The sequence below is a fragment of the Vigna unguiculata genome, chromosome 9, assembly GCF_037176805.1.
Source record: "Vigna unguiculata cultivar grain cowpea cultivar isolate G323 ecotype 2 chromosome 9, ASM3717680v1, whole genome shotgun sequence".
Lineage (NCBI taxonomy): Eukaryota > Viridiplantae > Streptophyta > Magnoliopsida > Fabales > Fabaceae > Vigna > Vigna unguiculata.
The window spans coordinates 35,978,116-36,048,480 of record NC_140800.1 but is presented as its reverse complement, the minus strand read 5'-3'; the positions used below and the strand labels follow the sequence as shown (position 1 = coordinate 36,048,480).

At 32.6% G+C, this 70,365-nt stretch overlaps 8 protein-coding genes across 21 annotated transcripts; 4 read left to right on the top strand and 4 right to left on the bottom strand.

Annotated features, from left to right (window-relative positions):
- Positions 1 to 2,153: 2,153 nt before the first annotated feature.
- On the bottom strand, positions 2,154 to 7,932 carry EMB1968 (ATPase family associated with various cellular activities (AAA)). 2 transcript variants are annotated; one of them, XM_085667142.1, is made up of 13 exons: positions 7,717 to 7,932; positions 7,145 to 7,201; positions 6,993 to 7,071; positions 6,834 to 6,913; positions 5,987 to 6,109; positions 5,818 to 5,887; positions 5,646 to 5,719; positions 4,875 to 4,995; positions 4,275 to 4,355; positions 3,534 to 3,593; positions 2,882 to 3,007; positions 2,704 to 2,787; positions 2,154 to 2,519 (listed from the first exon to the last, which is right to left on the bottom strand). In XM_085667142.1, exons 2-13 carry the CDS (start codon positions 7,174 to 7,176, stop codon positions 2,415 to 2,417), a joined length of 1,035 nt encoding a protein of 344 aa, XP_085523268.1. In that variant the 5' UTR covers positions 7,177 to 7,201; positions 7,717 to 7,932; the 3' UTR covers positions 2,154 to 2,414. The 2 variants fall into 2 exon arrangements, with proteins under 2 accessions (XP_085523268.1, XP_027901770.1); XM_028045969.1 differs by having other exon boundaries at positions 4,275 to 4,337.
- An 8,169-nt stretch (positions 7,933 to 16,101) lies between these two features.
- On the top strand, positions 16,102 to 19,779 carry LOC114162421 (cyclin-A1-4-like). Of its 2 annotated transcripts, none has more exons than XM_028046293.2 (11): positions 16,102 to 16,445; positions 16,536 to 16,914; positions 17,016 to 17,152; positions 17,309 to 17,401; positions 17,579 to 17,712; positions 17,835 to 17,910; positions 17,997 to 18,073; positions 18,175 to 18,205; positions 18,950 to 19,099; positions 19,196 to 19,330; positions 19,439 to 19,779. In XM_028046293.2, the coding sequence occupies exons 1-11, from the start codon at positions 16,269 to 16,271 to the stop codon at positions 19,499 to 19,501; spliced, it is 1,452 nt and encodes a 483-aa protein (XP_027902094.1). In that variant the 5' UTR covers positions 16,102 to 16,268; the 3' UTR covers positions 19,502 to 19,779. The 2 variants fall into 2 exon arrangements, with proteins under 2 accessions (XP_027902094.1, XP_027902093.1); XM_028046292.2 differs by having other exon boundaries at positions 18,172 to 18,205.
- Positions 19,780 to 23,292: 3,513 nt separating this feature from the next.
- LOC114163279 (DPP6 N-terminal domain-like protein) lies at positions 23,293 to 25,531 on the bottom strand. The gene has a single exon (XM_028047494.2). The coding sequence runs from the start codon at positions 25,475 to 25,477 to the stop codon at positions 23,408 to 23,410; it is 2,070 nt and encodes a 689-aa protein (XP_027903295.1). The 5' UTR covers positions 25,478 to 25,531; the 3' UTR covers positions 23,293 to 23,407.
- Positions 25,532 to 29,053: 3,522 nt separating this feature from the next.
- Positions 29,054 to 32,011, top strand: LOC114164136 (chloroplast processing peptidase-like). Of its 3 annotated transcripts, none has more exons than XM_028048675.1 (7): positions 29,054 to 29,310; positions 29,403 to 29,638; positions 30,105 to 30,167; positions 30,249 to 30,317; positions 30,648 to 30,734; positions 30,984 to 31,051; positions 31,406 to 32,011. In XM_028048675.1, exons 2-7 carry the CDS (start codon positions 29,411 to 29,413, stop codon positions 31,473 to 31,475), a joined length of 585 nt encoding a protein of 194 aa, XP_027904476.1. In that variant the 5' UTR covers positions 29,054 to 29,310; positions 29,403 to 29,410; the 3' UTR covers positions 31,476 to 32,011. The 3 variants fall into 3 exon arrangements, with proteins under 3 accessions (XP_027904476.1, XP_027904475.1, XP_027904477.1); XM_028048674.1 differs by having other exon boundaries at positions 30,096 to 30,167; XM_028048676.1 differs by lacking the exon at positions 30,105 to 30,167.
- Positions 32,012 to 43,116: 11,105 nt separating this feature from the next.
- AAP3 (amino acid permease 3) lies at positions 43,117 to 47,152 on the top strand. 3 transcript variants are annotated; one of them, XM_028049329.2, is made up of 8 exons: positions 43,140 to 43,289; positions 44,020 to 44,134; positions 44,999 to 45,122; positions 45,212 to 45,445; positions 45,540 to 45,639; positions 45,752 to 45,966; positions 46,064 to 46,203; positions 46,290 to 47,152. In XM_028049329.2, exons 2-8 carry the CDS (start codon positions 44,114 to 44,116, stop codon positions 46,941 to 46,943), a joined length of 1,488 nt encoding a protein of 495 aa, XP_027905130.1. In that variant the 5' UTR covers positions 43,140 to 43,289; positions 44,020 to 44,113; the 3' UTR covers positions 46,944 to 47,152. The 3 variants fall into 3 exon arrangements, with proteins under 3 accessions (XP_027905132.1, XP_027905130.1, XP_027905131.1); XM_028049330.2 differs by having other exon boundaries at positions 43,203 to 43,289; positions 44,016 to 44,134; XM_028049331.2 differs by lacking the exon at positions 44,020 to 44,134 and having other exon boundaries at positions 43,117 to 43,289.
- Positions 47,153 to 49,944: 2,792 nt separating this feature from the next.
- LOC114163391 (Chaperone DnaJ-domain superfamily protein) lies at positions 49,945 to 54,841 on the bottom strand. Of its 2 annotated transcripts, none has more exons than XM_028047701.2 (9): positions 54,130 to 54,841; positions 53,492 to 53,700; positions 53,147 to 53,397; positions 52,922 to 53,036; positions 52,742 to 52,836; positions 52,380 to 52,445; positions 52,154 to 52,243; positions 50,590 to 50,766; positions 49,945 to 50,445 (listed from the first exon to the last, which is right to left on the bottom strand). In XM_028047701.2, exons 1-9 carry the CDS (start codon positions 54,615 to 54,617, stop codon positions 50,407 to 50,409), a joined length of 1,530 nt encoding a protein of 509 aa, XP_027903502.1. In that variant the 5' UTR covers positions 54,618 to 54,841; the 3' UTR covers positions 49,945 to 50,406. The 2 variants fall into 2 exon arrangements, with proteins under 2 accessions (XP_027903502.1, XP_027903500.1); XM_028047699.2 differs by having other exon boundaries at positions 52,922 to 53,057; positions 54,130 to 54,820.
- Positions 54,842 to 56,880: 2,039 nt separating this feature from the next.
- APPR6 (Tetratricopeptide repeat (TPR)-like superfamily protein) lies at positions 56,881 to 60,057 on the top strand. 7 transcript variants are annotated; one of them, XM_085667176.1, is made up of 3 exons: positions 56,881 to 59,226; positions 59,524 to 59,616; positions 59,725 to 60,057. In XM_085667176.1, the coding sequence occupies exon 1, from the start codon at positions 57,170 to 57,172 to the stop codon at positions 58,610 to 58,612; it is 1,443 nt and encodes a 480-aa protein (XP_085523302.1). In that variant the 5' UTR covers positions 56,881 to 57,169; the 3' UTR covers positions 58,613 to 59,226; positions 59,524 to 59,616; positions 59,725 to 60,057. The 7 variants fall into 7 exon arrangements, with proteins under 7 accessions (XP_085523302.1, XP_085523300.1, XP_027904573.1 ...); XM_085667174.1 differs by having other exon boundaries at positions 56,881 to 58,706; positions 58,826 to 60,057; XM_028048772.2 differs by having other exon boundaries at positions 56,881 to 58,734; positions 58,826 to 60,057.
- A 6,199-nt stretch (positions 60,058 to 66,256) lies between these two features.
- On the bottom strand, positions 66,257 to 70,122 carry LOC114162151 (keratinocyte-associated-like protein). Its single transcript, XM_028045939.2, has 5 exons — positions 69,984 to 70,122; positions 68,806 to 68,964; positions 68,121 to 68,172; positions 67,128 to 67,194; positions 66,257 to 66,508 (listed from the first exon to the last, which is right to left on the bottom strand). Exons 2-5 carry the CDS (start codon positions 68,959 to 68,961, stop codon positions 66,406 to 66,408), a joined length of 378 nt encoding a protein of 125 aa, XP_027901740.1. The 5' UTR covers positions 68,962 to 68,964; positions 69,984 to 70,122; the 3' UTR covers positions 66,257 to 66,405.
- Between the last annotated feature and the right edge of the window lie 243 nt (positions 70,123 to 70,365).

The window sequence follows — 70,365 nt, the reverse complement described above, 5'->3', positions numbered from 1 at the left end:
AATTTCTCCATTTTTTAGTCATTGGTTTTGTCTTTTATGAGTACAACAATTGAACGTTGAAGCAGCCTCAATGAAGTATAGTCAACTGGTGATATCATAAGCACTGGGATTGAAAGTTTGAAAGTATAGTAAAAGGGGTTATTCCTCACACAATATGATGAATCAAGAATTATATCTCTGTTGAAGAGACTGTAGCTGTTGGAAAAAGATTCAGGTAAAAAAAAAAGGTTCAAATTGGTAGGTAAAAGAACAGTATGTAGGGTGCATTTTCAGTGGGACAAGTTGCGACATGTGTAATCATTTAGATGAAGGAGACACTGGCATTTGAAAGGGGAAAGAAAGTTGTTTTTGGCGCCAGTAGAGTAAGACAAGGTCAAGTGGTAGGCCAACAATGACCTTAATTGCAGGTTGTTATGAGTAGTAGTCTACTAGAAGAGGCCTAATCACTCATAATGACACTCCCATTCAAACATTCAAAACCAAAGTTGATAAATCATTTTCTTCCAAAAAAAAATACTGATGAATATCCTTTTGAGCAATTACAGCTTCCAGAAGGTAATAATACTCAGCATGCTGACCCTTCAATTAATTAGTAGCTTCATAAGTTTTTATCTTTTTATTCAGTCAACTTATTTTGTAGTCAATGCTTTTCATTGTTGTTCTTCCTCTTTGGTTTGTCTCCTCTACTTGTCTAATGCCATTTTATGCTCCTATTTCCGAATGTAAAGCATTGATTTAAGTCGCATTGTTGTTCTCCCTGTTTCCTTTCAATAAATTATTTTTTGCTTGCTGTTCATGATTGGATTTTGTGTTCGTGTTTGAATTGTGAAGGGTGGGAGGAAACAAGTGACTGTTAAGAGGACTAGACTTTAGTTTATACACTCCCTGTGCTGTCATGAATTGCTCCATGGTTTTTTCTGGTGGATGAGTTCCAGAGTTTCAAATTATATGCTTGATAGTTTTGTATTCATGTATTGTGACTGTGCTTTTTGCACTGAGCTTCATATATGGCTTTTGTATCTATCTATCCATCTCTGTTTTGTTTGTTTGATAATTAATATTTTCTTGCCATGACTACAAAATTTGATCTTTGAGTTGTGAAGGTGGAATGTGGCAAAAAAATTAAACTGGGATATATTGTGATGCATGGTTCTCCTTCGTTATTTGCAGAAGCATACCCTGATGTTTTGGACTGAGTGAGTTACTTGTGGTATGAATTTATATTACATGTGTTATTTATATTAATTGTCCTGAGTTGACTTTGTCATAGCATTCAGAATTTCATTCTGTTTCCAGATTTGAAGTTTTTGTAATTGTATCGTTGTGAACTTTGAACTTTGGAAAGGGTTGATTTCAAGCAACCCGTTATGAATCAGTTGGAGTGTGTTTACTGCTTAGAGGTCTTGACTTTACAAACAAATTTACGGAAAATGGTCTCCAAATATTCCCAATATAGTCAAAATAAATGCACCAGGCATACATGAACCCCTGTTAGCTATTCTTATCATCAGATATTCATTTACAGTTCATGCAGCCAAAGAAGCACAGCAATTGCTGAAATGTTACCCGAATTGAGATGTTTTTTTACCATAAAATGATAATTAAGGTACCAGTGGTTTTTTTTACATTAACTGCCTCAGTTTGCGTCACTTATATGTGCATTTTCTTTTAATTAAGTTGCTAAAGCCGATGTTGAACGATGGTATTCAACATATCAAGTTTAGCGTTTGAAAGTAAAACGAACGGTATGCTAAAATTTCATGCATGAAAATATATTAAGAAGCATATAGATCCATATTTTGGAATGATTCAGATTACATATTCTCAAAGAATTTATATAACAAGACATTTATTTATTTTTGTTCTTATAAGCTTTTTCACTAGTTCTGTAATCCTCAGTATCATCCAAAAAGTTTCTACCATACCCTGAAAAGCTTACGAGTTCATCCACGTTTCAAAAAACAATCATAGTCATGTTCTCAATTAACTTATATTACAAATACAGCGTTGCAATTAACAAGATGAATAGCCACGAATGCGTACTACGCTTCTACATCAGATTTTATGCTGAATAAAACAAATGAGTAAGATGTCAAACGAAATGAGTTCCCGCTGACCTTGAATTGAACAATTGCATTGAATTCGTTCTGGGATGAGACGGAAATGAAGTGCTTTAACTGCTTTAAATATTTAAGTGCAAAAACAGAAAATTGATACGCTATGTATTCGTTTTATCTTCTGCCGCGTCAATTTTGTACTCAAGAATGTCCAAGCTACTGTCTAGTAATCCACTCCGGATTTTCACAGTCCAATTCACATAATAGTTAACAACGGACACCAAATCTCAACTAAACATGTTTCTTTTTCTTTATAGCAGAATAATTGATCCTTCCGATATGCTGACTATCTAATATCTAACACTCGTAAGCAAATTCTTCTGGGATGTTGCTAAAAGCCTTCATTGTATTGCTGACCACAGCAAGAAGTTGCAAGTATTCATCAGCACCGTCAACTAGACACTGCAATTCCATAAAAGCAACAAGTGAGAATTGAAGAAAAAACAGGCAATTGCACTTCACTGAAATTTAGAAGTTCTAAAAAGTTAAAAACACCAAGAAAATGTGGTAAAATCATGTCCAGGAACAGTAAATAGGAAGGGGGGAAGTAGTGTGTGTAATTAATTCCGGAAGAGTCATAAATAACCTTATCAGCTTCACCCAGCTTCTTGGATATTCTTGCTTTCTGTTCATCTGATAGATCATTTTCTTCAACAATGGCTTCAAATAACTGGAAAAACAAAAAGTAAAACAAAACTCAAATAAGTTACAGTAGAAATCTTAACGAAACTGGCCCAATAAAACAGAAACAAACATATAAATACCTGAGTAAGCATTTGAGAAGCTGGATATCCCTCTGCAATGAAATTGTTGACTTCCTTGTTTGCGAAATCAAAATTACCACTTCTGCAAGCTTGAAGAACTGCCTCCACAACTTTTTCTGGAACAACCTGGTATATTGATTGAGATTTTAGAAAGTCCAGACAAACAGGAACGGAGATAAAGAGGTGCTCTAGTACATAGTCACCAAAAATGATGTCACAAAACAACAAATTGGAATGAAAACTAGTTAAGGACGCAAAAAAGTGGCACACAGCTTGAAGAGAAGACCCCAAATAGGAGGCCACATCAAGGAATATATGCAACATTGACTTCCAATGCTTTCATAAAATTTCAAATACATGGCTAATTTTGTGAACTTATATATCAAGACAACACACTACCAGGACAAGTTAAAAACCCTTTATCTATATTCTTAAAAAAGCAAGAGTGAAAATCACATGATAAAGTAAATCCAAAACTTCAATTCAAAATCCTGGTCCTTCAGTCAATAATTGTCATTTAATCCTCGAGCCCATCATCATACATACAATAAAACATACAAAATAATGTTATAAACAACTTTAATCTATTATTACAGTGTTTCCTTTGAAAATAGGAAAGAAAAAGTCGCAGGAAGGTGGTGCCACAACCTACCCCAGACACAGAAATCAGATTCTCTGAAGAAATTGAAGATCCAAATAAGCGAGCTGCAGACTGCAATGTTAAATACCAAGTTAGCTCAAAAATTAAAAAAGTATACACACAATTCCTCTATTTTCAGTAGGACTGCCTTGATTAAAACAATTTACATTTCCTGGTGATAGCATTATATGTATTAACTCATAGCACACAAGATAATTTAATTTTATAGTTTATGCTAATAAATTGGTTATGCATGAAGTGAAAAAAAAAATCTACATGGAAACCAGTAGGAAGGAGAGCCCCATAAAAATATTTTTAAAAGGATAGAACAGGTCGCAAATAATACCCAAATCATAACACATCTATGTTCTACCAAGTTTCAACAGAAAGTCTTAACAAGAGGCCCTCATCTCTTACCAGCCTAGTGTTTTATACTCTCCACTGCATCTTTCCGTTGAATTTTATTCTTATGCCATTACAAGAAAAGCATAAAGATGAAAGCATACATTCCTACAATCAAACAAATTTAATTCATAATACAGGCTCCCCTCTCATATCAGCAATGAACATTTGCCCTCATCACCACATCAACTTTCCATTGATGTTAATAGTTGATTCAGCACCAGATATAAATAAAAAAAAAAATGAAAGCATGTCCTAAAAATCAGGCAACATGCAATAGCAAAATAATCATTTATAGATATAACTTAAATGTTCGAAAATTGAGTGTGTTGATCAGGAAATGCACCTCACCTGCAAGTATGTGATTGCCCGGCGAAGATCTCCATGAGAAATAGAACTAAGGGTTGAAAGAGCCTGTGGAAGCAATGGTATGTAAAATAACCCATTACGATCTAACAAAACCTTTATAGATAAATGACTGAAAACTTTAGGAATAACATTACATTGTGCGAGCACTGACATGGCATTGGGATGGAGAGAAATTGAATGGGGTGTTGAAGGGGTTGATTTAAATTAAATTTCTAATTTGATTCAATTTGTAAGAGGGGATGGATTGGGAATGGAGGGGAGCAAAATCCCTCATTCAATTTTTGCTCCCCTCCAACATTCGGCTGATTTGAAGGGGAACACAAGTAATTTAAAACATTTAAAATGTATGGAAAAAAATAATCTTATTTACACTTTGGAACACAAAATAACAAGGAAATGAAAGTAAATTAATTTTAAAAATCTGTCCCCTCCCCTCATGAGCCAAACAAGAAAAGAGTTGCTTATCCTCTACATTGATATCCCTCCCCTCCCTTCCTCTTAACCATACGGGGTATCTAATCAAAACCCCTCCTCTTCCTTCCCTTCCCATCCACTGAACTAAATAGTCCATAAGGTTCTCACCGCAGTATCAAGATAGAGTCCCTCTTCTTTGCATATGTACAATATCCGGCTGCTCATGATTACTTCTGACAATGGCTTGAACCTGAATTTTGCACACCTTGAAGCAAGCGGTTCTATAATCCTATGAAAAAAATGACAACCATATATGAAGCTATGTCTCATATCCTTGGAAAGTACAAGAATAACAAAAGGAAAAGGACTATCAATATATTACATTAACATGGCGTGTGATACCAAAGAAAATTTTCATACTCAGGAACCATGGTTCCTGAGAAATATCAACCTTGAGAATTATGATTCACATGAATGATGAGTTTTACTTCGTTGATCAAATATTTTACCAGAAATATTTATACAAGTTTCCTATAATTCAAAGAGTAATGTCACTTTTACTGAATTCTTTAATTTATTACCACATTAAACGATTTAATAAAATAATATGATATTCTTTTCTCCATTAAAAACTTTCCATTTAACTAAAGAAAGTTAGATTTTCTTCTCGCTATACGAATGCTTTTGGAAAACAGGGTAAATATCTATTCCCAGAAAACAGTGTTGCCAAAAAAAAGTAACCAAATATAGAAAACATACTTTCTCATTGAAAAAAGGTAACCAAATTTTTTTTTAAAAGCCATACCGTTTTTGGAGCCAGCCATTCCATGGCATTATTTGGATTAATTACTGTTATCATGGTAACTATAATACTCATTAGCTCCTAAAAGATATAGATTAACAAAATAAACAGTACATATTAGCATGAAAGAAAGATACCTGCTCACATAGTTGCATATAAAAAAGAACCTTGTAACTTTAGAGTACGTTTCCATTGTACGCCTCAGGGCATTCTGTACAGCAATTGAAGGTTGTGTGAAAGCAAACACTTTGAGACAAGCAACGTTAGAAATGAAAAACATAGCAGAAATGAAAAACATAGCAAACATGCCTGAGCATCTTCTGTCATTGAATCAGCCTCATCTAGAACAATAATCTTAAATGGAGGACAAAGATAACCACTGAAATATATAAACACCATAACAAAGAGGAAGTCATACAGATCTTACAAGCGGAGAAAGGAGGAGGAAAGAATCTTAAGAGAATTAGATTTCACATACTTCTTACGCTTAGAAGTACCAACAGCCACAGCAGCAAAATCTTTTATTTTTGTACGAACAACATTAATCCCTCTATCATCACTTGCATTCAGCTCCAGCACCCTAGACTTGTAGAGCTCAGGCCTGTCATATATAGTTGTTACAAATTACATTACATGTGCCATTGTACCCATTAGCACAACAGGTTAGCTTAAGGAAGAAAACAGCATCATTTTTACTGTCTGTGAATCCCAACTCATAAAACAAACAAAATTGACATTTTGGTAAATTCAATCCTCAAATGATCCTCTATAGCATTACACTATTCTTTCATTTCTAACAGTTGATCAAAAAACATTCCTGGTAAATTTATTACCATAAGTTGCTATTAAAGTGATGCACAATTTGCATAGTCTGTGGATCCCTATGACTCAACATGTCAAGAATTCAAAAGTAGTGTACACATATAACATTCAGAAATTGGGTCATATAACTTTTGTGAAAATATTTGAACTTAAGGTATTCCTTAAATCATATTTCATTTCCTTTTTTTCTCAGTAAATGATTTCATGGTGTAACTGAACTAGCAAAGGTTTACAGAAATACTTTTAAGAGTGACAAAGTATATATTAAGAGAAAGTTTTAACAGAGAGTTCATATCATTTTGGTTTCTATTATGTAAATAGTTAATCTTGGATTCTTGATTAGTTATTATTTAGTAGCTCTGTTTACTTTTATTTACGAGAGCAAAAGTGACACGACAGAATTAAGGTTTCACAAGTCACACAACAGAATTAAGAAATTGACATGACAGCTAGAAATAAGCAAGCTATCTTATAATTGTGAAAATAAAACCAGAGAGGGATACCCGAAAAGCTGACGGGCAATTGCAAGGGCAGTAGTTGTTTTTCCAGTGCCGGGAGGACCATAGAAGAGCATGTGGGGGCACTGCAATAGAAGATTAACTTGATTCAGTGAGGAAGAAGAGGAGGAAAAGGAGAAATAGGCGTTCAGAAAGGGTAATTACACTTCCAGTTTCAAGTGTATTTGTTAGAACTCGAATAACTTCCTCTTGGTACGCAACATCTTTCACTTGCCTCGGTCGGCTGGGTTACAGCAGGCAAAATTAGATTTGTACAAAATAAGATATAGAAATAATTGAAAGAGAACTTATGTTACTATTTCTCGACCCATTGCTGAGAGCTCTGCATGATTGGCACAGTCTATTTTCACGCACTATTTAAAAGAAAAAGTAAAAGTTTAGAAACAGCAAATATCAAGGCAATAACATATCAAGAAAGTATCATATGAGACAATAAAACATACAAATAGCAATATAAATAGCTACTAGGAGGCTGCATGTCATAATATAGGAAAATGAGGTGTCTTCATGCCAGATTCTTAACAGTTACTATCTTCATTTGGTGCATAAGAACTTAAAACCAGACCCAGTTGTGAGAAACCTGCTGCTAAGCCTTCCAATAGGAAACTTCTTGTTTTGTAACAAAAATGGACGCAATAGAATATGTATACATATTTTAGTGCATAATCGAATTTGTGACTTCTATTGCGTCTTAAAACATCTTATAAAATTTTGAGTGTATCTGATGTACTAAGAGGGCAATCATACATGCAGCAAGTACAAACAATTACGAAGGCAAGCACTGAGACAGTGAATGAAATGCAAAAAATAAACACTGATAATAACATTCGAATAGGAAGATTATGAGAATGAGAGAATAATAAAATACCAGATTATATGACTGAAATGGAACCCTTCAGTGGAACGACGAGAACCGCCGAGCGAGCACGCAACGAGTCAAAGGAACGAAGAAAATATCACAATCGCGAGTCTGAAACGGAAGGGTGAAATAAATTGGGAATTAGTAAATAGAGGAAAAGGGTTTAGGGGGTGAGGGTTTTCTGTTCTTATTTTGATATTAGGGTCCCAATTATTTGGGTAAGGAGGGAACATGTTGCGAGAGTATTTTTCCGCGGGAAAGTTCCATCTAATTTACTAAAATGCCATCGCGTATGAAACAAAAAAAAATGGATTAATACTTTTTTAAAATATAAATTAATATTTTTATTTTTATTTTAATTCTTAAAATTTAAAATAAATTGTTTAACATTATGAAATTTTAAAAAAAAATGTATTCTTGATTTCAAAAAATATATGGTTTGCGTACGTCGCATCGCATTAGATTTGAGACCAGCATCAAAATAAATTATTTTATAAATAATTATAAATTAAAACATATCTTTTATTTTATATTAGAATAGATAAAGTATTTATTTAAAATACAGAAACTAAAATCACATTTATATTAAACTTTAGGAATCAAATATAGTTAACTGAGTCCATTGATAGCATCGCTGGTATTTTAGAAAATGTGTGTTTTGTAAGTTGTAACTTGGTAATTTAGGGCTGTGTAATTCTATGATTGTAGGTTTTGATGTTATTTGTTAATTTTTTTTATTTTGTTATGAATTCTATTTTCCTTTTTTTTTTTTTTTACGTGACTTGAACGTTTGTTGAGTGGACTTCGTCCATGTTGTTAACTTTTCATTTTTCTGAAAAATTCACTCAAACCCGGAATTATTACACTTCATGTATTTTAATTTAAATGTTTTTAACTTTTCAACAAATTAGTTGTAGTGTTTTATAATATTATAAGACTAAATTTCTTAGTTCACTCGGCATGTACATATTTAAATTGATTGAATTAAGTAAAATTAATTAATGAGAATATTTTTTCTCTCGTTTATATTTTGTTTTTTTTTATATAATAATCATTATTAATGGTAAATAGGGATGTTAACGGGGCGGTTAGGGTACGGGTAGTAACTCTTTTGTACCCTACCCGTTAGATAAATATTTATCTGTACCCTATTTAGAGATGTCAACGGGACGAATAGGGTAGGGGTAGTAGCTCCCTCGTACCTTACTCACTGTATAAATATCTACTACGTATCTGTACTCGTACTCATATCCATCAGGGTATCCGTATAATATATCCACGGGTACCCGCAGGTATGTACAAAAAAATAAAAATAAATATTTAACAACATATTTTAATATATTAATCGTAAATTCAAATAAAATACAATACATAACATTCATAAATTTAAACAAAGTCCAAATAATCCATTTAAATAGTGTTGAATGACAGTTTACAAAGAAATGATTTTTTTTTAAACTAATTGATAAAAAAATTACTCATTCAAAATCAATATGTTAATATTTTAGTCATGTTTTTTTTATTTTTTAAAATTTAAATTAGAGTATAGCGGGTACGGGTATCCATGGGTATGAATACTATGATATTCGTACCTGCCCCGTTAACATTCAGATACTAAAAATACGCGTACCCATTACATGCGGGTATCTATTTATAATATTTATTTCCTACCCGTTACAGGTTTTATCCGCAGATACCCGCGGGTATTGGATTTTTTTGACATCCCTACCCGTACCCATATCCGTGCGGGTACCCACATATTTTTTTAATATCCACGGGTAGCCGCATGTATTTACAAAAAGAAAATTTTAATATTTAACAACAAATTTTAACTATAAAATTCAAATAAAAATATAATGCATAATATTTATAAATTTCAAACAAAGTGCAAATAACTTATTTAAATAATCTTGAATGACAATTTACAAATAAATGGAGATTTTTTTAAAACCAATTGATAAAAAATAAATCATTCAAAATCAATAGGTTAATATTTTAATCATTTCAAAAAAATATATAGTATAGCGGGTACTAATACCCACGGGTACGAATACTATAATATTTGTACCAGTCCCGTTAACATGCAGGTATAAAAAATACTACTCGTTAACGTGGATATCCATTTTTAATATTTATTTCCTACCTGTTGCGGGTTTTATCCGCGGGTACAAATTTTTTTGACATTCCTAATGGTAAATATAAATTTGTAAGTAAAGTCTATCCACAACATTTCTTATATCACGATTATTTTTTATTTTTTACACTCCATACACAGGGGCGGAACTATGTGGTGACAGGGGGAGTCAGCTCCCCCAATTTCTTTTTTGAATTTTTTTATATATATTTATATATTTTTTAAAATTATATTTATATATTATTTATATTAAGTTTATATTATGAAAAATTATAATAAAAGATAAAATAAAAAAATTTAATGGAGACATTGATTTATAAGAGAGATTAGGATTTTTTTTTCTCGCTATAAGATCTTTTCACCATGTAAATTATCATGAAAGAAGTGTGTGAAGAAAAATAAATACAAGGAGATAGATAGGGAATAGAGGTTGGAAAACATAGATTGAAATTAAAGTATACATTATTGCATGATCTCTCAGATCAAGATTAGTATCTTATTATGATTTATGTATGTTAAATTTATGATTCTTTTTAGAATGTTTCTCCCAAATTAAGTTTATCTCAACTTAATAAAACCCTAATTATGATTTTAGGGATTCTTTTGTGAAATTGGTATGAACCCTCATTATAATTTTCCCCAAATTATTATAATCCTTAATTGTAAAATTTAAGGATTTTGTGTTTTTCGCTGCCTATGGTAATTTTTTTTTTAAGTTTTGAATTCATATGGTGTTACTTATTTAATTAAAATTATATGAGTTTTGTTATGTTTTGCATTGTGATAATTGTGATTTGTAAATATAAATTTTATTTTTTCCAAATAGGCGAGAGATGATAAATTTATATTAGAAAGATTATGATAAAAAGTAAAAAATTGATTTTTTTAAGAGGTAGGTTAGTGATAAAGATGAAAAAAATGCATTTACGTTAACTAAACCTGATAAATCTCACAAGAACCAAGAATTCAAGATAATAAAAAACAAATATATATATATATATATATATAAAATCTAATTTGTCTGCCCTACATTTTTTGTTCAAGTTCCGCCACTGTTCATACAAAAGTCTCATTCAAGTCCCCTAATTGAATAAATGGTTTAATTATCTTTTAAGAGTTTGTGACCAATTTGAAAACACTAATTAAGTTCTAGATTAATTTTTGTTGTTTTTTAGTCTATAAAGTATTCAATAAATTTAACTTTTTTAATTTGAGTACTTTGTTAACTTTTTTTATGTTAACTTGGTGATGTGATTAGCATAGTTATCTTTGTGTTATGTCACTTACTCAGTTGTTGTCACATATCATTTTATTATTTATTATCTTAAAATTTTAGAAAAATTATGATTTTGTGAAATATAAAATTATGGTATATTTTAGATTTATTCAAATAATAAAATCATAATTTTAGAATTATATAATTTTGAATTAAAATAATAAAACTATAATTGTCAAAGAATTTAATGTAAGTTTTTTTTTTCTCTCAAAAACAACTAAATATCTATTTAGTTAAATAAAAGTATTATTTGAGAAAATTTGTATGAATTTTGTGGATATGAAAAATAATGTATTAATTTTATTGGTAAACTATAAATTACACGATATTATTTTGCATTAAGACTTCTATTTTAACCACAAATTTTAGTTTTAGGTTTATGTGCTGTCACGAGTTTCTTGTAACCACTAGAGATTAACTTAAATGTATATTTTTAAAATCGTTTTTTTTTAAATATTATTTAAAAAATTAAACACAAAAATTATATTTTCTCTCATATCATCTAAAATAAAAAATTTTATCAAAACTCAATATCAAATTCAATAAATTGTCTCTCCCAGGATATAATTTTAGAATAATTTCTCAAAAATAAAATCATTATGATTTTATAAAATATAAAAGTATGATATATTTTCAAATTTTATTCAAATAATAAAATTATAATTTTATAATTATATAATTTTGAATTGAAATAGTACAACAATAAAATAATAAAAATAAAAATTATATAATTATAAATTTATAAATTTATAAAATTATAAAATTATAAATTAAAAAAGTTATAAATTAGAAAATTTAAACTAATAAAATAATATGTTGTGATATCAGCGAGGTGACATGACAAAGAAAATAACTATCTCAATCTTACGACTTAAAATATAATTAAACCTTAAATAAATTCTCTTATACAAGTTTAATATTACTGGAGTTATATAATTTTATAAGATATTTATTTTTTAATATCATTTAATACCATCACATTGTAGTACTTTTTCTCTTAATATTAACTATATTCACATCATTCATACGATCACATGTCTAAAATCAAAGCTTTAGATAAAAAAATATATATTTTCTTTCTCATTTTCGCATTGCACACTCTTGGCATACTGAAGCTTTCTATTTTTAAATCAATAGTTTTCTCTCAATGAAACCTGGGCTGTTCAGCAAGTGAGCTTTTTTAATTTTGTTTTGTTTTTTTTAATTCTTTTTAATGGTGTATTTCTTTTTAATTTTTAATTTTCTTAATATCTTATATAAAAGTAAAAATAAAAAAACACACACACATACATATATATATATATATATATACTTTCTTCTTTTCTTTGTTTTTTTAATATTTTTAATTTTAGTTATTTTTTTAATTCAAGATTTTTTTCTTAATACAATATATAAATACAAAACTAAAAAAAATAGAAAAAAGGAATATACATATATATTTTGAAATCAATTAATTGTCCTTCTAAAAGCCTAGGACAATTTAAAAGTGATAATGGTTTTAAAAATAGTGATACTCAATTGTTTTAACATTCACATGTTTTAGTATAAATGAAATTGTTATAAATGAGTTTCATTGTTTTAAAACACAGGATCTCTCCAGAAATGACTTTTCTATAGTCCTCTAACTTCTCCCTAAGGGTTCTCTCATCTATTTGTATGATTGAAAGTATGAGACTGTGAGAGTGATCCTCGTAGCAAGCTCTTCAATTTGAACCAATCAGTTTTTTTATTTATGTAAGTTAAGTTTCATCCATTTTTCTTGGTTTTCTCTTGTTTTCAGGAGAAGAAAAAACACAAGATCCTTTGCCAGAAGTGACTACAAAATACTGAACTTCTAACTCAAGTATTGAGGAGGGGTGCAACACTTGTAAGGATGTGTTGATGCTATTGAAAAAAAGTTCAACAATTTTACCTTGATATAAACCGAAAAATGGCAGAAGTGAATTTCAATGTGAACCAAATTCTTCACAAATCAGAGGACTAACAGCTAATCAAAAACTTGTATTGAGTAAGTGCATTGTGTATTACATTTCAAGTTCTTAAATTATATTTCATTTTCTACTACTTCTTATCACACTCTTGCTGCTTTTGACTTGTGTGTCTTTGAAACTCATGGATTCAAGAATAAGCGAATTATTAGACGAAGCAAATGATCAAAGAGGAAGGATGTTAAGCATTATTGACCGTAAAGTTGCAGCATTTGAATGTCGCTTTGCCCTCCTATAAAAAAAAAAAAACTAATCAATGGTATTAATGAACATTTCAAATGACATCTTATTCAGACAGTGCCATTGTTTATTTCTTCACACTCGTCCTATACTAGACACCTTATGAGGATGTCGACACAATATCGTTGGAATAACTTACAAACTTATATGAATAATGCGACTTGCATTAGGGATGATGACAACAAATATTGTATCTTATGTGTACGTACATGAGTATGTTATACCATATTTTCAGTTTACTTAATTAATTCCATGTTAATTGTGTTTTGTTTGTAGACAATGTGTTTGTGACTTTTGCCATGTCTTCGCTTTTATTTATTTATGCTTATTGTGAAAACAAAATAAATAAATAAATTAATAACACAAATAATGATTAATAACCCCATTAGTATGTTTATAATAAAATTTATTATTTTTAAAATTTTTATTAAAAAGAAAATTAAATCTTCATGTAAATAAATTATTTTTATATTAAATTTATTTTCACACCAAATATATTATTTTATTTATTTTTTACAAATAACTATAAATCATATGTATATTATTTTACATTATTTTTAACATAAGAGGCAATTTGGTAATTTAATTATTTATCTATTAAAAAATATTTTAATATGTCATATCAGTTCATTTAGTCACAAATTTGACAAACTTGACTCCCTAATCGGAGTCCAAATTCTTAAAAACATAACAGAACTAATACAAACAAATACAATAAAAAAGTCAAAATTCTAAAAGAAACAACACTAACTTTATCCTATAATACTTTCAATCTCCTCCTTCCTTCTCCTCATATCAATATATCAAAATGAACACTGTATGTTTATTATGATGACTTTTGAATATACATTTAGTTTCAGTAATTAGTTTTAAAATTGTATTCAATCACAACATGGAATATTATAGTTGGCTATTGTGTTGTAAATTGAGTTCCAAGGTAACACACATTTAAATGTTTTTTAATATTTAATGTTTATAACTATACTTATATTAATTTTTAAAATTATTTTCTAAAATATATATTCTAAAAGTTGCAATATTTTTAAAAAACTTATATGTTTACTCTTTTAATGTATTAAATAATTACAAAACATATTCACCTTATTTATATACCAAATTAATATATTCCCCTTTTTAAATCCGATGTTTATTATTTAGTTATTATTTATCAATGTTTGTTAATTTTTTTATGTTTACTCATTTATTTATTCATTTAATACACATTTATAAAAGAAATATTGTTTTTGGTTAATTTTTTTTTATCTCAAACTTGTTTCCCCTTATTACTACTTTTATCATTATTATAAGTTATTGAAAATACGATTTGTTAAAGAAAACAAAATACTGTTAGCTTAATTTCACCATTTTGTCTCCTCAATATTGTAAATATGCAATTTTAGTGCTTGTAAAAAATTTAATTACACATTTAATCGTTCAGTTTCTAAAAAATAAACAATTATGGTTTACTGTTCATATGTACTTTTTTTTTTCCAAATTCCAACTCTAATGTTATTTATTCACGTAATATATTAGTATAAATATTTAATTATAAATTACAACATACGTTATCACTAAAATTATATGGTAATATATATTTTTTGTTAGGAACTAGATTAAATATCATGTTTTAAATAATACTTAATATTAAAAAACATAGAAAACCAAATCTGCAGTTAAATTATGCAACAAATATTACGTATCGATAGAATTATATGCAAAACCAAGGCAAGAAAGTTCTATTAATGTTGTTACATGTTTTTTAATTTTCTTTTGTGAAAAAAACGCCATTACGCTAAAGAGTTTCTATCCTCAAACAATGGAGATTTAAACTTGGGTAGCCTATCCCAAGTATAGATTTGAAATTGCTCAAATTACGTTTGAAAACGGATACTTCTTTAATCAGAAATTTGAAATTGGACCAATTAAATTAACAATTTTTTGAAGAGCATGTGATTGATTTTCAAACACAATCCTCGAAATCCTGAACCCTGTCATTAGTTTTTTCCGTTTGCGACTGATTAAGTCGCCAAATGTTGAGCAACATCAAATGTATTGTGCAAGAAAATACAAATATTTTCTTCCCTTAAAAGAGACAAGTTTAAAATTACTTAACATTCCATTTCCAAGTACAAATTTGAAATTCGCACAAATAAATAAATTGACAGTTATTTTTATGGAAATTGATTCTCTAGCACATTCCTCCAAATCAAGAATATGAGTACTAATTTATGGTACTCGTTAGCATTACTTACCAAATTCAATAGCTGTGATTCAACATTTTACGTGCAAAAAATGGCATTATTATCGTGTTTAAAATAGTATTTGTTCCATTGAATAAGGTAAGTTTTAAATGGTGTTTTGAAGAAGAAGAATTTTGAAATATGAAGCACAATTGGAAAATTTTTCATTAACAATTTGCACGATCATGGTTGGGAATTGGGACTGGTTTGGGTCCCCTAGTTGCAAACGACAGATCCAGTGACCGTTTGAATTCAAATTCAAACCCAAAGCTCCAATTCTCTGCTTCTCTCCATGCTTACGTGGCAGTGGCAGCCAATCAGATCGCCGAACGACAGAGCGTGGTTAAAACGAATTTGAAAACATAGGCAGAAGTGGGGTCCACATGTGCGCCCCCCGCTCCTCATCAAGCCCTGATCTACGGTCCAGATGCTTCCCCATTTCAAACCTTCTTCTTCCCCGCCTCATTATTAAATTGTATAAATAAATTACACTCTATTTATTTCACTCACATTCGCGCACACACTCTCTCTCTCCCTCTCTCTCTCTCTCTCTTTTCGCTGCTAAAGTCTCTCGAAAACAAAGAAGCATTCGAAGCTTAAAGCACAAAAGACTGTAACGTTCTCTTTCTTGCCTCCTTCTTGAATCTTGTTCACAGCAAGAGGCAGGGAAGTGAGAATTCAAAATGACCACACAGAACCGTCGTTCGTCGTTTTCCTCCTCAACGACGTCGTCTTTGGCCAAACGCCATGCATCCACCACCGCTTCTTCCTCTCTAGCGGCTCCTACAAATGTGCCGAAGAAGCGTCCACCTCTCTCTAACCTCACCAACACCGTCGTTCACCGCAACTCTTCCTCTTCGGTACTAATTCCTCTTTCAACTAATTCCGCAAAATTAATACTCCACAAAAGCTTCACTAACTGTTGCTTCTTGCGAATTTCGCATTGCTAGGTTCCGTGCGCAGCTAAACTCGCGAAGACGAAGAAAGAGGTTGTTCTGCCCTGTTCAGGCAATAAAAGGCCCACGCTTGCGAATGTCAAACCTACTAATGCAATTGTTTTCCCCAAGGCTAATTCTCTCGCTCTGAGGAATGAAGCTCCTCCGCCTCCTCCTCCACTCGTTGTCTCTGTTGCTGTTCCTCCTCCGGTGCTGGATGTTTCGCCTAGTAAATCAGATGCAATGTCGGTCTCTATGGATGAGTCGATGTCTTCTTGTGATTCGTTCAAGAGTCCTGACATTGAATATGTGGACAATAGTGATGTGGCGGCTGTTGATTCAATTGAGAGAAAGACGTTCAGCAATCTCAACATATCTGATTCTTCCGAATCAGGTTTCATTTTGTTGATTTCTACTAGAAATATAATTATTTGGTCTGTTTTTTAATTAAATGTGTGGCTTCTAATTTGGTGTTGTTGATTGATGCGTTTGCAGGCAACATTTGTAGTAGGGACATACTTGTTGAGTTGGAAAAAGGGGACAAGTTTGTCAATGTTGATAACAATTACGCTGATCCTCAGCTCTGTGCATCCTTTGCTTGTGATATCTACAAGCACCTTCGTGCATCTGAGGTATGGTTAAGCTACATTTGAAAAATATATGCAGTGAGCTCTGTTATTTTTGGTTTTATGATCAGAATAAGCACGTCCAGTGTGTCTATTCAAATATCTGCTTTTTATTTTAGAATCTGGTATTGGTCTAATTTTTTCCAGTTTTTTAAATATTAGGCAAAGAAAAGGCCTTCCACAGACTTCATGGAGAGAATTCAGAAGGACATAAACCCTAGCATGCGTGCAATATTGATTGACTGGCTTGTGGAGGTAATTGATGTTTGTTGATAGCTAACTCATGTTAAATTCAAACATGATTATATTGCTAATAGGAATATTTTGGTAATCTTTTATTCTTGGGGAATGTTGCTGTTCTTTCCAATAACAGTTCAGTGTCACACCTCATTGTGTATATGGGTTCATGCTAAACTAATTTTCTAATTGCAGGTGGCTGAAGAGTATAGACTAGTACCTGATACATTGTATTTGACGGTAAACTACATTGATCGTTATCTTTCAGGAAATGTGATGAACAGACAAAAACTACAATTACTTGGTGTTGCCTCCATGATGATTGCCTCGTAAGGAGTCATACAAGTCCTTCTAAGTTTTCTCATTAATGGGTTTCTAGTATTGTTGTTTCTAGCTTTGAAACAAAGGTAGTAATGCAGTAACGATTTTGGTTTTGGGTATTTGTTTGCAGTAAATATGAGGAGATTTGTGCACCTCAGGTGGAGGAGTTTTGTTACATTACTGATAACACGTACTTCAAAGAAGAGGTTTGGTTTGAATTCTTTCGGGTTCAAGTTGTTTATGTATATGTATTTGAGGAGCACACATCTCAAGCAAAATTCATTGGATGCAGGTTTTGCAGATGGAATCTGCTGTCTTAAATTTTCTCAAGTTCGAAATGACAGCCCCAACAGTAAAATGTTTCTTGAGGTACTGTGCTTTATAACGGATGGCAATGAGATTTTCGTTTGAAGTTATTTGAAGTCGTTCTAATATAAAACTATTTTCTTTCTCGGTATTATTTACAGAAGATTTGTACGTGCAGCTCAAGGAGTCGACGAGGTACCTTTATCTTCTTTGCTGGGTTTAGACGTTTAAATAATTTGGTTGTAAACTTGTCATCGTGCCCTTTCTTAAAACTTTGATTTTTAATATAAGAATTTGGATAAATACCGTGTGTGAAGTAATTAAGGGAGATGATATGTTGTCAAACTATAAGTTTTCGTAATGAAAACTACCAAACAAAAAAGAAAAACTGGTAAGGGGTGGTGGGTCAAGCACATGTGTGTTTCAGCGTTCAGCATAAATTTGAAAAAGCACGTGAGTGTTTCAGCCTTCAGCATAAATTTGAAAAACAGATTGTTTATTTTCAAAAGTCTAATTTCTCGTGAACCTATAAAACTGCAGAGATAAATTTTTTAAATAAAGTAAGAAGTAAAAGTAAGTTGAACCAAATACGCATTCAACCAAAAACTTAAGCTACTAATTGTATATTTGTCGATCATCAACGAAGACTGTTGTGTAGTTTTCGCACAATGCACTTATTTATTTCCATACATCAGTAAATTTTGAGACACTGACAAAAACCATATCTGTGGTATGCATACATGCCACACACCCGCTATATATTGATTGCAAACCATAAAAATACTATTTTACAAATTTAATAATATTTTTTTTATTTAATTACTATTATAAAATATATTCTTAAACTTTTTTATCACTTGTATGTCTATTATAGTAACTATGATGATTAATATGAATTCCAATTCTGAAGTGGGGTTTCATTTGTTTTTCTTTTCTCAGGTCCCTTCGCTGCAACTTGAGTGCTTGACAAACTATATTGCGGAATTGTCTCTCTTGGAGTACAGTATGCTTTGTTATGCTCCATCACTTATAGCCGCTTCCGCAATTTTTCTGGCAAAATTTATACTTTTCCCTTCAGTGAAACCATGGGTATGCTGCTACTAATATCAAACAGATCATGCACACCATCAATTAGTAATTTTGACTTTTTTAAACTTGACTTCCTGTTTCTGTTTCTTGCAACAGAACTCCACATTGCAGCATTACACGCTCTACCAGGCTTCTGATCTGTGTGTTTGCGTGAAGGATCTCCACCGCCTATGTTGTAACAGCCTAAACTCAAATTTGCCAGCAATCAGAGAGAAATATAGCCAGCACAAGGTAAACAACTTCTCCTTCTCTTCTTTAAAATCACACTCTTTCTTGTTAAATTTGTTGCTCCTATCTGATATGTTTTGAGTGATTTCTCATAATTTATTTGTGTTTCAGTACAAATATGTTGCCAAGAAGTACTGCCCTCCTTCAATACCCCCAGAATTTTTCCTGAGTTGAGCTGAGATGACAGCCTGATTTCCGGTTGGTATAGGCTTAGATTGACATAACTTCTGGTCTCCAGAAAAGATGGTTCTCTTACACTGTACAATGTAGTTGCCAACCCTTCCATCTTAATTAGAACTCTTGTATCTGCTTTTATTGGGGTGCACACTCCTGTACCCTCAAATTTACCAAAAAAAAAAAATCAGAAGCTTCAAGAAGCAACTTGTATTATTAGCTACAGCTTCAGTAGCATCATTAATGGCTAAGTGAGCCGATGCTTAAATTTTGTCCAATTTACTGAGTGTATCACCAGGTAGAGAGTATGCATTTTGAGTCATCCTCCAGAAATTTATGGACAATTATCGCCATTTAGTAACATAAATTATGAGCATCTCCGTAATCATCACCACCACCAACTAAGGACAAACATCTCTTTATATGGATGAAAAATATTGACATGTAAATATGTAAGAATCCCTCTTGATGAATTTAAATGTGGATTACCTTAAACTTACTAAGTCAAATTATATCCTACACTTCGAGAATATTTCTGAAAAGAAATGAATTTTTCATTTGGATTCATCTCCATATCCATCTCCATATACAGTGCTACCGAGATTATTGCTTCAATAAGATTATTCTATCAGCAAAGATCTCGCCCCAGGTTCAACACATGTTGGACCCATCTTCGACTGAAAAATTCTTTCGGACAAAGTCTAACGAGCCGCCAATCTATGCAGAGTTACCAACTAATTACACAGTTGGTAACATTATATACAAAACAAAGCCAAAATTATGATTAGAAGATGCTAAACCACATTTCCTAGAACAAAAACTCCTTTTCCAGTTTTGAGTGTCAGAATATCATTATAAGAATCTTGTCGAAACATAAGGATCATATTAGTGATTTAACAGGTCCATCCGATCTTGAAATAACAGTAATTGTCTTTTATTAAATAATTACATAATCTATTATGTAATATAGAGCCTGCTGCGTAATCCAAACACAACGAAGTAATTTATGTTTTTATTAGTTTCATAAAATGTTCCAGAATAGAGTGAGACTCAGACATACTCATGTCGTGTCGGACATTTAGTTTAACCAATAACAATGATTGTGGGCCTCTAAACATTCTCCGGGTGAATATGAGAAACTTAGTTACAAGTGAGCATTTTGATTTCAATCTATGGCAGATCGTTATCCAATGGAGATTGGCTCACTCCATTTGGTAATATTCCCCATCTTGCAGATCAATTCTACAGAGAAAATGCTGTTTGGGAAGAGAGAAAGAAGATCAGACATGAAAATAAAATTGGAAAAAGGGAATGAAAAGGTACGAGAGTGAATGACAAGATAGAGAAATGACAAAAGTTTGAATTTCAAATACATCTCTACTCAATCTTTCACCCTTTCCCAAATCTCTTTCTTCAAACTCGAATGTCCTCTTTCTTGGCTTATTTCAATTTCTTATCACACAATATCATTATATTTTCTTTTATATAACGTCAAAATTATATTCCATTAATTAAAACCAACAATTGGATGAAAATTAGAACGTTTTCACACATTATTTAGAACAATAAGTCGCAACAGCTGTTTATTCTCTATAAAAATAATTTTAATTGAGTTGACTATATTTGTTAATATTTAAAATTAAAACATTATTTTAAGTATGTGCAAGTTAGAGAAAAACCGTGATAACTCAGCTTATTTATAAATTGAAGCAATGCTTGAAAATGATTAAATACTAATGTGGTTGTTATTTATTTATAATATTATTCTTATATTTATGATTATACAAAATATTTTGCAGTATAATAATAATAATAACAATATTATTATTATACATACAAAATATAAAAATTACTATTAAATTAAAAACTTACTTAAAGTGTAAAAAAAATCATAAAATTAAATATAAATAATTTATCTTTAGATTATGCAATAATTTTTTTTTATTCAACTTAGTACGAGTAAACAGTACACATATGTGACCAAGAAATACTAAATTTAAATATCTATTTAATTAGTATCACTTCTAAGTTTATATCTCTTAAGACAATTGTAATCATATTTCATAATTGATTATATAATATAAAGTTTGTTGTGTAAGTCAAAAATAAAAGTTATTTATTTATTTTTTTTATAATTTTTTTATGAATTATTTCATAAATTTTGAGAGATAATACTAAGGGATAGAAAGAAATGCTAGCAAAGACAGATAAAGAAAATTGAATATTAAAACTTATCGAATAGAATAGAGTTTGACATTATATAGGTAGAGAGAAATTTAGATTGATAAACTGTTATTAGTAATTACTTATTCAGGTTATAAGAGAAAGTTGTCAAAATTTAGTTGTCAAAAATATTATTGTCCTTACGTAATATCCCTTACTACACTTATGGCGGGTATGTGAACAACCATAAGTTTAGTTCTGATGTTTACAAAGGATGATCCTAAAATGAGTTTAGTAAAAAAGGTTAGCTACTTGATATATTGTTGGAATATGTATTTGTTGAAAAATATTTTTACTTCACATGGTCAAAGACAAAGTGAAGATCGATTTCAAAGTGCTTTGATTTAGAGTGCATAACTAGGTTTGGAGCAAGAAGAACTACTCCTAAATTATTTGAGTAAACTTTAATAGTTGTAGTGGTGATATGAAGCTCACAAAGAATAGAACGAATATAGAGAATTTCAGTGAAAACAACAGCCACACTACAATACTATGCCTTTGTACTACTATGCAAAACAACTTTTTGTTTGTGTGAATTCCATGAGACAAGATTTTAGTCGACATAGATACAAAATTCAGTGGTAGACTTTTTATCTTCAATGTTAGTAGCCTAATCAACATCGTTGAAGTCGATGATGGAGAGATCAAAGCAAGGATGTAGAAGCAAACCATTATGCACCGTGCCAAAAAGATATCAAAGAATGCATTTGACTATTGTCCAGTGGTGTTGTTGATGAGAATGCATGAATTGACAGATCTGGTTGACAAAGAATGATATTTCAGTTTTTAGTACATAATTCACATCAGGTCAAGAGAATACTTCATATTTTTGTATCAGTAAGAGCGCTGAGTTTTTTGTCAGAACATGTTCATATTATGTTTTGAAAATTACTCAATGTGACCTATTTTATTGAATTAATGTTAACACCATTTAAAAGTGGTCATGTGTAAAACTCTAGATCTGTCACATGTCAAAATATGAGTTTGTGGCACCTTCATAGTAGAAGATGACCTAGAATTTGACATGTGATAAATCCATATTTTAACATGTGAAATTTTCAAATGACCTTAACTCCAATTTCAAAAAATAAGTCATATTAAATTCTTTCTACAAAAATAAAGACTCATTTTTTTAAAATTAAAATTCAATCGAGTAAAACGAATATTATATAGAGAACAAAATATATTAAATGTATAAATTTTGGAACCAAATAAAGACTTTTGAGACACTTCTTTTATTATTTATAGCATGTGGTCGTTGCTCAACATTAGTAAGACACTCAAACACCATCGTAAACAACATGGTCAAGGGAGACCTAGGGAGGTTGTTCTCTTAGGATTCATTTCTATCTAGTGGTGAAAAAATTGTTTAATTGAAATGGTATACATCACTTTATACTAAAGTATAGTCATTCAAACGAAGATGGTATATTAGAATTGTGTTGATTTCATCTGTCACATTGATGCTACGTTGCACTAAGACTTGATTCTTAATTATAGAGTGACTACATTCTACTATACTCCATCATGCGATCATTCTTTGAATTCACCGAATATAAAGAAGTAAGTAAAGCCTAAGAGCAGTTATTTATTTATTTATTTATTCGCTTACAATCTAAGCTTGATGAAGACTGAAGCTACATCTAAAGTGGAGTGGTACATAGTGTTAAATTAGAAAGTGCACTAGAGAGCACTGCAGAAAGCTGAAGAGGAATTGGGCATAGTGTTGAGCCAATGACAATCTTCGAAGGAGCAGTAGGGTCCACCCTTTGCCATCTCAACGTTCACTGGCCGTATATACTTGGGTGACCAAGCGGGTGTTCCATCCTCGTACGAGTTATGGGTCAGTCTCTCAATACCCGACCCATCCAATCTAACCCTGAATATTTCACCATAGGGCTGGTAGTGATGCGGGTTCGATATTGGCTCCGCGGATATACCCGCATAGTCCGAAGTAAACGTTAAGCTCTTCCCATCCGGGCTAAAATACGGGTGGTTCGTCCTCCCGCGCGACCCGCTCTCAATCACCTTCCGCACCCCGCTTCCGTCCGGGTGGATCACGTACAACTCGAAACTCCCGCTTCCCGGGGCATGCCGGTCCGACGCGAAAGCGATCCATTCCCCATCCGGTGACCAGTTGCACATGGTGTCAGTCCACGGACCCTCCGTCAATCTTCGAAGCCCCTTTCTCTCTCCGTCAACTGCGTCCATTATGTAAAGATTCTTATGACCCGACCGACCCGACCGAAACACGATCCATTTCCCGTCCGGTGAGGGTGACGGAAACGCGTTGTTCTTTCCGTCTAAGGTCAACCTCTTCACGCTGTTCTCGTTATCAACGTCAATGGACACGATATCAACCTGCGAGCTCACAGAGGCAAAGGTTTCCCCAATCGCTGTGTATATCACCCCGGGTCGGACCCGGTCCCAAGCGGTGGAAAACGCCAACGCGTTGGAAACCTTACGCAGGTTCGAGCCGTCCTGGTTCACCACGTAAATCCCCGGAAGGTTAACATACGCGATGCGGTCTCCGGAGGGGGAGAAAACCGGGAAAGAACCGACGAACCGGAATAGAGATAGACCGGGGACGGGGCTCCGAACGTTTTCGAGGAGAAGCTGGGGGCTACTGTGAGCGTTGGGTTCTCCTCTGCACTTGTGGTAGCCTACACGGGATGCATCGGGTGAGATGAACGGGTTGAGGTGGTGAGAGCGAGGCGAGACCAACCTAGTCAGCTCCGTGAATTCGTTATTCACCAGGTTGAATAGTTCGATGTGACGAAAGCTTGAGCCTGCTCTTCTCGTTGCGACGGCGATGAAGTTGTGGTTGTCAGGGGAGGTAGCGGGTGTGAAGGCGTGGAGACCCGGTGGGGTGACTCGTTCGACGGTAACCGAGTCAACAGAAACGGGACCGTTGGAGGGGATAATCGCTCTGTAAATGCTCCACCACTGGTCGTCTCCTCGGCGGTGGAAGTATAGAGTCCGATCGTCGACCCATGAGGGCCAGCCTCCGTGCTCCACGATTTTGACTCGGTGAGTTCCGTCACGAGTTAGGAAGACGTATATGTCTGTGGTAAGATCCTCCACTTCGCCGGCCCACCCATCTGGGCCGTAGGAAGCAACAGCGGTCCAGAGACCGGAAGGGGAGAGAGCTGGGCTGAAATCAGCGACAGCGTAGGGTGTGAGTCTCTTGGTGAGGCCCGATTGGAGGTGGGTGGAGTAAACCGCGGCCCAACTGGCCCGTGGTACACCGGGATTCTCGTGTGTGGAAACGTATATTAAAAACTCTCCATCGGGGGTGACACTGGGTCTGTCTTTGATGGAGGGTGGATAAGGGTCGGTGGGCTTGTTCGGTAACAGAGGGATTTGGTTTCTTTCTGCGGTAACAGATTCCTGAGTGGATCTGGTTGCGGTGGCGGAAGTATAAACGGCGTCGTAGTAGATGGAGGGGGAGCCGTTTCTCTCCGTTACGTAAACGAGTTGGAGAGGAGGAGAACGCGCAGGGAGTTGAATAGCAGAAGCATTGGAAATGAAATGGCCGTTGAAATTGACGGAGCGGCCATCGGTGAGCTGAAGTTCTTGGTCAGGGTTTAGAGGTTTTTGATGAAGTGGAAGAGAGTATATGTCGAAGGCGTAGAAGGATCTGCCGAGGGTGGTGAAGATGATGGTGGTGGAAGCCTCCTCCTCCGCCGCCCAACTGAGCGTTAACAGTAGCAGTATTACAAACGGAAAAGGTTTGTGGTTTCTCTTCATCATGAAACAGAGTTTGTGTTGCACTGACAGTGCAGTGCAGGGTGTTGTGTAGAAACTTTGAAGAGAATATCAGTGGGCCCACCTTATCCTTTCAAATTTTCCTCATCACTAAAATTCTATTATAATTTATTTAGAAAATAATAACAACAAATATTTTTGTTTTCTTCTTTCAAACACCTTTTACTTAGTTATTTATTTATTCAATCATTGTGGTTAAGTTAATTTGTAAGCTCATGTTTTTCGTCTGCAGTGACGTCACCTGAAGATTTTATTAATAAAGTAAGATGAAAACAATAACAGTTACTACATAATATTATTTTTGACCTTTTTAAATTAAAGTGGAGATTAATTACTTTGTCTTAGAATAAAGTGAAAGGAGAGAATCTAAGAGTGTGGGTACTTTAGGTGATTGGTTTATTGTTGGAGAATAGATAAGAGGAGAGGCCTAATGTTAGCATCTAATGCTTCTACGTAAATTTAAAAATCGAGGTAAAATCATTCAGAACTAACCACCACAGTTTTTTATATATTAGACCATCACAAATTTTAAATTTAATAATAAACAAATGTCATAACGATAAATATAATTAAATTAATTTATAGTAGTAGGTATTGTTTCAAATTTAACAATGCGTCTTCCGATTTTCATTCCATCCATCTTTATTTTATTCTTCATTATTATTATTATTATTATTATTATTATTATTAAAATCAATGTTGTTTTAGTAACTACTCATAAAAACAAAATACATAAAATGATCGGAAAATTTTATTTCTTCAAGCCTTTTTTTGATATGCAAAATCACTAGTAATGATCTCAACATCAGTAATGTTGGTTATAATGTTTTCTCAATAGATAAATATTTTAAATCATTTAACTTTTATTGTGATTTTGATGATCTCGGGTGAGATTTTGTTTCAAATTTTGATAAAGAAAGTTTTAGTGCTACAATCACATGAACAAATAAGAATATTTTAGAAGCAAATATATAACATTTTCAATTTGGAGAAAAAAAAATTGTACGTCAACATCTTATTAACTAACACTTGAAAAGATACAAAGCAACTTTAATATAAGAAAGAATCATTTAAAATTAGGAACATGATGGCATATATAAATTTTAGGGTTAAATATGTTTTTGGTCTCTCAAGTTTTAGTAAATTTTGGAATTAGTCCTTCATCAAAATTTTATATCAATTTAGTCCCTCATCTTTCAAAATGCGTGAATTTAGTCTTTTTAACCAAATTTTGTTAAGTTTATTTGACGTTTCAAACGCATTTCATGATAGTATTTAAGTTAACATTGAAACAAAAATGTATCGAACAGTGTAAATAATTTAAATACTATCATGAAATACGCTTGAAACGTAAAAAAAAAAACTTAACAAAATTTGGTTAAAAGGACTAAATTCACGCATTTTGAAAGATGAAGAACTAAATTGATCAAAAATTTTGATGAGGAACTAATTCCAATTTTCGCTGAAACTTGAGGGACCAAAAACATATTTAACCCTAAATTTTATTCGAATAAAACACTTTTTGAATTCCTTAGCGTTTTTTTATTCATTTAAATAGGGAAACACTTTTTCTTCATTAATGTCAAATTTTCATTATTAGATATATATTTGACAAATCACAAAGCTCACTTAAATCATTATTAACTTCATTATTCTTAGCCCCACTTTCATTATTTTCATTTAATCAATCTAAATTTTCAAGAGAACTCCTTATAATTTTATTAATTAGTTTTCTCTCTTTTTATCTTCAGATAATATTTTTTAGACAGTATATTATTATAAAAGATAACTCAACTAATGAATAAACTGAAAATAAAACAGGAATTGACACATGGAAATAGGAGTTGAAATTGGATATCTAATCATATTTTTAAATTTTACCACTTTCAAATGTTTATCTCCACCGATGTAAACATGACATCAATAATTCGATAAAAAAATTAGATACAATAGTAAAATTAATTAAAAACTATAACTTTTTAAACATCAAAATTAATATTTGATGGACTTGTGAGCAGTGGCGGATCTTGCTCGATATTTGTGAGGGTGTTAAAGTACACTTAAAATTTATATATTTAATTATGGATCCGTAAGATTATTGAATTCAATAATAATTGAATCAATACTAAAAATTTTAGTTATATTTTATTTTTAATGTAAATTATCATATTGTCAGCAAAAAAATTCATCTTCCGTATTATTTTGCAATTTTATTTTGATAATTTTCATTGTAGAAAAAAATACTAAAAGATAATTTATCATAATCTAAATAAAAATTGCGATACGTAATTAATAAAATATAAATATATGATAATCAAGTCACAATTAAAAACCAGTTATTAAAAAACACTTAGTGAATTGCTTTTTCTTCTATATTTATAAAAATGAATATACCAAATCCTCGTGAGATAAAAATAATATTAATTATTAAACTAATATTTTATTATCAATTGAGAAAAAAAGAATTACTTTTTTCTTCAATAATAAAAGAAAGCATACAAAAATGAGGATACAAAATAATGAATTTGTGTTCAACTTTCTTCTTTTCTTCATAAACAAAAGAAAACAAAACAAGTAAAAGTTTAAAGTGGATATAATATGTGAGAAACTCAAAAAAAAGTGAGAGAGAAAACAAAAAATACCTTAATAAATTAATTTATTTTTTATTAAATTTAATTTTATGTTTTATTATTTATTAGCATTAAATGTTATATTTTATAAAATAAATAAAAAGATACCTATTTTAATTCTTATCAATTTTCAATAAATACTTTTATTATTTAAAAAATTCCAAAAAATAAATTTTCTTATACATAATTTAAAAAATTAAAAATAAAATAATTTTCATATAAAATAAATAAAAATATTTGAAAAAAAGTTGGGGGCGACGGCTCCCCTGTCCCTTCGTTGGGCCGCCTCTGCCTGTGAGGACACTCGCAGAATATGAGGAGAGTATACTGAGGAAGGCCCTGGAACTAACGTGTGAAACGTGTTACCAAACGCTAATTTTCAGGGAAATTCGACCACAGTATAAGGATAAGGTTTAGTTAGGAATTCAGACATTTAGTTAGTTAGGAATCAATGTTGGGATTTGAGTTTCCTAGAATCAGAGCCACGGATCATGGCTCCATTTTCTTAGACACTAAAAATTTTATGATAGCTAAAATTTAAAATTATATAATTATTAATCATACATATTCTTAATGATATGAAATTCTTTAAAAATATTTAATTGTTTTCTCAGTGCACATATGTCTTATAAATGATATTAACTATTCTTATTACTATTATTGTATAAAAGGTCGAATTAAAATCGTAATCTCCAAATTACTGTCACAAAATAGATTAAATAATTTTTCTAATTTATATTGAAATAACCTTTTAAAAAATTCTGATTAGGAAAGAATCAGTTATAACCTTCGCAAAAGAAAATGCGAGAACAATATTTAAATTACGATAAAGAAGTCGTCTTTTCACTTTCTATATAGTACAAAAAGAAATTCAAAGACTGAGAGTGGTTACATGTTAGAATTTTTTTGTTTGAGTTGAAGAAAAGAAAAGTTTGTTGTGATAGTACATAATCCGTTTTTGGGTTGAAAGATAAGGATAAATTATTATTGAAAGAAAGCGCGTTTGAGCGTAGAAACTTAGTCCCTAAGCATCAACTGTTACTGTTCCATTCCACCATATATCTCCCAGTCAAATACACACAGGTTCAAACTTCTTTTGTTTCGCAGAGATCACAGCACCATTCACTCACCACTCTCTGCTACTACTCCTCTCAAGTGGAAACTCATTTCAGCACCATTCACACTCTGGTTTTCTTTTTCGACCTTCATCTGCGTTTTCAATTTACTTTAATGAACCACGACTTTGATTCTTCATTTATTTTTCTGCTATGTGGATGTAGTTTGCATCATGAGCTTATTGAGGCCTTCTGCAATATACAACTTCGTAACAAGTTATCCTTCGCTGCGATGGATGCCGTGTCAGAGTTGGGGCTTCCTTCGATGGCCGGGTCTCGACGGATTCCTTAGGCTTATGGTCGTTGGACTTCTCTGGTCCACGTTCTCCGAGCTTCGCTTCATACCTTCCTCTTCTATGTTCCCCACTCTTCGTGTTGGTGATCGAATTATTGTGGAAAAGGTGCACGATATTCTTCTGCTTTTCCTCTTGTTCCTTTTCTGTTTCTTTCTTTCTTTGGATCGCGATCTACCTGTATACACTGGGATTTCGATCAATGTCACAGTTTTGGTTGTGCCAAATTGAATTTACTTCAATCCAAAATGGATTCCTATCTAATGGCTAGCCTTGTCCTTAGTTATCTTCTTTTCTCTTATTATTCTTCGTTTTTAATTTAGTGCACAAGATTGAAGGAAAAGATCTTGAAATTGACTGAGACGTTTGTCAAAATTAAGCTGCTTCGATTTACAAACTTTCCTCATAAGATGTTTTTATCTTCCAAAATCGCGTTCTTAGGTTAAATTTCCTTTGAATCATTTTACTCGCTGAACTTTCAGAAATGGGATCAATTGTTATCTCTATTTTTCTACTTTATCCCTCAATTCTAATTTTTGAATTTTAATTATCTTTTTATTGTAAGTTTCTCCAGGCTTCATATTATATCAAGAATCCTTCTATACATGATATTATAATATTTAAGGATCCAACACAGGTATGTTGCAATGGTATAGAATCTGTGTAGCCTACTTGCAGATCTCCAATTCAATTACATGATTGGTTTTCTGTTATGTAGTTATATGGAGAAAACACAGAAACTGTTTTTATTAAGAGAATTGTAGCAAAAGCAGGAGACGCTGTTGAGGTATAACTCTTCTGCAAACTTCGTTTCTTTTTGCATTACACTGACATTGTGTATCTACTTTGGAAGTCCATGCCAAAATTACGAGGGCATAAAAAATTGATTTCTAAATATACTATCTTTGAAACTGAGGCTTTGTTTTTTCTCTTATTATTTGTTTTAGTGATCTAGTCTACCGTGCAGACTAGCCACAGTTTCATGTCTTATGACAACCATCGGTAATAAATTAGATCAAATTATATGTTATGTCCTGACAATTAGTAATAGTATGTTGTATGAGCGTAGGAAAATAGCATTACGTCTTTTTCACTTGAATCTTCCGTCATCTTTCAGGTTCATCATGGGGTACTCTACGTCAATGGTGTTGCTCAGCAGGAAGATTTCATAGCACAACCACCAGCATACACAATTCCATTAACCGTGAGATCCCTGTTCGTTGTTACGGTCCTTTTTCATTTATTTTACATTCAACAATTATGAATTGTGAGCATAAAGCTTTTTGGGTTAACTTAAAAGGTCCGTAATATCTGATTAATGGTGACCGCTGTACCTTCATCTGTTCTGCTCATCTCGTTTTTGTTATGTGAACTGAAATGATTGATTAGTTCTGTATTTATTTGTTCATTGATTCATATTTTTCTTTTCCTCGTACAACTGGTGTCCTTGCAGACTGTGCCCAATGACCATGTTTATGTGCTAGGCGATAATCGTAATAACAGTTATGATTCTCATGTGTGGTAAGTTACTACAGCCAGATGTTGCTGACTTTTTATTCTTTCCTTTTCTATTAATTTTAATCTTTTGGGAGAGGTGTGATTATCTGAATGTTTTGGTGTACAAAATGATTAATCTGTTTTCTAAATGAATTTTACGTCAGTTCTTCTCTTTAGTTTTGAAGAAATACGAGTGGTGAAATAAGAAAATATGGTTTTATAGAAGCAAACTGATGTATACATAAATGTGAAACATTTATTTTTGCCTTTTATTAAAAAATCTTCATTCTCTTTAGATTATATTGACATGAACTAAGTATTAGTATCTTTTACCTCCTGTTAATCTTGAACCTTACCGTCTGTGATGATGATGAATAGGGGACCACTTCCTATGAAGAACATAATTGGAAGATATGTCACTTGTTATCATAGACCAACAAACATTTGACCCAAACATCATTGAGATGTACTGAAGGAACTGGTGCCCTATTCTATGGTCTGACCAATGGGACAGCGCATACTAGGAAATCTGATTTCCGTGAAGAGTTTCCTCCAGCTGTTCCATAAATGATGCACACGCCCTTTGGCCACTCTTTATTTGAATGGATTCTCATATGCACGTAGCAGGCTTCCCACATTCAGAGCATGAAATTCATCTTTAGAAAAAATAAAGACATGTGATTCTGCAGGGTTCACTGTTAGTCGAGTCACATTGCATAATATCTAGTATGAATTATGGTTAGAGAAATGTGTAAAAACTGAAGCAAATATTGTTGTTGCTTTAGTCATTCTTAAGCCCTGTTTGTCTTGTGGCAGAAACAGGAGGCAGAGTCGTAGTTGCTTTCTCCCCATGATGGATTTTACCATGTTTTTAGCTCACTAAGCTTTATATCTTCCCTACCAAGCCCTTTGGCATTATACCTCCATTTGTTACACCTGAAAATACTATTATGCAACTTATAATGAAATGTATTGTTAGGTACTTGTGTTGTTCTCTGTAACTCTATTTAAATAATGATATAATTAAATGAAATCTTACACCGGATAATATAAAGAGTCAAGTTGCGGAGTATAAGGTCACTCCTTATAGTTATCCAAGTATTTAAAAAGGAATACTAAAACTCACTACAATGCCTACAATCCAAAGGAGTAAGTGATAGCCAACATTCGAAAGAAGGCCTTAAGGGCAACACAATACACGGGCCTTAGCCCTAAAGAAGAGCCCAAATGAAACGTGAAGTCCAGCCCAAGTAGACTATGCAGCGGAATCATCTCTCTCCTGTTGACCACGAGTACCACTCGCATATGCTCCCAAAATTGATGATCATCGCAAAGGTAGAAGAACAACATACAAGGTAATCAAACAAGTAAAGGGTAAGCTAGAGCAAAAAAGATTTTATCATGCAATCATATATATTTTCACAGTCCAATATACACACATCATCCAAGCATGTTATGACCTTCAAATCAATACACTAAGACTCGACTCGACTCATCCGGATACATATAACCTGGTCGGATTCAGCGGATGCTTGCACTTGTGGTGGATACCTCTGCTCACCCCCGAGCTATGTGTTACAAGTGTTACAATGAATCAATTCCCTCACATACAAGGTTAGTCCTTAATGAGTTTCAGGCCTCCTACTACTCTCACCACAAGAGTCAATCCGCTCTAAGTGAGACTAACTGACTCCTTTGAGTGTCAAGATGCAATCCTTACTTGAATCCTTACTAAGTTATATAGATGGGGCACCACCATGGACACCCACTAACAGGAGCCATGGAATTACGTCCCGACCACTGAAGCACGACCCTGAAACCCCACCTAGAGATTTCAAGGAATTACGCACTGACTATGGACCAATAATAATCAAACAAGTAAGTAATGTATTCATCACGCATATATATCCCATGTCAATCTTTATAATCAACTTCTTTTATATTTTAGGTCAAACCCATACCAACTCCTCATACTCCATCCATGAATATAGAATTTTAGCTCATCTCATTACCATGCCACTTTCATAGCCAATCCTCTCATGTTCATTATATGCCAAGAATTTATCCAGTTCGTCATTCATAACCCATACACCCTCCCATTCATGCATATTTATCCCTTTCATGACATTATTCAATAATCCAATCAATTTCATGCCAAAATCACACCAACACATCAATCCAATTTCATAACCACAGATTTCCATGCATTTTCCAAGCCTCATATTTTAAATCGGGTATATCCATTAATCAAACAGTCCATAACTACCAAGCGAAGGAAAACAGTGTAACCTGCAGCGGGTCTCGCTCAAGCCAGACGTCCTCGCTTAGGCAAAAGGAGTACCCTCGCTCAAGCTGCAGACTCTCGCTTAGGCGAGACTGTGACAATGGCCTTGGGAGAGTTTGCGGGCGCTCGCTTAGGCGAGGCTATCTCGCCTGAGCGAGATGGTTTTTCGCTCAAAAATTAGTTCACTTGCCTGAGTGAGTACTCGCGCAATACTCCTGGGTGAGTTTCTGCAACTCTCGCCTGGGCGAGATGAGCTCGCCTGGGCGAGAACATCAGTTCGCCATCTCCTGTTTCACATGACAGAGACATACACACATTCCCAACGATAACCAGTTCATTCTTATTTCAAGACAAGCATTTTCCAAGCACAACAATCATAAAATATAAGTGAAACAACCAACATACGACAAGAAGCGAAGAAACCTAGCTTCCTTTACTTGGAATGAGCTAGTGTAAGGCCTCGACACCAACAGCGGAGCACCACAACTCAAGGAACAAACTTAGAAGCTGGAAAATAACGGAACAGTAAAGGAATGTGGTTACTATGGAACCCCTAACTGGAAGTACGAAAATGACTTAGAAAGGATACGTAAAGAGCTTGAAAATCACTTACATGAAACGGAAAATGAGATCGAGCTTGAGTAACCTTGACCAAGATTGGGGGTTAAATCCTAGCAGAGAGTTCGCAATTGCTCTAGGAGGGAATAAGGGAACTATTTTTTTGAAAATGAGACAAATGAGTGGATTAGAGCAGGTCTTGGGTCATTTAGCTCCCTATGGACCAATCTTTAGGCCCATTAGACCTTGGGGTAGCCCTTAAAGATTGGGGCTGAAATAAGAGGGCTCTACATTCTCCACCTTCCTTTCTCGATATGATTCCTACGAGAAAATTATACTTTCAAACATATATTTGTCTCTGATTTGTCAAAAGCTTCTTTTTTGATCATTAGTTTTTTGTAGTAATTATCTTCAAAATGAAAATTGTTCTAATTTCCCATTGATTGTTCCTGTATTTTCTTTTATTATCACAGTGCACCAATTTTAAATCAATAATTTATGTTTAAAACATTTACATCCACTCAAGAATTTTCAGGAAAATACTCGTGCTTGATTCTTTGAGCTGTGAAAAAACTCATTCACTCACTTTGGTCTTCCATTCGATCATAAAATGTAGGCCAATCTGTGAAGAACATTCTTTCTTACGACAGAAGATGGCTTTTTAACATGACAATGTCTCAAAAACGAACAGCCACCCAACCTATGAAAATTGGTATCTGTTAGACTGTAAGACAGACAGTATTCGTAGATTGTTAGAAAATTCCTACTTATAAATATGGCATATGTTCAAGATCGCGTAAGTGTGGTAAATAAAGAGAAAATGCAAGATATTTTTAATTTCTATTTTAGTCAAACAGGTCAAGTAGTTTTGCGACTTTTTTTTTAAATAACATATTTTTACCCTGTAAGTTATTTGTAGATTCCTTACGTTCTTACTTCATTCAAGAAAAGTACTCTAAGATTTTACGAAGATTCTCATACAATTCACATAAATTATACTAAAGAAATATTAACCATAATCTATGAGAAATCTATAAAGTATGTTTTTTCATCTTCTTCTTCTCCAACATTCTTTTTCCAATTTTTTTTTTTTTTTTTTTTTTTTTTTTTTGCGTTTCTTTCTTCTCTACATTTTCTTGATTCCTATCACACCTTACGATGGTTAACCATGAAAGAATTTTATAAACAGAGATAAAATCTTAATCCACTTATTAACCTCCTTTTGTTAACTATCAAATTGGTTACTATATGTTTTTATTTTTATTATGATTTTTCATAACAATAAATAATCCTTATATTTTATTAAATCACATTTGAATTTATTAAAATATTTCACATGAGTCACGTGATCGAATTAATTTACCAATTAATTCTAACATTTCTCACTTGACTCATATGATGTCAATAATATTTTACAATTTAATACATAAATCATAATGTGCAAACTTTACATAAATTGATTCCATCATTTTTTATAATTAAACATATAGAAATTACAAGAGTGATCAAAGTTGCACATCATTTAATGAACATGCTCCTTTTCAAGACTTACTATATTATCTCTTTCCAAGAATTACTATATTATCTCTATCTCTCTAATGTGATTTTACAATGTGGGTGTAACTATTATTTTAAAGGGTCAGCAATCATAAGATCAATGCTAATGTGTTCTATTAACATTATACATTTTTGAACTTCTTCTTTAACGACAAAGTATTTTAATCATATATGTGTAATACCTTTGGAATATTTGTTGTTATTAGAAAAGAAGATTGTTGTAGAATTATCGCAATAAATTTTCAGCAACTTTGCAATATTATCGACTACTACAATTAGCCTAAGTTGTGGCCTCAAAGCATGACACAAGTTCAGCTTTCATGGTGGATGCAACAAGGACAAACTGATTGGCGGAATGTATCATTTTTAGTATTTCGCGTAATGCGAGGTGATTTGTGTGTGCGTGACTAGGTCTAAAAATAAAAAATAACAAGTTGGTGTAGATCCAGTGAAGTGTACAACATTCACTGAAAAATGGATCAAATCCTGCCATAATTGGAACCGATTCAGGGCATGTCGTGAGTAAAGAGATCTAATCCTAGCAAAGTTGGAACTGATCTAAACATGGCATGAGAGAAGAGATCGGATCCCACATCACTTGGAACAGATTCCACACCACTTGGTACTTTTATTTTTTCCGTTTTAGTCGTTAAGAAAAAGGATGATGATATTTTGACCTTTTTTTTACCCACTTTTAACTCATTACTTCAATCACCCTTAAATTATCACATCACACCATTAAAAGAAATCAAAATAGATAATTGAAGAGTGATTGAAATAGTGGGTCAAAAGTGGATCAAAAAAAATGGATCTTACAAAAAATTAACAAAATAAATTTACTCTTACAAATATCAAATTATACTACTTACTACATAAAGGGTAAAATGGTAATCTAATTAATACTTCTATTAAAACATATTTTTTAATCTATCACATTAATAAAATCTCTCACAAACTTTCACCAATTTTATTTTCAAATCTATTCATAATCACTTTTAAATTCCTTAAAGAAAACAACACATAATTCTCTCTCGAATCCACTCAAACTCATTAGAATTTGGAATCCCATGTAAAAGATGAAGACCATACCGGGAATTACCATAGTTGGGGTTCATGCAATAAAGAATAAAAAACTTAATCATAAACTAATATACTCTGATACCAATTGTTGGTTTATGAAAACATAAATGTAATAAATCCTCATATAATTAAATAGTTTCCAATACTTTAAAGGACTAAAAGAGGAAGCATATCTCATTATTGAAAACAAAGATGAAATATTGGTACATGATCTTCTAAATGTAGACCACCTAAAATTTCTTCTTAATTATCTCTCTTAATGGGATAGCGAGAGAGAAAAGAACAAGAATAATGTACATGTGTGTCCACCGATGGAGAACAACCTTTATGTAACTTTTGTCAATTACTTATTTAATTCCAATATTTTTAATTTGGTCCCTTTATCCAAATTCAAATAATGTTGTTCTTACACATTTTGATATATCATCACGTATATACATTCTTAATCATAAATATAACTAATTAGATATTTTAATACTTTGATTAATAATATAATAATCCTAACACATTTAAAATATATATATATATATATATATATATATATATATATATATATATATATATATATAAAACCCCAAATCACCAGCATTCTGTTGTCTCCAAGTTAGGATATATACTAAAACAAAAAATAATTATTTATTATCATTAAAATAACATCAATTCCTCTTATAATCATCGTCGCTTATCTATGAAAAAAAGAAGTGTCGTAATTTACTTTGAAAGATGTATGAATGAATGAATCATTGTTATTATAAGTCACTTTCTGTAATCGTTAAAATTTCTTTTTCTAATGGTGAGTCATTAAGACCTTAATAGAAAAACGACTAAAATGTTAAATATTTTTTGTGATTGAAATTTTCCTTGATGTTCAACCTTGATTGATATGTTGTTTTCGAAAACATTTTTAGTGCAATTAAAAGCAAAAAAGGAAATCAAGATAATACATTAGGTAAAGTGGAGAATGTCCATAAGATTTTAAGTATTATTTATTCAAAAGATTGAAATAGTTAAATAAACTTGTTAATAATAATGTTTTGCATCAGAGCTAATTATATATATAACACATAAAGTTTGGTTGTTGAATCATGATGGGCTTGATTACAAAGAAAGTGATTAAATATCCAACAAAACATAATGCATTTTAGTGAGACATCAACCCGAAGTTGCAGCCATAAATGACATAAACATGTCAGAATACAAACAATTCATCTACCAAATAAAAAGTTTAAACCAAAAATTCCATAAACAACCAAATAGTTGTCATCCTCTTAAACGCAATAACATTTTCTATTGTTATTGAATGTGATATATACAGTAGTGATATTCCTACATACACTTATTTTTCATTATAATGTGAAAATAATTTTGTAACTTTGTGACGAAGAACTTATGTTAATATATGTTGTATACAATATTTTTTAACAATAGTAATTATTATTACAATGTCATGACCAGAATTAATCATAACTAATGAATTGTGAAATGTAGAAAACAAAGTAATTTTATATTTGCTATATATATATATATATATATATAAAAGTTTTATTGAAGAGATAAACTTAAAGTAATTATTTCCTTTAAAATTTAAGGATTAAATATATTTTTAGTGCATAAACTATTATGTGAAATTATATTTCGTTCATTTTCTAAATTTTGATACTGTTTGATCCCCAAACTTTAAAACTTAAAATATGAATGAATGTAGTTCTTTCCTCCAAACAACGATAAGGATTTGTTTGTTTGACAAACATCATTGTCATATGTGCATCCATATGTTATCTAGATGATATCAATAAACATTTGCAACAATCAATATCTCTCATTCCAATTACATTCTAAACTACCTAAATTCTACATTTACCAAGTCTATAAATGAGTAAAAGCAAAACCTTAGCTAAGTAGTATCAAACCCTTAATTCAAACATGGTTACAACCCCAAAGTCCAACCTTGTACCCATATTCTACATCACTTGCCAAAATAAAAGAGTTTCATCTCCATTCAACTCAAGAACCATATTTCTCCAAGACCAACAACTTAATCTCACATGCATCCACTTTCAACATGTCACTATAATCCACCAAATTCAATATATGTATATATATTTCTCATAAAATAGACAACCATAGATTCTTTGAAAAAAAAAAAAACATCTCTTCTGTAACAATTAACATTTTAAAAACTAAGTTTTTCTTATCAATACATGGAATTAAACTACCAATTAACAAAAAAATCCCCAAATTTGCTAAAAATGAAATTCACAATCTTGAAACAAGAACAAACCTATAATTCCATAATTCAAATAAAAAAACATACTAAGGCACAATCATTAGCTTCCCTTACCTTGAAAGATGCTAATCCAACAAAAGGCCACCAAAGAAGAGCACTACGACACGACTACAACTTACGAAGTTGAAAAACATAACCAAGGGAGGCGAAAATGAGACCAAGACAAAGAACAACATGGAATCAAAGCTTTGGAATAGAAAAAACGGGAGTGGAACAAAGGTTAGGGATTGACTTACGTGGAGGAAAAGCATTCAATAAGCTCGGAGGAGGACGTAGCTCAAGCCCTAGCAGAGCTCCTGTTTCAAAAAAGGAAGAAAGACAATGAGTTGTTGCTAAATGAGGAGACAAAATGAAAATGAGTGGCAGGGAGGGGGATTCTGGGGGCAGCTAGTGGACTGACTTGAACCCTAAACACTTGGTCTGGTCCATCTTATGAAATAGAAGAGAAAGAGGATTCACATAAATATATTAAATAATAGTTTAATTTAAATAAATTAATAGGTAATATACATATTAACATGTAAAATAATAAAAATTATTAAAAAACTAAAATTTTAACTCAATAAAATGAAATAGAAGTATATATATATATATATATATATATATATATATATATATATATATATATATATATATATATATATAAAGAAAAATCAAAATGGATTTGTATATAAAAAAAATGACGAGCCAGTCTGCCAGCCCGCTAACTTGTCCTATTACGATACAGATTCCATTCTTCAATCTGTTTTCAAGAGACAAGTCAGTCCTGCCCGACTTGTTTTTGACAGGTTAATGATGAACTAAGATAAAATGGATCGAATTAACATGTTTTACCACCCTAAGAACACTTTGAAAATTTACTAAACCATATTGTTTAAAATGATGGATTGACTTGAAGAAATGAACCAATCCAATCACACCGAGTGAAACCAATTCTTTATTATTTCCGCATTGAGTTAAATCAATCATATCATCAATTTTTTATCACTTCCTTCATTGTTCATCTTAGGAACCATCAAATATCTTCAATTGTCGAATGTTATTTCTAAAAGTAAGCTAATTATTAATTACTCATCTCTTCTAATCATGGATTAACCCATTTTGACTTTAAAACATCAATTATTCATGTTATAACAATGTTATTATTCTCTTTGTTTTTTCTATCCCCACATTTCAGTGCCATCCACACTTTTATTTGAACCATGGAATATGGTTGGATACTCCACCCAATTCAGCCCTGCACAATATCAATAATGTTAGTGTAACACTATCAAATAAAAAAAAAAAAGTAACTTATGCATTTTACTATACTCTCACTTCTGCCCTAAAATATTCAATCATCAATCATCAAGGTATTTGAAAACCTTTAAAAAATATATTAAAAAAATAATTATCAATGAAATATGTATTATCAATATAAAAAACTTAATATCATCTCTAACATAAAATTCTAAGATATATTATTTATGAGTTTTTTTTATTTCTTATCTATTTTTTTATCTTTATTTAATGTAAAACTTTCAACTTTAAATTCTTAATAAATTATCCATCACAAAAATATCACATACTTACTAAAAACTAGGTTGGTACTGAGTTTTTCATATGTATAAATCATCCCAACTACGCAATTATATATAATAGTATGTTATCTTAGAAAAGAACATCTTAGACGGTGTTGTTTTAAAGGAAGAGAGATGCGTTTTGTCTCATACCTATATGTCCTTCCGAGTTTCCAAAGGTTTTGTAACATTTTTCTATTCAATTAAATTCTTTTCATACCATTCATTTTACTTTTCCCCCACCCAAATTAAGTAAAGTTGTTTCCAAATAAAGTTTTATTTTATTTATTTTTCATTTTGAAAAATATCCATAAAAAATTATATTGTATTTTTTTATAGAAAAGCATTTAAAATCGATTCAGATTTATATAAATTTATGATTTTCTAATGTACTCCGAACACTTCAAACATATGTAGAATATCATGTTTTATTTTTTTATTTTTTATAAAGTTATTTAAATAGATATGAATACATTCTTAAATATATCAGAAACAAAGATAAAACATAAATTTAATGCTGTTAATATAAAAAACAAGAATGTATAAGTTTTTAGTTTTAAGAAATTATACTTTGTCCCTACATTTTGACATGAAATTGTAATTTGTCAATGTTCAAAATTTTGATGTATATTTTGATCTCAAACTTAAAAAATGGATGAAATGATCATTTTAACCCAATAATTTGTACGTGTCAAGCAAGCATTGATGTTTGAACTATTTATATTGTTTGACATGTTTTAGCTCAAATGTCATTCTGGAATATTATTTGATATATCACAAATTTTAAAATCTCGTCTTAACTTCAAACTGTTCGAATTATAAATAGACTCTAATTAAAAATAATTAATGTTGTAGTTTTACTTTTACAAATTCAATTAAGTGTGATAATTCTTACCTCAATAATTATTAATGCAGTTTTACTTTGTTTAGAGGATAAAGATATTATAAGTGTTATATATATATATATATATATATATATATATATATATATATATATATATATATATATAATTAATAATTTATTTGATGTACGCCAAACTTTATCATATAATCTATCATTCACACATATTCAAAACAAATAAGAAAAAACAATTTGAAAGAATGATAGAAAACAATATGAAGGAAAAAGATTGCTATGAAATAGTACAATCTTTCCGTCACAAAATAATTTAGAAAAGACTAAAAATTTCAAAGAAATTTTTTTTTACAAAAATTAAAGACATAAAGACATACCTTTCGACCCTGCACCTTTCAAATTTTCACATCTCAAGATTTCATTGAAAAATTTTAAAGTGTGTGTTTTATGTTCAAAAAAATGTAAAATTTTAACATAAATATAATAAAATCAATGATCATTTATTATATTTTAAACAATATCTTATTTTAATTAGTAAAGTTAATTATCTAAATTTCAACATAAATAATAAAATTAAAAATAACTAATTATACTTTGAACAATGAGATTAGGGCACTAATTTTAAATGCGGTGAAAAGTCTCTTAGATTCATTAATTGCAATAATCAATGAGAATTGACTTTGGCCACCATTGCTAGATTCTAGGCGCATAACATCTTAAGAATGATTCTACATCATGAAAACAAGGCCAAAGCTTAATTACTTTATTTTAGTTATTTCTCCCTCAGTAATAGTGTGCTCACGAACCCTTCTTCCAATTTCTTTTTCTTCGTTCTTTCTATTTTTTTCCTTAAGCACGACAAAAAAAATAAAAAATCCAACTAAGTAGAAACAAATCTAAACTAAATTTTAGGTTAAATTACTTTTTTGGTTCTTTTATTTATCATAAAATTTCAGTTTGTTCCTCAAATTGTTCGTTGTTTCAGTTTGATCCTCACCATTAACTTTGATAAGACAATGTTAAAGTCAACATCAAGTGTCAATTTATATTTTTTATTTTATTTTTTTAATATTTTTTTTATTTTTTTTTATTTTTTACATGTGTCACTTCATAGTTGTGTCACGTGTCAATTTTTTTACACGTGGCACAATTGTGAAGTGAGATGTGTAAAAAATAAAAAATATTAAAAATATTAAAAAATATTAAAAAAATTCAAAAAAACCAGAAATTGACATGTCACCATCTGGTCAAAGTTAACGGTGAGGATCAAATTGAATCATTTTAAGAAAAATGAGGATCAAATTGAGATAACAAAAAATGTGAGGACCAAACTAAAATTTTATAATAAATAGAGACAAAAAAATAATTAACCTAAATTTTAAGACACCATGGTAGGTTTGGTAAAGCAAAAATGTTAGATAAATTAAATTTAACTCAAACGATTCATATTTAACTGATTCGTCGAATACAGATCTAAAAATATTAAATTATACTGCATTGATGAATACGAATTCGATCCAACTCCTGATCAAGCCTACTTTTACTTTTATGCAATTTTAATATTAATTTTATCATATAAATTCCGATAAAGAGTGATGAAGAGAATGTGTTTATTTATTTTAATATTACGAGGGACACCAAAATCTAAAAATGATTGAGATGCAACTTGTCTACCCTAAAATCGAAGTATCTGAATATTAATCCATTTGTAATGTAGGAGAATTATTTGTGCCATGTTCTGGAATTGGGTTATTGGAGCAAAAGTGCTTTTGGGTATGGCATGTTGGGTGTTCAGTTATTATTAATTAATAATTGAGGGAACCTAATTCTGTTTCGAGACGAGTGGATGTGAGAGACAATGAATAATATAAATTTTTGTTGTACGGTGGTCTTTTAAAGAGATAGATTATGATATTACAGGGAATGAAACTCTTACTATGTGTTCCTCTATATATATAGATACATAATCTCAACACATTAGTAGAGACCAAATACCTACTCATTAAATTTTCTATCTCACTTTGTTTCACTTTCTTCCTCTTTTTGTGTTCTTTGTTCCAGAGGTGCTGCAACGACCATAGGTAAAATGTGAACTCAGTTATTTTTGTTTCAATCTAAATTTCATATACAATTTATTTCTAATCTTATATTCATATCATTAAATAACATTTTTCTTTTAAAATATTCTGAACATTTCACTCGCATAAATGCTTTAGAATATAAGGACAAAAATGAATCTTTTCTAAATTACTCACACTTTCATATACTTTCATATTTTAAAGTATACTTGCATGCTCGGTGATTTATAATTAAGTGATGAAAAGTTATTTTCTTCTGGACATGGATTTTTCTCTTTATCAAATAAGGAATGTGATCTTATTTTAAAAAAGTTGTTTCATATTTTCGTCAGAATTAAATATATTTTTATCTCTTAACTTAGTGAAAATTGAAAATATTTTTTTTTTCAAATTTTAAACTAATTTAGTCTCCCAACATTATAAATATGTATATTTAGTCCTTTAAACCACATTTTTTAAGTTTATTTGATGTTTTAAATCATGATAGTATTTAAGTTATTTACATAATTTAACTTATTCTCACTTTAAAATTAGTTGAGAAATACATCTAAAACATCAAATAAATTTAACAAAATTAGATTAAAATAACTAAATTTATCATACTTTAAAGATGAGGATTAAATTGATCGAAAATTTTGAAAATAGACTAATTTTAATTTTTACTAAAATTAGAGGGAAAAAAACATATTAACTTTTTTTTTTGTTTTTTCCTGATTCTGCGAACATGAGGTAGCACCAAAAAGGAAGTGAAGGGCACGTGAATACTTTGAGTGGAAAAATAAGTCAAAGTGACAAAAAATTTACCTACGTTGTTGGATGGTTCATACATGGAAAGAGAGGGTAAAGTGGTGGGTTTCACCCTAGACCAAAACTAGTACCTGCTCTGCTATCTGTTTTTCACCCTTTCAACGTGACAATTATGTTATGAATACATCAATTTATGCATTATTCAATATAACATTTTATGTATTTATTTTTTCTATTATATTAGTTATTGTTACACTAAACCATCATGCCTAAACTATTATATTGTGGTAGTGTGATGAACTTGGAAGCATATCAATATAGCTTATTGCATCACGTGTATTTCTCATATCCCATTACCCAAAAGCCAAAGGAAATATGAATTCTTATACTATCATGAATCTTCCATAAGTTCTATTCCCACACCATCTTTTGCATAATCATAAACTTTCCAATTCAAATATTCTGAATTCCTTCCATTCCAACTCATAACCACACATCATGTTTCTCTTTCTTTGACTCCCAATTTCATCGTTTATGCCTGAACCTCCTAACTCTAGTTTCTCCTTTTTGACTCTTGAAAGCTCCGTCAAACTCACTCACATTGTGGGCCATTCCAGTTCACTTAACCTTTCTCACATACTTCTCACTAACTCCAATTCTAATACCAACTATCCATCTTCTCTTTCACACAACTTCCTTGTGGAGTTTTCATACAAGAGATTAGAACACCATTTTCAACACAAAAATCTTAAAAAATGATTATAGATGTTTCTACTTATATACTAATCATCTTCTTCATTCTCAATTTTATACGAAGTGAAACTTTCAACGCACTTTGAACTCTTAACATTTACTCCACACACCGTTTTAGTCTTGATTACACTCTGACATGTCCACCAACTTTGATATTTTTGCTCATCATTATTAAGAATCTTAACGTTGTTGTTCATTGTGTGATAACAAAGATGGTTGGAATGGATGGCCATGGCAGCAAGCATGATGAGCAAGCATTTAACGTTTCCCTTGACAACATGCATCAACAAGGAGACTCTAAGTGTTTCGACGACGATGGTCGCCCCAAACGAACCGGTACGTAGTAAAACCATCATCATTATTCATAGCTTTGAGTATTCTCAAGTGTTTCTTCCTCTAATTCATATATTGTATGAGAAACACAGGAACAGTGTGGACTGCGAGTGCACACATAATAACCGCAGTGATAGGGTCTGGAGTTCTCTCTCTGGCTTGGGCTATAGCTCAGCTTGGATGGATTGCTGGTCCTGCCGTCATGCTTCTCTTCTCTGCCATCACTTACTTCACTTCCCTTCTTCTCACTGATTGTTATCGTACCGGTGATCCTCTCACTGGCAAGAGAAACTACACTTACATGGATGCTATTCGTTCTAACTTTGGTATAACTCACCAACCTAACTTCGTTCATAATTTCTCTTTCCTTTTCACAGTTTTACCTTACACAACCTTTGTTTTCTGTCTGTGTTTGTTCAGGTGGCAACTGCTTCAAGGTCAAGATGTGTGGACTGGTTCAGTATGTCAACCTTTTTGGAATCTCCATCGGTTACGCTATAGCGTCTTCCATTAGCATGATGTAAGTTTGAGGTTTTAGTGATAGTGAAATGTCTAATTGACTACCTTATATCCAAGGAAAGTTATGTAGTATGATTTGGCTGTTTTTGGTTTGTGTCCTACCTATCAAACAGGGCAATCGAAAGATCTAATTGTTTCCACAAGAGCGGAGGGAAGAATCCATGTCATATGAACAGCAACATGTACATGATTTCGTTTGGTATAGTGGAGATTATTTTCTCTCAAATTCCAGGCTTCGACCAACTATGGTGGCTGTCCTTTGTAGCTGCTGCCATGTCATTCACATACTCCACCATTGGGCTAGGCCTTGGTATTGGAAAAGTCATTGGTATGAATTGATTCTATTCCCGTGTTCTTCATGATGGTTTCTTCTGCTTCTTTTTCAACCACTGTCAGAAATCTGACTTGAATTGACCTTGTAACAGAGAACAGAAAAGTGAGGGGAAGCTTAACCGGGATAACCGTTGGTAATGTGACACAAACCAATAAAGTTTGGAGAACCATGCAAGCTCTTGGTGACATAGCATTTGCCTATTCATACTCCTTCGTCCTTATAGAAATTCAGGTAGAGTTCATTCAGTTAAATTATACGAGATTCAACTAAGGTCTGAAATTATATGAGATTCAACTATGTAAATTGTGATGAAACAGGACACAGTGAAATCACCTCCATCGGCATCAAAAACAATGAAGAAAGCTTCTTTCATCGGTGTTGCAGTGACCACCTTTTTCTACATGCTTTGTGGCTGCTTTGGGTATGCTGCTTTTGGAGATTCAAGCCCTGGAAACCTTCTCACTGGTTTTGGGTTCTACAACCCATACTGGCTCCTTGACATTGCTAATGTTGCCATTGTGATCCACCTTGTTGGTTCATACCAAGTTTACAGCCAGCCCCTCTTTGCTTTCATTGAGAAAAACGCAGCACACAGATTCCCAGATAGTGATTTTGTGAACAAAGAAATTGAAATCTCAGTCCCTGGTTTCCATTCCTACAAGCTCAACCTCTTCCGATTGGTTTGGAGAACAACATATGTTGTGCTAAGCACTTTGATTGCAATGCTGCTCCCATTCTTCAATGACATTGGAGGGCTTATTGGAGCATTTGGATTTTGGCCTCTTACTGTGTATTTCCCAGTGGAAATGTACATTACTCAGAAGAGAATACCAAAGTGGAGCTCTAAATGGATCTGCCTCCAAACACTCAGCATTGCTTGCCTTTTGATGACCGTAGGAGCTGGAGTTGGTTCTGTTGCTGGGATTCTCATTGATCTTAAGACTTACAAGCCTTTCAAGACAAACTATTGATTCAACTACGGTTGCCATTCATAGAGATTTCAGAAAGAAAATTCCATGTCTTGGACATGTTCATATGAAGTCGAGGATTTGTTCATGGCCTAACATCTCTGTCTTCCACTTCTTTCTACTGTTTCTGTTACTCTAACTTCTTCTGCAACATGATTCAGAATGAAAGAAATGATGTAAAAGCATATAAATCTAGAGTAATTATAATCACATATTCAGCTTCTCTGCTTCTTACTTTCACTTTTTTGATTCTACCATTGATTTCCTTTTACTGCTGATAATGGACTAAAAAAATGTTAGTGTCATCACTGATAATTGATACTTTGTTCATGAAAATATAAAAAATATTTTTTAAAAGTTGTGATACTTTGTCCAAGTAAATTAAACAATCAAATACAACAATGAATCAATACCCACTACAATCAGTTTGACACCAAATTATTCATTCAAACATTGTTTTGGATTCCTTTAAGATTGAAGCCAATTCCCAATTTATAACAATATTCCACAAGGCATAAACATATCAATTATCAACATGGGCGCATAAAGTGTTTCAATGACAATGCTGTTGAGGTGCAAATAACATAAAAAAGTTGAAAAGATTGGTTTTCCTCTCAGAGCATGAAAATGTGCAACTTCTTTCTCTCTATAATTTCTACTTATTTCTACCAGTTCCTTTTCTCTCAAACCCCAAACACCAAACTCCAAACCCATGCCTGTATTATGTTCACCCACTATCTTTTTCTCTTCACAGAATGAGAAAGGCAAAGCAAATTAATACAAAATTCTGATTTCGGTGAACAAAAGAAACATTTATAAGTGGCGGTAGAAGAAGCAAAATCAATGAAAAAAAATAAAGGTTTAATCAGTGGAATGTTATCCACACATGTGTAAATTACATCCTAATTTTTTTTATTTTTAAAAAAAATAAATACTAAACTGATGTATCCAAAAGAAGATGTTATCTAATTCGTTAAACAAACAATAAAATAGGAAATGTAAGAAGATGGGAACAGCAGCAAAATTTTTTTGAAAGGAAATGGGGCAACTATGCCGAGCAAGAAATACTAGAAAAGCTTTATGCTAGATAAAGAGCAGGCCTTTAGAGTCCTTAATTTTAAACCCGCGAAGAGGAAGCTAAAAAAATAGGTGAGGAACAAACCCTATGAATGTAACGAGATACAAAAGGAAAACACAAACAATTTTACGAAGCTCTGGATAACCTATAATCATAATAATACATAACTATATATAATAAATATATAATGAAGAGATAATACTTCTTTGTTATCCTTCTTACCCTCTTAATTAATTCTCTTTAAATTTAAGTAGTTATTCACGATACAGAATTATCTTTCGATTTTATCATTTTAGTATCTATTTTTTTAATACAAATAATTATTCATTATAAAAGAATTGTTTATTAATTATCATTTTAATAATTATTTATAATATTATTTATACAAAATTACTTATAATATATTTTATTTTATCTACAGTTATATCTATAATTATATATATTTTTTATTTTTTTCAATTTTATCTTTTTAATTATTATTTTTAAAATTTAAATAATTTATAAATATTTAAATAATAATGATAAATGAACGTAAGTCCATGTTTTCGGTGCATAAAGTTATATCTCACATTAGGCCGAATCTCATATGTATAAAACATTTTCAATATTCCAATTAAGCATAGTTAGTGTTTCATATATAGGACAAGCACCTATCTCTAACACTCAATTTGTTTTTAAAGTATTTTTCTTATAATTTTTCAGTGTTCGATCTCTCATTCTTTCTTCCGTTCAATTTCTTTTAGCTTCCACTCCTTGGTTGTCCAGACGATCGGAATAACTTTGATACTTAAGTCAGTTCAAGTCTGTTCGGGTAAGTGCATTTAATGCTGTAATAAATGCAAAGTAAAAGTTTCCACCAACTTAATTTGTGCTCCTATTTATAGTTTTTAACATAGGCCTGTGATTAGGGTTTTCTTAATCATGGTCCAATTGTTTTTAAACTTAATTACTAACTTGTATTACTTTAATTTACTTAACTTACTAATTTAGTTTTGGTGCAGCCCCTCGACCGGAGGGTCGTGCATCCTGGAGGTCTCCATAACTTTATAGAGACAAAATTCAATTGGAATGAACAGGCTGTTCGGTTGCGAGTTCTCTTAAATCACTTCAAAGAGATTGTAACATCAACAACCCAAAGAATCGTCCGTCTGTAGCGGCAGCGACATTGGATCGCTTGTCCTTGGGCCGCCTGACCGACTGTCTGGTTAGAAATGACGATAGACCATATAGTACCGTTAGAATGATTTATAACATGTCTATTAAAATATGAACTTTCATTTAATTCAATCCCATATAATTGACATGAAATAAGAATTTCTCAGTCATTTATATACATTATTTTTATCATTTTTAATTGGTCAATTCAAACACAATTTGCAAAACTCAACATATGTAAAAAATAATTGTAACAGTCCCGAAACATTAACAACATATTGTAAAAGTTTAATGACTTAATAGAGTACTTTATATAATCCCAAGAAAGACAACAAATTTAACTTAAAAATCCTATCGTAGGGTAAAAATGATCTCAACTAATATTTACTACTTTCAACGTATTATTATTAATGAAAATATTAACTTCATTTTCAACTTAGTTTTTTTTTTTTTTCTTTCACTTGTTGAGCATATTGCTCATTATTTCACATTGTCTTAACATGGCATCACTTTCTGTCTTAAATGAACACACTGCATCTTCCAATCTCTGTTCGTGGTTCTCGATCATGGTTAGTCACCGAGATGTGGGATATCTAACACAATATTTTAATCATTTCAGATTTTTCAATTGCAATATTTCAGGCTTGATGATTCTTAAATGGTATCAGTCGATTTTCTCGTGGTATGAATGAGTATCAACTGGGTCATAAATAGACAAACCCCAATGATAATGCTTCGGATTTATACAACTATAAACATTTCAATAAGAGAAACAAAAAATCACAAGCAATCTCATTGATTCAGATGAAAAAAGAATATAGAATCGAAACTTTTCTATTCGTACAAAAGACGGGTTACAAATATATAATTGAATTATCACTCATTCCCACAGAATATTACGCGTGCAATTGTGCATCTAGTAACCTAAATATAAGATATATATCCTTCTCATCAGAATCTGGGCAAGGTGGTTGAATTTTAGGGAAGCTAGAGCATTTAAAATTTGTACATTGATCTGAATCCATCAACATTATTATTACTTACAACAAAGATGTCATAACTCACAGTAGAGCGTTCAACGTCATGAGAGAAAATGAATCTGCTGCCAAATGATGCCACACTATTCATGCAGTTATCTTCAACGGCATAAAAACAAATATATCAGACCGATACCGGAACAGTGCAGGTGCTAACAGATCTATTGATTTTTGCAAAAACATTTGCAGATGGGATCTAAGAAAGCTCTTCCGCGTTGAACTTGGTCCAAGATTCCTGTTTTCAAGTCCAGAAGAATAAATGTAAGAAAAAGTATCGCTGCTATTGATTTTCAGAAAAAAAAAAAAAACATAAGTTTAATTTTTCATATAACCGTCAACATAAAGAATATGATTTCTTCATAACTATTCAACAGCGTACCTTAAGAATGTCAAAAACCTTCTCTGCTATATATTTTTGTTCCAGGGTAGCACCTTTCTGTTGGACTTTATCTGGGTGAATACATAAAGTTGCTTTTCTATACACTTTTTTAACAGCAGCGGAAGTTATCATATCTGTCAGAGACACTGGCTGCCAACCACATTCTGGCCAAAGAACCTGCATATAAACTCAAAGGTAAGATGGAGTCATGCAATAAAATAAATGTTGTAAGTTTGAAGAGAGGGGGAAGTAATACATTAATTTATTAGTAGAGCCTTCATTTAACCAAAGGTCAAATAGTTATTTATATATCACGTGAAGTTGAATTTTGAAATATGTATTTAAATATTTCAAATAGCGTAAGTTTCTAGCCTTGATAAACAGGTCGGAACAACACAGGACACAAGTTCTGCTTTATGTTGTCCATTTTAATGATACAAAAGAATTGGAGATGAAGTTAGAAAAGAAGAATGTCCTAAGGCTAAGAGGCTCCTTTCCTTGTGCAAGTTTTTAGGTTTGATAATGAGAAAAGGCAGTAACAGATTATATATCAAGCGATAGATTGAGCAAAAGAAGCTATTCAAAATACATTCAAAGGAAAGGAAGACAAGTATAAGAGGTTTTCACTATTACTTCATCATTCATTTCATGCAACAAGCTATTATCTTAATTACCAATACTTGAACACCAATCCAATAATAAAAATGATCCAAAAACTAAGGGTTTGCATAAATGCATTGGACGGCTGAATGCAAAGAGGATGCAGATAAGGCATCAAATGGATTGCAAGAGGCTTGATTCTCCCTGCTCAGCAACTAATCTTTTAGGGTTCCCCAATTGCTTGGGTACTTATCAAATGGTTAGAGTTTATTAACAGTGTCTCAAAAAGAGCCACCTGCTGAGGGTTGAGTAGAAAAACCAATTGATCATTGATGTGTCATATAGTGCAGCTGTCAGGACATCAACTCTCAATACTATCAGACACTTGATATTTAGAGTTCAGTCTCATATCGAGTAGGATGAGATATTATGGGATATTTGGTTGTCGCGAGGTCTTTCTCCCTTTAACAACTAACCTTTAAGGAAGAGTTCACCAAGCGCTTGATTGGTTGAGTATGCTTATTAATGGGCAACCTTATGGATGATGATGCCTATAAAATGCTTGTAAATGAATTTGAATATTTAGTTGTTCTATGACTTAGAGGTTTCCTTCATTTGTTGTTATTTATGTTTATTTGTGAACTTTTGATCATTAACTATGAATACTTCTATAAATGAGGTTTTTTTTTTTTCAGCATATAAGTGTATAAATTTATGTTTAGGATTTAGGGTTTCAAAATAATAGTCAACCCCCTATCTTTCTATAGCATTTTTGGAGCTGGCTACTCCTCGCCACTATCTGTGATTGACTACTATGGTTCTTCCAACTTTTAAGACTGTGTACTGGCAGTATTTAATCACTCTGCTCAAGATTTCATAATGCTAATCAAATTGCAGTGCAAAAGAGTTATACTGAAAAGCACTATTATTATCAATTGATAGTAATATTGTGAAAGAGTTTTACATATTGTAATGTTGACAGCAATGCCCGCATATTGCCTTCTTTCCCTGCAGACCAGCGCTTTATCTGAACATCCGCACTATCAGCAATTCTCTGACGAATTAAAATAAAAAGTCATGCATAGAAAATTTGACAAATATATACAAAATAAAATCAAAAGAACTATGGTATTATACAATGATTATCCTTGGAAATAAATAACAATCTAAACCAAAAACAACTTGCTTACCCGCCTCTCTTCTTGTTCCATCTTAGTTTGAATATCACGCTGGTTCATATCTGCCACTGCTTTTAACTGAAAATATGACAGTAACAAAAAAAATCCAATGAGAAATTATTTCAATAAAACCTATAGTGTTAATGTCAAGAATGAACAAGGAAGACCCCATATGTTCTTTTAAAGAAGCGTATGAAAAAAATATCATAACTGGTCACTGTAGACATCATTAGGCTAAAGATTTGACTATCAACCCATTTCAGAAAATACAGTATCACAAAATATTAAGAAAAAAACTATAAGAAGATGATGTATAATTTGCATTGATGAGCTTCCCTTGATGGAAATAGAGGTAGAAGAATAATAACACACACCGCTCGTTCTTGTGTCCTCTGATGACGTCCTAATCTTGCTTTTCGTCTTTCCTCAGTTTCACCTTCAACCTCCTGGAATTCAGATGATGGGGAGCCTACAGAAACAAAAAAAACAAATGATATGTTGACCACAAAATCACTTCGCTATAGTAGAAATCACTACATTTAAAAAAACTGTACCACCAAAAATCAGTGTCAGGTCATCAAAAGAGGTCATTGTGGGAGGTTTCATCGCACTGGCTGGGGATCCTGATGGAACTCTTGGTGACACCTCAGGTTTCCCTTTGCTGTTCGACTGGTTATTGTACACGTGATCCTTAGCAACACATCAGACATACAAATTAAACTGAATATGGTATGAGGGTATTGAAAATCATTCAAGCTCATCATATTCATATCTTTTACCATAGTTGGAGTCCTTGACTTTGGCACACTGCTTGATCGAGAGCTCATGCTGAAGATGGATTCAAGATCATCCACGGCATTTGACTGATTTTTCACATCTGGAACTCTTTTACCATTGTTTATCTTAACTGACGAGTTTGGTTTAGTCTCTGCAGCGTTAACATTGGCCTTTCTACTACTAGCATTAGTCCGTGCCCCACCCATGGCAAAACTCTCAAACTCATCTATTGGTGATACATTTGACTTATTAACTGCATCAAAAATCACCTAATTCAGCTAGTGGTATATAATAAAAGGAATGCTATATTGCTAGTCGAGTGTGAAGCTCATGCATTTAGAAAGCACCTTTACTCATTGGCTTGGGAGGGGACTTCAATATTGGGGAGCTTCCTTTTGACCCTTTAGAATTATTCAACTTAGTTTTCTGCCCCAGCGAGTCCAGGAATGATTCTGAAGACGCCGAGCTTGAAGCGGTTTCAAATATCAAAAAGGGATCATCATGGGACACAGGAGCAGGTTTGTTCGGAGTTACACTTGGCTTATTCATCCCAGCACTAAAGAATATAACAATTGAAACACATTAAAAGTGCAATACAACATAAAAGGATTGCATGTCTAAAAAAAAAATAGAGCTCTGAAATTCAAGTATTAAGGATAAAAAAAACGGTTAGAAGGAAGACTACACTAAAGGTGGTCGATCAATAAGATTCTCCTACAGATTTCAGCCATTGGCAAAGTCGACTTCATATATATAACATCATGACAGAAGCAAAGCACCACCAGTTAAGGAATAAAAGTAAAAGTATATTTATTAGGATCAATAAAAGTACACTCCATTGTAATTTTATAAGATGTTTATGTGATTTCTAATTTCTAAAAAAAAGCAGTCCTTTTAATTTCTCAAATAAGAGATTGATTAGCAAAATGTTTAAACTATATTAATGCTATAAATCTAGAAGGAATTGAAGACAAAGTTTCACTACCCATTATTGAAAACACCAAAGCCAGAGATCAAATCATCAGAATCAGGTGTTTTGTAGTTTCGACTGTTGGTGTTTGTATTTAATCCACCAATCTTATCTAGCAGATCATCAACGCCGACACTCTTCGCATGCGTCCCACCGAATACGTCATCCACATGAGACGACATGGAAACCGGTTTATTAGATCCGGCGAATATGGAATCGTAATCGAACGAAGCGCCATTGGATTTGGCGTTACCGCCGAAGACATCATCGAAATGCTGCGTTTTGCTATCGCTGCTGCTGTTGCTGAAAACCCCGTAATTGAAATTGAAATCAAAAGAGGAACTTTGGGGAGATGGGGGTCCGCTTAGGGTGGATTTGGGATTGGAGCGTGTTTGGGAATCCGAGACAGTTGGAGGTCGCTTTGTCGAAGCCCTCGCCATTGGAGCGGATTTTCCTTGTGGTTTGAGACCGAACCTTTCGGTCAAAACACCGAACTCATCCATTATTGAATTAGAAGAAAAAGAATGAATGTAGCAATAGAATTGAATTTGGGATTAGCTGAAAAGAGCTGAAACAGAACGGAATAGATTGGTTAATCGTTACTGTTTGTTTTCTCTGAAGAAAGAAAAAGAATTTTTTGCAAAAAAAAAAAGTAAAAAAAAAAAAAAAGGAAAAGGGTTGAGAGAAGAAAGAAGAAGAAGAAAAACGTGAAGGAAAATGAAAATGGAAGAGTGGAAGAGAAAGGAAGACAGAGAAGAAATGTAGGAAAAGAGGATGTAAGGTTGAGGATGTCGGTTGGATCCTTTGTAATTTTGCATCAAAGTGATGACCACGCACAATTCCACGCGCTTGTTTCCGTGTCGTTTTGTCTTCTACCTTTTTTACTATTTTAATCATAGTGATGGATGGATCATGGATCCACTTCGGCAAGTACATATACTTTTTTATTTTAAAATATTTTACTATGGCTTAGTATTTATTTAATGTGTAAACATTTATTTTTAGAAAATTTCAATATAGTCTTTATAGATGTAAAACTTTTTTAGACCAAACGTGTCTTATAAATAAATAAAATATTATCGATTCAACTTTCCACCCGTTTCTACGACCAACTCTTGATTTAATAATCATTTTTTATTTCATTCCAATTTACGTAATATGTTTTTAATTTAGTTTTTATATCCGTAATACATTTGTAATTCGATTTTGTATACATAAGAACTCAATAATAATGTTATATAAGCCGCATTAAGTGCAGTTATCTCTTTTTACATAGTTTTATAAGTCTCGATTATTTAGAAATCGAAGTAAAAAAGCGGTAATATTTTTAAAAATTTGTTAATTTTTCTATCTCGGATCATCAACCAACCGAAGTCTATAAGGACTTTTATGCTTCGGTTATAAGTAAATCGAAGCCTATAACTCATCAGAATTCAAAATTTTTCAAAATTGTCATTGTCAACCGAGTTTTTGGCCTCGGGTGGAGTAAGATCGAGGCAATATCGAATTTAGGCCTCCATTATTAATTGAATTGAGGTCATATGCCCTATTTAGGTTCTCAAATTCGCGAATTCACAATGTTCACATTCGTCCCTGTGCGAACACTCTGCGCACGGTGGAGGCGTTTTCGTCTTCGTTTTCTCGTGCGGTGGCGTTTGGTTTGTCACTGGCGGAGGAGGCGTGCTCGCGAGTCGCAACAAAGGTGTGATTTGGTTATCACTCTCTTCCTTTGTCTGCAGTGGTGATGGCGGCATTCAGGCTCAGCTCCTGATCTGGTTGGGTATGCGAGAGTTGTAGTGTTGTTTGCGTCACAGTAACCCACCAAATTCAATATATGTATATTTCTCATAAATTTGACAATCACATATTCTTTGAACAAAAAACATGTCTTCCGTAACAATTAACATTTTGAAAACTAAGTTTTTTTTATCAATACATGGAATTAAACTACCAATTAACAAAAATCTCCAAATTTACTAAAAAGGAAATTTCCAAACTTGAAACAAGAACAAACCTATAATTTCATAATTCAATAAAAAAAAACATACTAAGTCACAATCATTAGTTTCTCTTATCTTAAAAGATGTTAATCCAACAACATACTCCAAAGAAAAACACCACGACATGACTATAAATTAGAGAGACGAAAGAAGAACGTTTATTAAGTTCGGAGCAGAACGTAGCTCAAGCCTAAGAGAGCTCATGTTTCAAAAAAGAGAAAAAGACAATGAGTAGTTGCTAAGTAAGGAAATAGAACGAGAGAATGAGTAGCTAGAAAAAAGTCCTAAAAATAACAAGCGGACTAACCTTGAATCCTTTAATAAAACTAACCCAAACTTTTTTAAAACATAAAGGGATATTACATTAATTCTGAACGAAAAAAACCTTTTAATTTTCTTTCATACATACAATATCTAATTCTAACTAAAAAAAATCCTCATCATTTAAACTTAAATATTGGAAACGTACAAGCATTACTAAAATTTAGTTCGTATTTAGATCTCAACAACTCCAATAGAAGATTAATTAAAGCTGAAATTATCATAATTACAACTCTATATTTTCAAGAGCAAAATATACACTTAAAAAGAATGTCTCTTTTCCACCTAACAATCTATATGTTGTTACATTTTTTTTATTAAGTATATCTTAGGTATTAAACACTAGAAAATGGTTTAAGATATTTTTTAATTTCTTATATGATAATACACTTAATTAATTTTATATAGAATACTATAAACTTTAAAGAAAAAAAAAAATTCATTCTTACATTTAGTATGGAGTTGTGAAAATGGTTCTGATGACAAAGTTGAGTTTGCCAACAACATCCCTTCACCACTTCAATTCGAGAGATTCCGAACACAACGGCGGCGTCACCACTATCAGCCACCATCAAACCACCGCGACCTGAAACTCGTTTCACAGAAATACAGTAAATTTTTGGGCATTCGCCACTTCAGACTTGAGCCATCTCCATCATACGTTAGGGTTTGCAGATTCTCCATCGTGGAGCTTGCTTCAGGTGATAATTTGCAACTCTTGCTTTGTCCACGCAATGATTAAGCCTTGTTCTTATAGAAAAAGTATATTATCCAAATGGGGGTTGTTTACGAAAATGCACAGCACAAGTGAGGCGATTCTGGACATTGGAGAAGCGAGCGAGAAAGTGAGCAAGGTTATGATGACGTGTCCCACACTGGCACTTGACACTGCTCTTAATCAAACTGGAGTTAGAGTTTCCCCTGATTTAGTTGAAAATGTTCTCAAACGATTTGAGAATGCGGGCATGTCAGCATTTCGGTTCTTTGAGTGGGCAGAGAAGCAGAGAGGGTACTCACACAGCGTAAGGGCATATCACTTGATGATTGAATCTTTGGCTAGGATCAGACAGTACCAGATTGTGTGGGACCTTGTTAATGCAATGAGGAAAAAGGGCATGCTAAATGTGGAGACTTTTTGCATCATGATGAGAAAGTATGCTAGAGCTAACAAGGTCGACGAGGCTGTTTACACCTTTAATGTTATGGATAAGTTCGATGTGGTTCCAAATCTTGCTGCATTTAATGGTTTGTTAAGTGCTTTGTGCAAGTCCAACAATGTGAGGAAGGCTCAGGAGATTTTTGATGCTATGAAGGGTCGATTCGAGCCAGACGCGAAAACTTATAGCATTTTGCTGGCGGGGTGGGGAAAAGCTCCTAATCTTCCCCGGGCAAGGGAGGTTTTTGGAGAAATGGTTCGTGCTGGGTGTGATCCTGACGTTGTTACTTATGGTATAATGGTTGATGTTCTTTGCAAAGCAGGGAGGGTTGATGAAGCTGTTGAGGTTGTGAAGGAAATGGATGAGAGCAATTGCAGGCCTACATCTTTCATTTATAGTGTCCTTGTTCATACTTATGGAGTGGAGCACCGAATTGAAGATGCTATTGATACATTCCTGGAGATGGAGAGGAAGGGAATCAAGGCTGATGTTGCGGTTTATAATGCCTTGATTGGTGCCTTTTGTAAAGTAAATAAGTTTAAAAACGTGCACAGGGTCTTGCAGGAGATGAAGATCAATGGTGTTGCTCCGAATTCAAGGACCTGTAATGTTATCATAAGCAGTATGATTGGTCAGGGACAGACTGACAGAGCTTTTAGAGTTTTCCGCCGGATGATCAAGTTATGTGAACCAGATGCTGACACTTACACAATGATGATAAAAATGTTTTGTGAGAAAAATGATCTGGAGATGGCTCTGAGAATATGGAAGTTTATGAAATCAAAGCAATTTGTTCCAAGCATGCACACCTTTTCTGCCCTTGTCAATGGGCTGTGTGAAAAAGGTGATGCCGCAAAAGCTTGTGTTGTGCTTGAAGAGATGATAGAGAAGGGAATTCGACCATCACGTATTACGTTTGGGAGGTTAAGACAGTTGCTTGTAAAGGAAGGGAGAGAAGATGTGCTCAAATTTCTTCATGAGAAAATGAATCTTCTTGTCAAGGAGCCTTTATATGGTTGAAAAAAGTGAATGCAGTTGGCAACTAGAAACATATAGCAAGCTTTGAATACTTGATTTTGTCGTCAAAACAGTTTTGTATACTTGGGACCTGCATGTAATATAGAAATCAGACCGCTTAACTTGTAAACTTTTTGCTTTACTTTTTCACTCTGATTTCTGTTATTATAATTTTTATGTTGCTTCTTTCATAAGATTTTCCTTTTCCTCTGGCAGATATGCGGATATTGCCAAGTCCTTCCCAAATATGAAATGCATTGATGATCAAACGTTGTATACCATGTCATGCTGATGATATCATAAGACCATTATCCACTAGATTTTCGAATGTGACATAATGATGTCGTGCATGTTATAGGAAAAAGTTCCTCTAAAGTTAGATATCTCTAAATTAGCATGGGTGTATTCACCCTTTGAATTTGAGTGAGTTAAGATTTGATGCGTCATGATTGATGAAGTTTTATTGGAAGTGAGCGGGTGTTAAAAATATTTGCTTTGGATTTGTCTATAGTGCATTGGAAAATATCCTGATTATCATTTAGTAAAGAAAAATCTTGCGCCAGTGGCTGTTCATGATCTCTGACAAATATCAGTGATGTATGTCACTTACCCTGCTGGTAAAGCTCCCTTTAAAACTTACTTTTATTGATTGCAAACTTAGAGATATGCTTATATTTCCAGTATGTTGTTTCTTTTGGCTCTAAATTTTTAGCTGTTAAAATGCCATTTGAAGTGGGTCTGCATTTCATGATGTCACTTTGTTACGAGCTTGTGTTGTATGTAATTTAATAATGTTGTACATTATACAAATGTGTTCATTTTCTGCAAAAACGGAATCAAATTAGGAATTGTTATTGGGACTAGAAAAATAATTATATTACACTTATTTGGATTGATTTTAATCCTTGGTTAAGATAAAGGTTGTCTGGAAGAAAAATTCAGTCACTTGGGATTTTGGGAAATGGCTTTGTTGTGAGATTTGCGGAAGTTCCGGGTTAGCGTTGAAGGTAAAAGTAGGAATCAATTAGACCATCGAAAAGTAGATTGAACCAAAACGGCTTGCCTACTTTTCTCTTCTGGTGCTCTGATTTTTCTTACTCGTTTAACTTTTACAGGAAGGGAGGGGCTCTTTTTGTTTGATTTGCTGTAGTTAACCACTATGCAATGTGCCTCGGCTACTGGTTTAAAGTTGAAATGAAGCCAATTACAAAAATGACAAATGAGGATAATATGGAGACAGCTAGAGATAGTCACATGGCAGTTGAAATGATGAAAAAAAGAAGAAAAAGCTCACAACCTAAAATAACCAACGGATGGTTATGTGTGGTGAGGCAAATATCATAAAGCTCAAGCTGGTTGGAGAGAGAAAAAGGGAGGAAAAAGTTTAGTGTTTGTTTTCTTGTAAGAAACCCAGTTCGAGGAAATAATACAATTACTTCTTTTTTCCATATAGCTCTCTCTTACTCCTGTTTATTGGTACAATTGTTATATTGGTGCTTTCATAGTGGAAAATATGCACATGAAAGACCTTGCCTTCGATGTGAAGCATTTGATGGAAATGATGAAAGCTTGTGATAAAGGTTACTCGTTTCAATACTATAGGATCAACAATGGAAGAGGATGTTGAAACGTGCTCTGTAGGTGGACTCTTGCTCTTCAAACCTATCCTTCAAGTTTGCAATGTTAAATTGGATTTTTTTTCGTTTTGATGGATTTGATGTTCTCTAATGGATCTTTAAGGCTGAGCAATATTTTTATTATTACCATCCACTTGATACACAACAAATATTTTTATTATTACCATCCACTTGATACACAACAAATGACCATTGTGGTGATTCATTTCGATAAAGATGTGGTTATGTGGTTCCAGATGATGTCACGATCGAATGATTTTCAATCATAAGTTGTGTTCACTAGAGATCTAGTATCGAAGTTTGGACTCTTTCCTCGTGAAGTCTCTCGATCAAATCTGTTCAAACTTACTCAAATTAGTTTCGTACAATATTATTATACTCAATTCATATCAGGTTTACAACATTAAACTGAAATTTTCATGTTTTGATGGATTTGATGTTCTCCAATAGATCTTTAAGGATGAACAATCTTTTGATTATTACCGTACACCTGATGCACAACAATTGACCATAATTATGATACATTTCAACAAATATGTGGTTTTGTGGTTCCAGATGATGTCAGGGTTGCGTTCACAAGAGATCTAAAATCGAAGTCTGGACCCTCCTTTTAAAGTTGCTTAATCAAATTTGTTCAAACTTACATTAGTTATATACAAGATTATTATACTCAATTTACAATTTTAGTTAATCATATCTAAGGAGTTACCATCGAAGCTCTTTTGGATAGTTTTATGGGTGGTCTTATATTGAACATTTGTAGGGATGTAATTGCACAACCCCAACTACTTTGCCCAACTCTAGGGGTGATCATGGATTGGATTTTTAATGATCCAATCCACATCCATTTTGGATCCAAATAATTGGATTAGATTTTCGATCTAAATTCATTTTTTTTAAAAAAAAATAGATTGGATTTTTTAAAAATTCAGATCCAAATATTTAGATCAAATTTAAATTCAGATCTACAAATTTAGATCAAGTTCAAAATTCAAAATTCATTTTTCATAAAATAAATTCAAATTAATTTTTTTAAAACTTGTGTCCATAGAGCTGACACCATAGAATTTAGCAGATTTTTTGTTGGGGCCAACAAGACCAAATTTCAACATAGATGAACTTGGATGACTTTAGAACGAATTTCGATCGGGGACGACGTGACCAAATTTGGGCTAAGGTCGACTTGACAAAATTTCAGTCAAGATGGACTTGACTGGATTCGACTGAATTTCGGTCAGAGCCGATTTTGCCTAATACGACCAAATTTTGGCCAAAGCCGACTTGGCCAAATATGGCCACATTTGTGCCAGGGCCTGATCAGTCAAATTTTGGTCAGGGTTGACTCCACTAAATTTGTCGGTTGGGACCGACTTAACTGAACATGGCCAATTTTCGATCACACTTAGTTGAATATAGTCAAATTTCGTTAAGGACTTACTCGACCGAATACGGCTAAATTTGGACTAGTGCCGACTCGACCAAATTTTGGTCATGACCAACTCAACTGAATTTGGCCAAATTTAGGTCAGGACCAACTCGCCTAAATATGACCAAATTTCGGTCGCGATCGACTCTGCCGAATACGACCAAATTCAGGTCAGGACCAACTCGGTCAAATTTTGGTCGAGGCCAACACGACCGAATTTTGACCGGAGCCGACTCGACTGAATTCGGCCGAATTTCGGTCGTGGCCGACTCAGTTGAATACGGCCAAATTTTGATCGTAATCGACTCATTTGAATACGGCCAAATTTCATCCTAGGTCGTCTCAACCGAATACGACCAAGTTTGGGCCAGGGCCGACTCGGCCAAATCTTAATCGGGGCCAACTCGATTGAATTCGACTGAATTTTGATTGCAGCCAACTAGGCTAAATACAACCAAATTTGGTCGCGATTGTCTCGGTCGAATACAGTCAAATTTTGTCTAGGTCGACTCAGCCCAATGTAGTCAAATTTGGGTCGGGGTGAACTCAACCGAATACTTCCAAATTTTGTCCAGGACCAGCTGGGCCAAATTTCGATCGGGATCGACTTGACAGAATTTGGCCTAATTAAGCCAAATTTTGTACAGAGTCACGCCAACTCAATCAAATACGACTAAATTTGGGTTAGTCCATCTCAACCTTTAGCCTAACCTAACCAAAAATATAAACTGAAAATTTGGATTGAATATTTTGGATTATCCATTTTGAAAATCTAGATTTAGAGTATGGATATACAATCCATAAAATATATAAAATGTAGATCAGATTGATATCCAAATCCAATAAAATGGATTGAATTTTTAATAAAATTAATATTAAATGGATTGGATCATAGCAAAAATGGATTGGATCATGAAAATTAGATTTTTTGTCCATCGTAGTTTAACTTTTCAGATCATCCTTTGCTTCCTTCCGCTCATTTAAGAGTTCAATAAATATAAATTATTGTTGTTATCCTCATAATTTTTATTTTTATGTGTTAAATAAACATTAATTATTACTTTTATCCTCATATTTTTATTCTTTCATTTTTATATGTATTTAATATCTTTTTATTAATACATTTTTTTACAAGAGTATAATTTAAATTTGTTAGTACAAATTTATGGATACATTAATAATTCTTTTATTAAACTTCTAAAATTTCCAATTAAATTGTAAGCTTTAAAGTTTATGAATATAAATTTCAAGGTTTAGTGTTTACGGACGTCAAACGTCTCACGTCGCACGTCTCACGTCGCACGTTTCACGTCTCACGTCGCACGTCTCACGTCGCACGTCTCACGTTTCTCGTCTCACGTCTCTCACGTCTCAAGTCCCACGTCTCACGTCTCTCACGTCCCACGTCTCTCGTCTCACGTCCCACGTCTCACGTTCCACGTTCCACGTCTTACATCCCTTGTCCCACATCTCACATCCCATGTTCCACGTCTCACGTCTCAAGTCCCATGTACCATGTCCCACGAGTCACGTCTCACGTCACACGTCTCACGTCTCACGTCTCACGTCGCACGCCTCACGTCACATGTCCCACGTCTCACGTCTTACTCTTACGTTTCATGTCTCACGTCCCACGTCGTCTCACGTTCCACGTCCAACGTCCTACGTCCCACGTCCTACGTCCCACGTTCCACGTCTCACGTCCCACGACCTACGTCTCACGTCTCATGTCTCACGTTTTATGTCGCACGTTCCATGTCCCACGTATCACACCTACGTCTCATCTTCCACGTCAAACATTGCACATCTCACGTCCCACGTCTCACATTATTGCACTGAAATACTTGATTCTTTCATAAAATAATGGTGCTTTGGTTTACTGGTTGCAATATAGCTAAGATTCTTCTTTGTTGTTTATCCTTCCTCAAGTTTCTTATTGATTGAAAAAAGAGAAATGACATTATTTGACCGGAAATAGGAAAGCTAACCTTATGCAACAACAATAATTTGAAGCTTTTGCAGATGTCTGCTATCATTAAATGGATGATTTTAGAAAAGTGTTTAGATGTTGGCAAACAATAATTTTTTATTGGTTTTTTGTTCTGATATTAATATGCGAAGAGATGTATCAAAAAATTATAATCAAGGGTGGACAAAAAATCCATTTTTTATAATCCAATCTATTTTTTCTATGATCTAATCCATTTAATATATATTTTATTAAAAATTCAATCCATTTAAAATTCATTTTATTGGATATGGATATCAATCTGATATATATGTTATATATTTTATGAATTGGATATCTATTCTTTAAATCTAGATTTTCCAAATGGATAATCCAAAATATCCAATCCAATTATCCATTTTGAAAATCTAGATTTCGAGAATGGATATCCAATCCATAAAATATATAAAATGTAGATTAGATTGATATCAAGATCCAATAAAATGGATTTTGAATGGATTGGATTTTTAATAGAATGAATATTAAATGGATTGGATCATAAAAAAATAGATTGGATCATAAAAATTAGATTTTTTTGTCCACCCTTACTGAGCTCAATGTCTCAGCTAAGTTCTATGAAGAGAAATACCTACCCAAACCAATAACATATTACCCTCATTTTCATACCAAACCTCAAACCCCAAACTCTAGCCTACCCGTGTCCCAATCACTAAAATCTATCCATCTTCTACCCTTATTGTTGTTGATCCCTACAACTCTTACCACCATGACCAATCAAAGAAACACCAACATTAAAAGAATGATCTCAGCTGAAATGCATAAAGAGAATGAAGAGAATGGGTTGTGTTTCACATGTGATTACAATTTTTCTCCAACTCATAGGTTCGGAAATAAGCAATACCTGTTGTTGCATTTGAAAGATGATGATAATACTGACATTCAACCTTATTTTGCCTAACATCTCATAGAAATTTTGTTTCTATAGGAGCATCACTTATCATATAATGTCTTAAAAGAGTCTGTCTTCTGGAATAGGTACTTTGAGGTTCCAAGGAAAGGGTCTATCAAGAGTACGGAGGTGCAAGTCTTACTTGATAGTGGTAGTTTGGATAATTTTTTTTAGTTCAATATTGCTCAATGTTTAAAATTACTAGTTAAGCCCTTACCTATTTCCAAGTATCAGTTGGGGATGACAATGTTCTTGTAGTTGAAGGATTGAATGAAGGGCTAGAAGTAACTTCCGATGATGCACATCTAGGACTTTAACTAGCTATTACTCTTGGGTGATTATCAGGGACAGTAAACATGTTCAAGAGCACTTAGTCTAATGGGAGGGATTGGATAACACTCAAACAACTTGGGAGGACCATAATTTGCATTTTCATAATTTAACCATGAGGATAAGATTGTTCTTAATGGGGAAGGACATGTAATGAAGTACAAAAGAGACAAATGAGGAGCTGATACAAACGATGGAAAAATAAAATAAAATCCACAGCCCAAATAATCTACTTTCGATTTAAATGAGTATTTGTGATGAGACAAATAGCACAAAGTGAGACTAGTAGAAAAGAGAAAAGACAGAATAAATGATACTTCCTCTCTCGGATGGTTCATTCTTGTTTTCCTCTATTCATCTATGTTGCTCGTTCTTATTTTTCTCTGTTCATCTTTGTTGGTCTGTAATTATTGCCATACCTCATCATAGTAGTATTTATTTTCTTGTAAGAAATCCACTTCCAATAAATAAAACAATTATAGAGTTTGTTCTTTTTTCCCGTGTAGCTCACTCCTGTGTTTATTGGTAACGATGTTACAAAATCTTAACCCGTACACTTTTTGGAAGAGCAGGCCTGTGCTATCATAAAATCCGTGACAAATTTTACGGCCAATTTCTCTGGTGTCTTGTGCATGCACACAGGCTTGGATGATCCCGATGTGCCAGGTTTTCTTTGTGCACATTAGAGAGAGGTTGATAAACACGAGATCTAGATGTTTAATATTTGTTAGAAGAAAAATAAAATCGAAGAGAGATATCTTATTACAGATTTTATTGTTAGAAGAAAAATAAAATCCAGCTCCCGATGTGCCAGGTTTTCTTTGTACGTTTGACTATCTTTAGGAAAAACCTATTTTAGTGATTAATCTTTTTATTTTTACGTAGATGTCTCGAATTATAATCATGTTCATTTCAATATTTCATTAAATTTTTCGCCATGGGGGAAAGACAATCTTTTTCCATGCTAAAGCTTTTGCATTGAAAAATTTATTTCACTAATATCCAAACGAGAAATTCGGGACGGTTTCAAATTTTTAAGTTCAATTTCCTTAAGTTTTAATTTCCCCTAAATCCAGAAATGTCTCCTCTAAACACGAGTATCTGGGGATGCATATCACACCAGCTGAGTGTAAACCCAGGCTATGCCACTTCAAAGGAGGTGGAGAGTTCTTTCTCGCTCGAGTTGCTATGAGCTAAAAATATACATGAAAGTTACATGAAAGTTGGATCCATCAGAAGTTTAAACCCCTCCTAACTCATTATGGTTGCATTATTTGATGAATTAAAAAGCCCACCTGTGAAAAAAATGACTGATCGGTTTATCGTTAGACGCAGATCGTTCAAATTGTATATCATTGAAATTGTACAAAGAAATGTCAAACAAACTTAAAACACTCTTGTAATTTATGATCATACTAGGGTTATAAAACTAATACTACTGGGGAAAATTTTCTAAAGATGCCTTTATAGGAAGCATACATATGCTTAAGCTCTTCCACTTTGCTTTTTAGTCCTGATGTCGCTTGTTGAGACAGAAGACCCAGAAATCTTGTTAACCTCGTACAGCAATCCAGCCGAGAACAGGAAACTGCATTTGTGCAAATATGAAGAACATCACCAACGAGTTCATTAGAAAATATGAAAATGATGCATTTTTAGGGTTTTTAAATACTTAAGGATACACAACTAGCCATTGTGTTGCTAAGTTTGAATATGATTTCCTCTTTACAAGCCAGACCACGATAATGACAATACTTTGCTACACTAGGCCATCATTAATTGCTAATATATTCTTCATAGGAATCCTTTTTGTTTCATTAAAATACGTGTACCCTCTGAAATAGAAACATCCTTATGACATTTTGCAATTTGCAAGCATATATTAAGCAGCTAAAACTAATGCACACTCTCACGAAAGTGGAAAAATATGAAAAGCGATTTTCTCGAAATATGTTAAATAGAACGTGCACATTTCTATTTAAGTAGTTGATCTATCTTTTCTTAATAAAAAAAGCGCCATGCACCAATAAGTTGTTGAGGGCATATGATTAACTAGGCCTTAAGAAGGTTTGCCAGCAATATCCTACTCAATTATCAGCAGTTTGATTATTCTAAGACAAGAGGTACGATTGGCTTTTGAATGTGTCCCCGTCTCATACTCTATTAAATACATCACATAAGGCAAAAGAGGATTGAGAGGAGCATACCATGTAGTGATGCAAACTCGGTGAACAGTGCTTGCAGCAATCAGAGCAACTGCTTCTGCGACTATGACTGAAAAATAAAAATTAACTATCTTCAATTTGCATAAACATAAAACGCAATATTAGAAGTTCTTTCTAGAGATAACAAATCCTTATAGCAATGAGTGACCTAGAGAACAAAATTTGCAGTTCTTCAGCAGCATGTGCCGCTAAAATTGTTATTGCTTAAGACAATGTAAATGAAAAATAATTTCGCCATTAACAAATCAAATATAGATAGATTAATAGAGAAAAAAATTAAGAGTTTAAGATACTTGCGACACTAAATTTTATGGAAAAATCTAGTAATCATACAATTTCTTTTTTTACTTGTGTATGTACTCGAGGGAATAAACTTTTATATACAGTCAACCTTACTATACTAAATTATGAGACCAATGGTACGTAATACTGCAGATGTTCACAGAAAAGGTATCACAATTTATAATATGGTACTTGTCTGGGACAAAACTCTCTTATGACATCTTCGTTTTTTTATAAAGAATTGATATCTATCTTTAGCCTTCTGTAAATGCTGGCATAATCTCGTTTGCCTTCTATAAATATGGCAGAATAATATAATCTGCATATGTAAAACCGTCATGCAGAAAGCTCTCCACAAAATAACAGGCTTGGACTTCTTTTCACAATGAAAGAGTGAACGTGTTATGGCAGAGAAAGGAAAGCCTATCCATAACAGCCTAAAAACCAGGCCCCATGCTGGTAGACTGGCATAAAAACTGGTGGAAACTAATAGTACTAATGTATAAAAGAGTGTACACCAAGTTACTAACAAATAAGCGCCTTAACCTTAAGTAGTATGGCTCAATGTTCAACATCACAACATTGGAAGTTACAAACAGTACTCATTCTGTTAAATTGATTTTAAATTCCTTTACTATAAAATGATATCATTAATCATTAACATTCAAATTTCAAAATTATATGTGTACTTACCAGCACCCCAACCAGTTCTTGCACCAATTGTTTCCTGAAAATTTCCAATGAACTGCAAACACAAATGTAAATACCTTAAATTACCTTGAAAGATTTATCCTTTATGGAATTATTGGAAGAATAATGACTAGAAAATAATTAAGAGAAGCTAGACAGATAAATATAAAAATTCACATGTTTCTCATTAAAATAGGCCACCTTGCTTTTCACAAATTAGAAGGATTGTATAAAACCAGAGAAGTATATGTGCGTCTGTGTGTGAGAGAGAGAGAGAGTGTGTGTACACATAAATGAACATTAACCTACAAACTACAAAGTAACAAAAATAAGTATTTTCCAAAATCTTCTGGCTACATTTTACAAAATGTTCCTTCTCATAAAATTAGGAAGACCCATGCAGTGCAATTTGATGCCTTCTAGAGACAAACCGTTGTACAAGTATGCTTATGAATTATAATGTATGTTCAAATAATAGTATCGAAAGGATGCAATGTAAAAGGAATACGTGGTAAACATTCTTTATTTTCTGATGTCACGAATAGCTATTAATTTCCATTCCTTCTAGCATATGATATTATTATTCAGAAAATAACAATATTATCAGCATATAAAACTTCGAAGTTGAGAAAATGTGCACTGATTGTGACTAAAGAGAAAGAAATCAAGAGACAGGTTCAGAACTCACAGTTAGGAGCACAAGAAATAGGAGGGAGCTGATGAATCCTCCCAGTATAGTGAATAGTTCTGATGATGCTAGTTTCCCACGGTACATTTCTTGAAGTGAGAGAATGACTATGAAAAGAAGAAAGGAATACAGCATGGAACTCCCAGATCCCGCCATGGCCTTCTCATTGCAAGTTAAGCAACAACGAACACAAACAATTGTGAGAATAGCAGAAAAAAAAAATTACTATCACCTGTCACTCAGTTGCCAACGGAAATAGCGCATACGTATATATAAACTACCTTATACCAAAATTAAAACAAAGACTTGCCATGTGTCTAGCAGCCACATACCTCTAGAGCTACAAGTATAATCCACTAAAACATATTCTACTAAAAAAATTACTTAAATGTTAACTTTAATTCAAATCAAATCAATCCATGACACAACATTCTTTTCAATAGTATATATACGACAAGTCAAGCTCAATTAGTTTTAAACGATTAAACCACCAAATTTATTTTCAAAGTATTACCTTTACCTTTGATCCTTTCTCTTAAGCACTCCTTAAAGTGTAAATAACTACTTTAGTTCAAGAAGTAAGAAAAATCACGATAAGTAGTATCCTAAATATTAAAAAATCCTAAAATTGATTCTCAAATCCTATTATACATCAACTTAGGACTAAAATATTACTTTAGAAACCACTTGTGCGAGAGGATGATAGTTCAAGGACAACATTGATAGTTTATGCACTTCAAAACATGCAGCATAAGCACATTCTCTTAGCCGAAAGTAAACAAAGAAGCCACTGTGTTCAAGAAGAGTTAAGCTATGATACGAAGAATTCTACTCAACAAACAAGCAAAGCAAAGAGAAGCTTGAATGCCAGATTTCGCTTACAAGCAGCTGAAGCTACGAAGTTCGCGAACAAGAAAAGTCAATAACCTAAGTTCAACGGATCTAACAATGTTATCAAGGCACACAGATCCTAAATGTACAATAACTTCCCAAAAACCCTAACTCCAAGCTACGTAAGCCGAGTTTCATCAAATCCTAACAAAAATTCGCCACTCAAACAAGCAGAACAAAAGCATCAAGGAATTAAAGATCTAATAAATCAATTTATTTCCCTCTAAAACTCGCATTTTTCACAGAAAACCAACAGAGAACGATAGAAGTGAAGACGAAGCGCACACCTCAGATCGGAAGCAGCGGTTTCAGTTCAGATCTCCAGCAACCCGAGATCGTCGTTTTAATGAACGAACGAGACAAATACCCGAGGGCAATTTAGGAATTGGATCCTATATAATCTTCAGCTACCAATTTTTAGTAGCTATTTTTTCCACAAAAATAATATTTGAGTTTTTTTTTTAGGTTTAATTAATTGTATAGTACTCAGTTTGGACTTAGTGTGTCAAATAGGTATCCAGTTTTAAAAAAGTGTCAATTGTATCCAAATTTTTGAAAATTGCTTCAATTAGGTCCCTTTCGGACAAAGTTGACTAATGCCGTTAGTCAACATGCCACGTGTCATACTGTGGTTTTTTTTATTTTTTTTTTAATTTTTTTTTAAAAATG

Coding starts and splice junctions, on each gene's coding strand:
- EMB1968 (XM_085667142.1), bottom strand. CDS start 7,176: ATGCAGAGCTCTCAGCAATGGGTCGAGAAATA. Junction 7,072..7,144: donor CAGCAATGGGTCGAGAAATA/GTAACATAAGTT, acceptor GCTGTAACCCAG/CCGACCGAGGCAAGTGAAAG. Junction 6,914..6,992: donor ATACACTTGAAACTGGAAGT/GTAATTACCCTT, acceptor CTTCTATTGCAG/TGCCCCCACATGCTCTTCTA.
- LOC114162421 (XM_028046292.2), top strand. CDS start 16,269: ATGACCACACAGAACCGTCGTTCGTCGTTTTCCTCCTCAACGACGTCG. Junction 16,915..17,015: donor ATCTGATTCTTCCGAATCAG/GTTTCATTTTGT, acceptor ATGCGTTTGCAG/GCAACATTTGTAGTAGGGAC. Junction 17,713..17,834: donor GCCTCCATGATGATTGCCTC/GTAAGGAGTCAT, acceptor ATTTGTTTGCAG/TAAATATGAGGAGATTTGTG.
- LOC114163279 (XM_028047494.2), bottom strand. CDS start 25,477: ATGATGAAGAGAAACCACAAACCTTTTCCGTTTGTAATACTGCTACTG.
- LOC114164136 (XM_028048674.1), top strand. CDS start 29,411: ATGAGCTTATTGAGGCCTTCTGCAATATACAACTTCGTAACAAGTTAT. Junction 29,639..30,095: donor ATCGAATTATTGTGGAAAAG/GTGCACGATATT, acceptor TTTTATTGTAAG/TTTCTCCAGGCTTCATATTA. Junction 30,318..30,647: donor AAGCAGGAGACGCTGTTGAG/GTATAACTCTTC, acceptor GTCATCTTTCAG/GTTCATCATGGGGTACTCTA.
- AAP3 (XM_028049329.2), top strand. CDS start 44,114: ATGGAAAGAGAGGGTAAAGTG. Junction 44,135..44,998: donor TGGAAAGAGAGGGTAAAGTG/GTGGGTTTCACC, acceptor GTGATAACAAAG/ATGGTTGGAATGGATGGCCA. Junction 45,446..45,539: donor TGCTATTCGTTCTAACTTTG/GTATAACTCACC, acceptor GTGTTTGTTCAG/GTGGCAACTGCTTCAAGGTC.
- LOC114163391 (XM_028047699.2), bottom strand. CDS start 54,617: ATGGATGAGTTCGGTGTTTTGACCGAAAGGTTCGGTCTCAAACCACAA. Junction 53,701..54,129: donor TTTGGTGTTTTCAATAATGG/GTAGTGAAACTT, acceptor TATATTCTTTAG/TGCTGGGATGAATAAGCCAA. Junction 52,837..52,921: donor CCTGACACTGATTTTTGGTG/GTACAGTTTTTT, acceptor TTGTTTCTGTAG/GCTCCCCATCATCTGAATTC.
- APPR6 (XM_085667174.1), top strand. CDS start 57,170: ATGATTAAGCCTTGTTCTTATAGAAAAAGTATATTATCCAAATGGGGG.
- LOC114162151 (XM_028045939.2), bottom strand. CDS start 68,961: ATGGCGGGATCTGGGAGTTCCATGCTGTATTCCTTTCTTCTTTTCATA. Junction 67,195..68,120: donor AAGAACTGGTTGGGGTGCTG/GTAAGTACACAT, acceptor TTTATTTTTCAG/TCATAGTCGCAGAAGCAGTT. Junction 66,509..67,127: donor CGAGTTTGCATCACTACATG/GTATGCTCCTCT, acceptor GCACAAATGCAG/TTTCCTGTTCTCGGCTGGAT.